General features: G+C 49.0%; 1 protein-coding gene across 1 annotated transcript; it reads right to left on the reverse strand.

Moving 5' to 3' along the window:
- Positions 1 to 30,292: 30,292 nt before the first annotated feature.
- On the reverse strand, positions 30,293 to 30,625 carry LOC147979148 (uncharacterized). The gene has a single exon (XM_087515061.1). It carries the CDS (start codon positions 30,623 to 30,625, stop codon positions 30,293 to 30,295), a length of 333 nt encoding a protein of 110 aa, XP_087371187.1.
- Between the last annotated feature and the right edge of the window lie 41,464 nt (positions 30,626 to 72,089).

Genomic DNA, 72,089 nt, shown 5'->3' on the forward strand with positions numbered 1-72,089 from the left:
GTGAAGCAACTTGGGAAAGGGAGGATTTTCTTTGGACAGAGCATCCACACTTATTTAAGGATCAGCTGAAATCTCAGGGATGAGATTTTTCCTAAGGGGGTAGGTGCTGTGACACTCCCAAAAATTTTAACTGGTTTTCATCAAAAACTTTGTTGAATTCTTTTTGAGGGCTTTTAAAAATTTCTTTTCCAGAAATCCTTCATCTTAGAAACTTCCTTTTCTTTGGCAAGGATTTTATTTTTCTTCAAAACTATGGTGTTTGCTCTTTTGAAATTTCTTCTCTGTTGGTTTCCCCTCAAATTATTTTGGGAGTTTTAATCTTTTTCTTTTAAAAAGAAACTCTATGAAAATTTGGGATTTTCATATCTTGTTAACCACCCATGACTTGGTATTTTTGCCCATGTGATAAAACCCCTCCAAAACCTCCCCTCCTCCTTGAAATCAACCAAAGATCTCTGTCCCAACTCATCCAAGCAAGTTTTGGATTTTATTCTAATTATTTTTCCCCTCAAATCATTTCTGAAAATTATTTGGAGCCTGAGTGATTTTCAAAGCAAGTACCCTTTTGCTTTTGAGTTTTTACCTCAAACCAACTCTCCTGGATAGTTCTTTGAACCCACAACCCAGAACCATCTTGATCCACTCCTCCCGTTTTCAAAATTTTCAAAATTCAGTCTCTGCAAGTTTGGACCAGATTTGCCAAATTTGGTGAAATTCATACCTACACTTCTCCAAAAATTCCACCAAAATTTAGGCAGCCTACTGGAGCAATGAGTAGCCACTCCACCAAAAATCAGCTCAAGGAAAAATCCCCAGAGGCCAAAAACATTCTGTCGAACACCTGAGCTGCACTGTTCCTTTGCAAATTCAGTAAATTCAGATTTCAGTGTTGTTTTTCGTCCGTCAGCTTCACTCACGCGTCGACAGTGCGCTTGGCGCGTTGCGCACGGCCTCTACTCCCTGGCCAGCACCCCCGCACGCGCGCTTGGCATCTTCCCGGTGTCGGTGGCGCCCCTGGCCGCCCGCGCCGGCGTGTCTTGCGGCGGCCGAAACCCCGTTACAGCCGACAGGGGACAAGAACGGCGGCTCAACGCCGTTCTGCGCCGCCCATCGCCCCTCTGCTCTCCGCGTGGCCTCATGCGTGCCAGCGCACGCCCGTGGCACCGCCACCGTGGCCGGCAAGCATGGGACGCGCTCCCTGCCGCCGACGGGCCCGCGCCGCCCCATTCTGTCGAACTCACCCCCAAAGCACCAAACTCCAGCTCGATTAGCACCAAAACGGAACCGTGGACCTCCACGATGACGCACAACGTCCTAATTAGCCCGACCAAGCCCTGCGCCGCCGTAATCGTCACCGGAGACCCCCGTTCATGGCCACCGCCTCGGACCGCCTATATAAAGGGCCCCCGAGCTCACCCTCATGCACGCATCATCTCTACACCTCACCAACACCCCGCCAGGCCACCAGGAGGACCTCGAGGAGGTCTCCTCCCCCAACTCCGGCCGCCCCGATCCGCCTCGGCCTCTACCACGATTCGCTCCGGTGAGGCCGTCTCCGGCGCCCTAACCCCGTCAGTTACTCCCTCTAGCTACCAGGAGCCTAACCCCCTCCTCAATTTGATTACTGCAGCTCTCTCCGACGAGCCCCTCGATCACCCGAGCCGCCGTCCGCCGGAGCAAGGCTCGCCGCCGATGTGGTACTCGCCGGCGACCACCACCACCACCAACCGACGCGGAAGGGTGCACTGAACACGGAGGTACCCTCCGATCCCCCTGCCTCGCCGTGGATCGCCGCCGGCGACCACCGCGGCTCTCGGACGCCGACGAGCTTCGTCCCCCCCATTTGAAAGTTTAAACCTGACGAGTGGGACCCCACCGTCAGCCTCTCTGTCATCTCTATGTGAAACGTTTTCTGGTAGCGCCTTCGGGCAAAATGCGTTTTCCCCTCTGGGCTGGCGTATTCAATACTAGAACGTCTTCTGTTTTTATAAGCTAACCCCTGGGAACTTTCTGTTTCATTACAGATGAGTCCCTGGACAAAAACCTTTATAACTTTTAAACAGAATAATATTTTTGATTGATTCTTTTTCTGTTCTCTTCAGATTTTTGTCTAGTTTTTTATCATATTTATTTGAAATTTTTTTGGAATACTTTTTGTGCACCTCATGGTATTTACGATAGCGCATATATTTTATTTATACCGTAGATACCGAAGGAGGTGACGGGACCGCAAACTTCACCGAGCTAGGCTCCGACTACTCCGAACCAGGCAAGCATGTTTGAAATTTTGATATGATGAGTGTCTTGGCATGTTTTGCATTTTAGTTAGTCTCATGGCATGTTGAAGAGCATACCGATGAAGTTATTTCCATGCATTGATGAGGTAAGTGAGTTCGATGATCCATACGTGGATGGATGTGAGTATGAATGGCCATGTGTTGGCATGAGGATGGGTAAGATGGCAGTGTTGTAGCATGCCAGTCTTATGCCAGGCCGTATGACTACAGTATCAAACCGTATCAGTCCAGTTCCTCCCATTTCCTTCCCTGTACTACCACATGTTTTCCGCAAGGAATACGGCTTAGTAAGTTGCAAACCGCTTTCCTGGTACACACCAAAAAGGAGAGGCCGGGATGATGGTTCCATGGCCCTGGATTAAAGCCAGTCATCCGGTCAGGGGGCATGGGTGTTTCCGGTTGGGACCGAGAGGGGGGCACCCCTTAGAGCGCGCGTATATAAATTTGATCCCATGCTATTCGAGATTGTGATCTCCCCGTCTCAAAAGTTTTTCTTGGACGATGTCTAGGGTGATTCCTAGCATCGAGAGGTAGGATGGGTGTGTACTGGTTAGCTGTGTTTTCTTCCGAAATACCGTAAACGGAACTAGTCCTTCGTGACTACGGAAATCCGTTGGCTGTGGGAAATTTTTGTACAACCTCTGCAGAGTCATATATTCCTTGAATCATCTATTCCATGTCCAAGTTCAACATTATCTTATCCTGACAAGTGCCAGTTTTGATGACAGAAACTCCGGTGAATCGTATGAGGGCTAATTCCGGTTACATGATTATTCCTGTGGATGGACTAACCCGTTTATTTTCATGAATTGAATGTTGATTATGAGTATTATTTACTTGTGAATAAAAGCCCTTTCTGTGATGTCGCTCAGACGTCCGACTGTGGCATTTCTTTTAAAGCCCTTTCTGTGATGTCGCTCAGACGTCCGACTGTGGCATTTCTTTTAAAGCCCTTTCTGTGATGTCGCTCAGACGTCCGACTGTGGCATTTCTTTTAAAGCCCTTTATGTGATGTCGCTCAGACGTCCGACTGTGGCATTTCTTTTAAAAGCCCTTTCTGCGATGTCGCTCAGACGTCCGACTGTGGCATCATTTCCTTCTATTTATTTGTTCACCTTTCGAGGCGTCGCTTCAGACACCCGATCGGTTTTTCATTTATGTTTTGTTGGGATTTCAGGCGGACTACTGCCGTTTCCCTTTTTACTTACTTCGTTATGCTAATTTTTGAATATACATTGGTGAATTAATCGTGACGCATTCATGCATGCATTTGTTATATCTTACGTCCGAACTGTCTTGCGAGTACTTTCAAAGTACTCACTGGCTTGTTGATTTGGCCAGATGCTGACGAAGGCGATCTCATGGATGAAGAGTTCGATAGCGAGTCCGACGCCTAGAGGAATCCCAGTCAGTCTCGTGCGACCCTGGATTTGGTCACTGTATTATATCCGCTTCCGCTACCAAATAAATTCATCGAGCCTCACCTCGACGCTCGATGAGATGCCAGTTTTAGAGTCATGTATCCCACTCCCCGCTGTGTTTTTCCACCACCTCCCTATCCTCGAGTCAGTAGTATGCCTCCACACCACTGTGTCATGTCCGCCATTATGTATAATTATTGGCGTGCTTGTAATAATTTGGTTGAGCTACCGTGGCTCGACCCTGTAATATATTTTATGCTACTGGCTTATTGTATCAAGAATTTGTCTACTGGTAAGGAGAATTTTTCTCATACCGGACTCAAAAGATTGGTTTCTCAATAAATATTTTATTGGAAAACCAGTCGTGACAATCACAGACGTGATGAGGAGTCTCAAAATGGTCGTAAGGTAAAGATTGATATATAGGATGATAGTATTCAGATGACGGAAGTGTTTCGGAATGTATCGGGTATTTATCGGAGTACCAGGGGGTTACTGGAACCCCTGGTGGAATATATGGGCCATATGGGCCATGAGAGGGGAGGACACCAGCCCACAAGGGGTGGCGCACCCCCCTATGGCAGGTGTCCGAATAGGAGAAGGAGAAAAGGGGTTCGGCCCCTCCTTCCTTCTCTTTTTCCCCTTCCTATCTTCTCCGGTGGAAAAAGGAAAGGGGGCGCCACTTGGGGAAACCTCTCCTCCCCTCCAAGTTGGGGCGTCCCCTGGCTACGTCCCCTCCCCTCCCACCTATATATATGTGGGGAGGGGGTGCCTAGAACACACAACATCAATTGTTAGCCTTGTGCGGCGCCCCCCTCCACAGTTTACACCCCCGGTCATATTCTCATAGTGCTTAGGCGAAGCCCTGCGAGGATCACTTCACTGTCACCATCACCACGCTGTCGTTCTGACGGAACTCATCTACTACCTCGACACCTTGCTGGATCAAGAAGGCGAGGGACGTTACCGAGCTGAACGTGTGCAGAACTCAGAGGTGTCATACGTTCGGTACTCGATCAGAGGAGCGCGAAGAAAATTTGACTACATCAACCACGTTGTGAAACGCTTCCGCTTACGGTCTATGAGGGTACGTAGACACACTCTCCCCCTCGTTGCTATGCATCTCCATGGATGGATCATTACGTGTGCGTAGATTTTTTTTTGTTATCGATGCAATGTTTCCCAACAATTAGAGGAGGCTCCAAAACTTGTATGATCAATAGAGCAAAAAACCCTAGTATATATAGGTTGGAGGAGGAGGAGGGGGAAACCGTCAAGGAGGAAAAGACCCTACTTGGGGGTCCGGCCAAAGGGGGAGGAGTAGGACTCCTCCCCAAGTCCAATTCGGCCCCCCATAAGGCAAATTCCTCCCGAAGTCCATTTCCTCCACCTCTTGGCCTTTTTAGGCCCGTCGATATTTAAATTAAGTATAAAAGGTTCTAAATACTTCTAGATGATTTTTTAACATGTCTGGAAATATTTTCCTCCTATATATAATATATCGGGAATACCTGGTATTACCCAATATTTGAAGGAAATATGCCCTAGAGGAAATAATAAAGTTGCTATTTTATATTTCATTATTCATGATAAACGTTCATTATTAATGCTACAATTGTATTGATCGGAAACCTTGATACATGTGTGAATACATAAACAAACATGGTGTCCCTAGTGAGCCTCTAATAGACTAGCTTGTTGATCAAAGATGGTTAAGGTTTCCTAACCATGGGCATGAGTTGTTGATAACGGGATCACATCATTAGGGGAATGATGTGATGGACAAGACTGATACGTCCATTTTGCATCATGCTTTTATATCGATATTTATTGCATTATGGGCTGTTATTTCAATTTATGTCACAATACTAATGGCTATTATCTCTTATTTTACAAGGTTTACATGAGGAGGGAGAATGCCGACAGCTGGAATTCTGGGCTGGAAAAGGAGCAAATATTAGAGACCTATTCTGCGCAACTCCAAATGTCCTGAAACTCCACAGAACTTCTTAAAATAAATAAAGAAAAACCCTCGCCGAAGATGAAGGCCAGGGGGCCCACACCCTGCTCATGAGGGTGGAGGGCGCCCCCCCTAAGGCGCGCCCCTACCTCGTGGGCCCCTGGTGGCTCTCTGACGTCCATCTTCTCCTATATGAAGTCTTTCGATGAGAAAAAAAGAGAGAGGAACTTTTCGGGACGAGACTCCGCCGCCACGAGGCGGAACCTTGGCGGATCCAATCTAGAGCTCCGGCAGAGCTGTTCTGCCGGGGATACTTCCCTCCCGGAGGGGGAAATCATCACCATCGTCATCACCAACGCTCCTCTCATCGGGATAGGGCAATCTCCATCAACATCTTCACCAGCACCATCTCATCTCCAAACCCTAGCTCATCTCTTGTATCGAATTCTTGTCTCAAAGTCCGGGATTGGTGCTAGTAGGTTGCTAGTAGTGTTGATTACTCCTTGTAGTTGATGCTAGTTGGTTTATTTGGTGGAAGATCATATGTTTAGATCCTATATGCATATTATTACCCCTCTGATTATGAACATGAATATGCTTTTTGAGTAATTACATTTGTTCCTGAGGACAAGGGAGAAGTCTTGGTATTAGTAGTCATGTGAATTTGGTATTCGTTTGATATTTTGATAAGATGTATGTTTTCTAGCCTCTAGTGGTGTTATGTGAAAGTCAACTACATAACACTTCACCATTATTTGGGCCTACAGGAAGACATTGGGAAGTAATAAGTAGATGATGGGTTGCTAGAGTGACAGAAGCTTAAACCCTAGTTTATGCGTTGCTTCGTAAGGGGCTGATTTGGATCCACATGTTTCATGCTGTGGTTAGGTTTACCTTAATACTTTTGTTGTAGTTGCGGATGCTTGCAATAGAGGTTAATCATAAGTGGGATTCTTATTCAAGTAAGAACAGCACCCAAGCAATGGTCTACCCACATATCAAAGTATCAAAGTATCAAACATGAATCATATGAACGTTATGAAAACTACCTTGACGATATTCCCATGTGTCCTCGGGAGCGCTTTTCCTATTACAAGAGTTTGTTCTGGCTTGTCCTTTGCTACAGAAAGGATTGGGACACCTTGCTGCACTTTATTTACTTTTGTTACTTGTTGCTCGTTACAATTTATCTAATCACAAAACTATCTGTTACCACTTGTTTCAGTACTTGCAGAGAATACCTTGCTGAAAACCGCTTATCATTTCCTTCTGCTCCTCGTTGGGTTCGACACTCTTACATATCGAAAGGACTATGATAGATCCCCTATACTTGTGGGTCATCAAGACTCTTTTCTGGCGCCGTTGCCGGTGAGTGTAGTGCCTTTGGTAGGTGGAATTTGGTAAGGAAAAATTTATATAGTGTGCTGAAATTTACTGTCACTTGTTACTATGGAAAGTAATTCTCTAAGGGGCTTGTTCGGGGTATCTTCACCCTGTCCAGTAGAGCAAAGAGTTGCTCCTCAACCTACTGAACCTATTGAAAATGAAACTCCTTTTGAATTTCCTTCGGGTATGATGGAAAAACTGCTAGCTAACCCTTTTACAGGAGATGGAACAAAGCATCCTGATGAGCACTTAATATATGTGGATGAAGTTTGTGGATTATTTAAGCTTGCAGGTATACCCGATGATGTTGCTAAGGAGAAGGTCTTACCTTTTGAAGGAGATGCATTGATATGGTATAGGCTATGTGATGATATGAGATAATGGGACTATAAAAGATTGAAATTGGAATTTCATCAAAAGTATTACCCTATGCATCTTGTTCATCGTGATCACAATTATATATATAATTTTTGGCCTCGCAAAGGAGAAAGCATCTCTCAAGCTTGGGGGAGGCTTAAATTAATGTTATATTCATGCCCCAATCATGAGCTCTCAAGAGAAATGATTATTGAAAATTTATATGCTCGGCTTTCTGATAACAATCGCACCATGCTCGATACTTCTTGTGCTGGCTCTTTTATGATGAAGACTATTGAATTCAGATGGAATTTATTGGATAGAATTAAATGCAACTCCGAAGATTGGGACCTCGATGAAGGTAAGGAGTCAGGTATGACACCTAAGTTTGATTGTGTTAAATATTTAATGGACACTGATATTTTCCGTAAGTTTAGCACTAAATATGGACTTGACTCTGAGATAGTAGCTTCTTTCTGTGAATCTTTTGCTACTTATGTTGATCTCCCTAAGGAGAAGTGGTTTAAATATCATCCTCCCATAGAAGTAAAAGTATCTATACCTATTAAAGTTGAAGAAAAGACTGTCACTTATAATGATCCTATTGTTCCTACTTCTTATGTTGAGAAACCACCTTTCCCTGTTAGAGTAAAGGATCATGCTAAAGCTTGAATATATTGTTCGTAAAAGGAATATTAGAACTTATACACCTCCTGAGCAAGTTAAAGTAGAACCTAATATTGCTATTGTTAAAGATCTCTTGTCTGATAATATTGATGGGCATGTTATTCAATTGGATGGTGAAACTGCTAGAATTGCTAAACCTTGTGCTAAAGATAAACATAGACCTGTGGTAGGCGTGCCTGTTATTTCTGTTAAAATAGGAGATCATTGTTATCATGGCTTATGTGATATGGGTGCTAGTGCTAGTGTTATACCTTATGACATGTATAAAGAAATCAAGTGTGAAATTGCACCTGCTGAATTAGAAGATATGGATGTCACAATTAAACTTGCCAATAGAGATACTATTTCAGCGAGGGGAATTTTTAGAGATGTTGAAGTCTTGTGTGGGAAAACTAAATATCCTACTGATTTTCTTGTTCTTACTTCTCCGCAAGATAGCTTTTGTCCCATTATATTTGGTAGACCCTTCTTGAACACTGTTAATGCTAGGATAGATTGCAAAAAGAATGTTGTTACTATTGGCTTGGATGATATGGTTCATGAGTTTAATTTCTCTAAATTTAGTAAACAACATTGTGAGGAAGAATTACCTAGTAAGGATGAAATTATTGGTCTTGCTTCTATTGTCGTACCTCCTAGTGATCCTTTAGAACACTATTTGCTAGACCATGAAAATGATATGTTGATGAATGAAAGAAGGGAAATAGATGAAGTATTCTTTAAACAGGAACCTATTTTGCAACACAATTTGCCTATTGAAATTTTAGGGGATCCTCCTCCACCCAAGGGTGATCCCGTGTTTGATCTTAAACCTTTGCCTGATAATCTTAAATATGCTTATCTTGATGAAAAGAAGATATATCATGTTATTATTAGTGCTAACCTTTCAGAGCATGAAGAAGAAAGATTATTGAAAACTCTAAAGAAGCATCGTGCTGCCATTGGATATACTCTTGATGATCTTAAGGGCATTATTCCCACTCTATGTCAACATAAAATAAATTTGGAAGCAGATGCCAAACCAGTTCGTGATCCTCAACGACGTTTGAATCCTAAAATGAAAGAAGTGGTAAGAAAAGAAATACTCAAGCTTCTGGAGGTAGGTATAATTTATCCCATTGCTGATAGTTAGTGGGTAAGTCATGTCCATTGTGTCCCTAAGAAGGGAGATATTACTGTTGTTCCTAATGATAAAGATGAATTGATTCCACAAAGAATCATCACAGGTTATAGGATGGTAATTGATTTCCACAAATTAAATAAGGCTACTAAGAAAGATCATTACCACTTACCTTTTATTGATCAAATGCTAGAAAGATCATACAAACATACACACTATTGCTTTCTAGATGGTTATTCTGGTTTCTCTCAAATACCTATGTCGGCTAAAGATCAATCAAAGACTACTTTTACATGCCCTTTTTGGTACTTTTGCTTATAGACGTATGCATTTTGGTTTATGTAATGCACCTGCTACCTTTCAAAGATGCATGATGGCTATATTCTCTGACTTTTGTGAAAAGATTTGTGAGGTTTTCATGGACGACTTTTCCGTCTATGGTTCCTCTTTTGATGATTGCTTGAGCAATCTTGATCGAGTTTTACAAAGATGTGAAGAAACAAATCTTGTCTTGAATTGGGAAAAGTGCCACTTTATGGTTAATGAAGGTATTGTCTTGGGGCATAAAGATTCTGAAAGAGGTATTGAAGTTGATAAAGCTAAGGTCGATGCTATTGAAAAGATGCCATGTCCCAAGGACATCAAAGGTATAAGAAGTTTCCTTGGTCACACCGGATTTTACAGGAGGTTCATTAAGGACTTCTCAAAAATTTCTCGGCCTCTGAGTAATTTATTGCAAAAAGATATACCATTTGTCTTTGATGATGATTGTGTAGAAGCATTTGAAATACTTAAGAAAGCATTAGTCTCTGCACCTGTTGTTCAGCCACCTGATTGTAATTTACCCATTGAAATTATGTGTGATGCTAGTGATTATGCTATAGGTGCTGTTCTAGGGCAAAGAGTTGATAAGAAATTAAATGTTATTCATTATGCTAGTAAGACTCTAGATAATGCTCAAAGAAATTATGCTACTACTAAAAAAGAGCTTTTAGCAGTTGTATTTGCTTGTGATAAGTTCAGACCTTATATTTTTGATTCTAAAGTAACTATTCACACTGATCATGCTGCTATTAAATACCTTATAGAAAAGAAATATGCTAAAACTAGACTTATTATATGGGTTCTCTTGCTACAAGAATTTGATTTGCATATTGTTGATAGAAAGGGAGCTGAGAACCCCGTTGCAGACAACTTGTCTAGGTTAGAGAATGTTCTTGATGACCCACTACCTATTAATGATAAGTTTCCTGATGAAAAATTAAATGTTATAAGTACTTCTCGTAGTACTCCATGGTATGCTGATTATGCTAATTATATTGTTGCTAAGTTTATACCACCTAGCTTCACATACCAGCAAAAGAAGAAGTTTTTCTATGACTTGACACCTTACTTTTGGGATGACCCACATCTTTATAAAGAAGGAGTAGATGGTGTTATTAGACGTTGTGTACCTGAGCATGAACAGGAACAGATCCTACGCAAGTGTCATTCCGAGTCTTATGGAGGACACCACGCTGGAGATAGAACTGCACATAAGGTATTGCAATCTGGTTTTTATTGGCCTACTCTCTTCAAGGATGCCCGTAAGTTTGTCTTGTCTTGTGATGAATGTAAAAGAATTGGTAATATTAGTAGACGTCAAGAAATGCCTATGAATTATTCACTTGTTATTGAACCATTTGATGTTTGGGGCTTTGATTATATGGGAGCTTTTCCTACCTCTAATGGATACACACATATTTTAGTTGTTGTTGATTACATTACTAAGTGGGTGGAAACTATTCCAACTAGTAGTGCTGATCATAACACTTCTATTAAAATGCTTAAAGAAGTTATCTTTCCGAGGTTTGGAGTCCCTAGATATTTAATGACTGATGGTGGTTCACACTTTATTCATGGTGCCTTCCGTAAAATGCTTGCTAAATATGATGTTAATCAAAGAATTGCATCTCATTATCACCCATGGTCTAGTGGTCGAGTAGAGTTGAGCAATAGAGAGCTCAAATTAATTTTGCAAAAGACTGTTAATAGGTCCAGAAAGAATTGGTCTAAGAAACTTGATGATGCATTATGGGCCTATATAACTGCATATAAAAATCCTATGGGTATGTCTCCGTATAAAATGGTTTATGGAAAAGCATGTCACTTACCTCTCGAACTAGAACATAAGGCATATTTGGCTATTAAAGAGCTTAACTATGATTTCAAACTTGCCGGTGAGAAGAGGTTATTTAATATTAGCTCACTTGATGAATGGAGAACCCAAGCTTATGAAAATGCCAGGTTGTTTAAAGAAAAATTTAAAAGATGGCATGACAAAAGGATACAAAAGCGTGAGTTTAATGTAGGTGATTATGTATTGCTATACAACTCTCGTTTAAGATTTTTTGCAGGAAAACTTCTCTATAAATGGGAAGGCCCCTACGTTATCGAAGAGGTCTATCGTTCCGGTGCCATAAAAATCAACAACTTCGAGGGCACAAATCCGAAGGTGGTAAACGGTTAAAGAATTAAACATTATATCTCAGGTAATCCCATAAATGTTGAAACCAATATTATTTAAACCGTAACCCCGGAGGAATACATTAGGGACACTTTCCGGAACGTTTCAGACTCCAAAACAATTTTTAAGGCAATATTTCTCCGTTTTGGAATATTTAGAAAAATAGAAAAATAAGTAGCAGTCCGGGAAGGACACGAGGGCCCCATGAGGGTGGTGGGCGCGCCCTACCCCTCTGGGCGTGCCCCCTACCTCGTGAGCACCTCGTGTGCCTTCTAGACTTTGTTTTCTTGCACGATAGGTATTTTGGTCGGTAAAAATTCATTATATATTCTCCCAAAGGTTTTGACTCCCGTATCATGCAAATTTCCTCTGTTTTTGTTTTCGAGCTGTTGCTGCTGTAGATTAGAGCAAGATGTCTTCTCAAGAGTCAATCGGGGAGAGCCGGGTATCTAATCCGGCACCGGAACCAAGGGCAAACAGCGACGCTGACCACTTTTTGCCAGCAACGGAGGAAGAGATGGAGGCTGATTTGATGAGAGTAGATGCTATGGAGGATCAAGAAGTCACCTCTCGCCTCCGAGCTGGGTTCACGATGGGGGAACTACAGAGCTCAGTTATTCCAAACTTGGTTATCCCTTCTAATGTTAGATTTCTTTCTTATGAAAATATGAAGAGGAGTGTCACTTGTTCTCCCGCAGCTATGCAACACCCTTGGGTGCAAGGAGCTTTAGCTGTCACAGGAAAGCTTCGTAAGGAAATAATGTACCTCAAACAACAAGTCAATAAGCTCGAGGAGGAGAACCGCATCGTGAGGGGAATCATCGTCAAGAATGTTACACCGACAACAAAGAAGGAGACATAATCACATGGGTATGGGCACTCCCCTTGGCAACTGCCAAGCTTGGGGGAGGTGCCCCGGTATCGTATCACAATCACAACTCATATCTTTATCGTTTTTCTTAGTTCGATCCTATTAGAAGTATCTTGATCTAGTAGAATAAAGTTTATGGCATGATCTAGTTTTGAGTTTGCTTTTTGATCTCTATTTTTAATCGAGTCCATGAGCTATATAATAAAGATTAGTGTTGAGTCAAGGGCTTGATTATTTTGCCATGATCTTGGGTGAATAAAAGAAAGAAGAAAGGAATAAAAAGAAACAAAAAGTTCATATTGATCTTATTGAGAGTAATGACTTCACATAGAAAGATTATTATGATTAAAAGTTGTTGGGAGTTGGTAGACATAGCTTTGGTCATTGTTGCAATTAATAGGAAGTAATAAGGAAAGAGAGGTTTTCACATATAGATATATTATCATTGACATATTTTATGACTGGGAGCACTCATTAAAATATGACATGCTAAAGACTTGATGTTGGACAAGGAAGACAACGTAATGAGTTATGTCTTTCTTATATCTGAGATAAAGTATGTTGTCATGGACCCTCTAACTTGTTGAGCTTGCCTTTCCCCCTCATGCTAGCCAAATTCTCAGCACCAAGTAGAAATACTACTTGTGCTTCCAAATACCCTTAAACCAGTTTTGCCATGAGAGTCCACCATATCTACCTATGGATTGAGTAAGATCCTTCAAATAAGTTGTCATCGGTGCAAAGCAATAAAAAAATTCTCTAAATATGTATGATTGATTGCTGTGGGGGAAATAAGCTTTATACGATCTTGTGATGTGGAAGTAATAAAAGCGACGGACTGCATAATAAAGGTTCATATCACAAGGGGCAATATAAAGTGACGTTCTTTCGCATTGAGATTTTATGCATCCAACCATAAAAGCGCATGGTAACCTCGGCTTCCCTCTGCGAAGGGCCTATCCTTTATTATTACCTTCTACCTTATGCAAGAGTCATGGTGATCTTCACCTTTTCTTTTTGATTTTATCCTTTGGCAAGTTCAGCATGTTGGAAAGAACATGATATATATATCTATATCTAATTGGATGTAGGGGAGCATGAACCATTATTGTTGACATCACCCTTGAGGTAAAAGGTTGTGGGGCAAAAGTATAAGCCCCTATCTTTCTCTGTGTCCGATTAAAACTCCGTAACCACAAATATTGCGTGAGTGTTAGCAATTATGGAGGACTAAATGATAGTTGAGTATGTGGACTTGCTTTTTAGCTCTGACATAGACTCTTTTCGATGTTATGATAAATTGCAATTGCTTCAATGACTGAGATTATAGTTTGTCGGAGCCCAATAAGGTTTATGATTTATACTTTTGCATTGTGAATAGATCATCACTTGAACATAAGTAATCATATGACAAAATCTATATATGTTGCTCTTATGAGATTAATCATGATGCCTTCATGTCTGTATTTTATTTTTATCGACGCCTCTACCTCTAAACATGAGGACATATTTATTGTTATCGGCTTTTCGCTTGAGGACAAGCGAGGTCTAAGCTTGGGGGAGTTGATACGTCCATTTTGCATCATGCTTTTATATCGATATTTATTGCATTATGGGCTGTTATTTCACTTTATGTCACAATAATTATGGCTATTCTCTCTTATTTTACAAGGTTTACATAAGGAGGGAGAATGCCGGCAGCTGGAATTCTGGGCTGGAAAAGAAGCAAATATTAGAGACCTATTCTGCGCAACTCCAAAAGTCCTGAAACTCCACGGAACATCTTAAAATAAATAAAGAAAAATCCTCGCCAAAGATGAAGGCCAGGGGGCCCACACCCTGCTCACGAGGGTGGGGGGCGCCCCACCCCCAGGGCGCGCCACCCTACCTCGTGGGCCCCCTGGTGGCTCTCCGACGTCCATCTTCTCCTATATGAAGTCTTTCGATGAGAAAAAAGAGAGAGGAACTTTTCGGGACGAGACTCCGCCGCCACGAGGCGGAACCTTGGCGGATCCAATCTAGAGCTCTGGCAGAGCTGTTCTGCCGGGGATACTTCCCTCCCGGAGGGGGAAATCATCACCATCGTCATCACCAACGCTCCTCTCATCGGGAGAGGGCAATCTCCATCAACATGTTCACCAGCACCATCTCATCTCCAAACCCTAGTTCATCTCTTGTATCCAATTCTTGTCTCAACGTCCGGGATTGGTGCTAGTAGGTTGCTAGTAGTGTTGATTACTCCTTGTAGTTGATGCTAGTTGGTTTATTTGGTGGAAGATCATATGTTCAGATCCTATATGCATATTATTACCCCTCTAATTATGAACATGAATATGCTTTGTGAGTAATTACGTTTGTTCCTGAGGACAAGGGAGAAGTCTTGGTATTAGTAGTCATGTGAATTTGGTATTCGTTTGATATTTTGATAAGATGTATGTTGTCTAGCCTCAAGTGGTGTTATGTGAATGTCGACTACATAACACTTCACCATTATTTGGGCCTAGAGGAAGACATTGGGAAGTAATAAGTAGATGATGGGTTGCTATAGTGACAGAAGCTTAAACCCTAGTTTATGCGTTGCTTCATAAGGGGCTGATTTGGATCCACATGTTTCATGCTATGGTTAGGTTTACCTTAATACTTTTGTTGTAGTTGCGGATGCTTGCAATAGAGGTTAACCATAAGTGGGATGCTTGTTCAAGTAAGAACAACATCCAAGCACCGGTCCACCCACATATCAAATTGTCAAAGTATCGAATGTGAATCATATGAACGTGATGAAAACTAGCTTGACGATATTCCCATGTCTCCTCGGGAGCGCTTTTCCTATTATAAGAGTTTGTTCCGGCTTGTCCTTTGCTACAAAAAGGATTGGGCCACCTTGCTGCACTTTATTTACTTTTGTTACTTGTTGCTCGTTACAATTTATCTTATCACAAAACTATCTGTTACCACTTGTTTCAGTACTTGCAGAGAATACCTTGCTGAAAACCGCTTATCATTTCCTTCTGCTCCTCGTTGGGTTCGACACTCTTACTTATCGAAAGGACTACGATAGATCACCTATACTTGTGGGTCATCAAAGACCCATCCGTTACCTTAACATAATGATCGTTCAGCTTTGTTGCTATTGCTTTCTTCATGTCACATATTCCTTCGACTATGAGATTATGCAACTCCCTGATACCGGAGGAATGCCTTGTCTGCTATCAACCGTCACAACATAACTGGGTGATTATAAAGATGCTCTACAGGTATCCCTGAAGGTATTTGTGGAGTTGGCATAGATCGAGATTAGGATTTGTCACTCCAAGTATGAGAGAGGTACTCTGGGCCCTCTCGGTAATACATATCATAAGCTTGCAAGAAAACTACTAAGGAGTTGGTCACGAGCTGATGTATTACGAACGAGTAAAGATACTTGCCGCTAACGAGATTGAACTAGGTATGAAGATACCAACGATCGAATCTCGGGCAAGTAACATACTGGTGGACAAAGGGAATTACTTATGTTTTCATAATGGTTCGACCGATAAAAATCATCATAGAATATGTAGGAGGCAAGATGGGCATCCAGGTTCTGCTATTGGTTATTGACCGGAGAGGTGTCTCGATCATGTCTACATAGTTCTCGAACCCGTAGGGTCCGCACGCTTAACGTTCGATGACGAAATATTATTATATGAGTTATGTGATTTGGTGACCGAATGTTGTTCAGAGTACCGGATGAGATCACGGACATGATGAGGAGTCTCTAAATAGTCGATAGGTAAAGATTGATATATAGGACGATGGTATTCGGACACCGAAAGTGTTTTGGAGTACCGGAGGGGGTACCAGTTGTTGGTTCTATATCCGACGTATCTCGTAGTAGGGGTCCTAAGCTAGGCGTCTTGGAGCGATGGTAACATGGACATAGGGTTTTACCCAGGTTCGAGCTCTCTCGAAGAGATAATACCCTACATCCTGCTTTTGATTGTATTGATATGGGTGTAGTACAAAGTACATGTATCTACCACGAGATGATAGTAATGAATATGAGATTGTCTATTGACTATCCTGGCCTTGGTTTATATATGCACCATAGGCCTAGGGTTTAGAGGAGTCCTCGTCTTGGGCACTAAGTCTTTGTGGAATCCTCCTTGTATTCGTCATGGGCTGCCCGAAGTGGCCCAATAGTGAACCTCCATGGGGGTCCTCGGCCCGACCCATAAGTCGGGAGACGACGTGATAAGTACCCCCTAGTCCAGGACACTGTCAGTAGCCCCCTGAACCGGTCTTCAAGTTGGGTACGTCTCTTGATTCTTCCCAACTTTTTTCATCTTCGGTCGTCGGTCTTGTAAACTGGTTCAACAAATCATCGATCTCAAGGATCACCGAAGTAAATCCGGAAAGTTTACACGTCGGGTATTCGAGGAGCCCCTTTAAGTTCTCGGCCTTTATTAATGCCTTGTTATTTTTTACGCCACACCTCGGGTTTGAAGTGTTTCCCGTGCGGTGGCGTCCTCTCGCATCCGAACTCCAACGCCGGATTGCATTCGAGGTATCTTTTTCAGCTGAGCACCAACGTGGGACTGTATCCGTGCTCCAACGCCGGACTGTATCCGAGCTCCAACACCGGTGTATCCGAGCTCCAAAGCTAGATTATATCCGAGGTGTCATAGATCACCTTGGCTTGAAAAAGTCAAAGGAGTTTAGCCGAGCTTTTAAAATCGGAAATGCCCTCTATAGAGCCAGCCACTTGCACCCGAGTTTTATGTCGGACTGCTTCCGAGGTGATGCACCACCTCGGGCTTGGGCTGATTGTTTGCGGATTCAATTTCTGATTGATGCAATTTATTTACTAATGAGATATATAGCCAGTAGCCCTCAAGGTGTCTGTCGGCCTAAAAAACCGAGATGCACGTTAGAGGAGATAGTGATCGGCGGACGGCCCCTTGAGAGAGGATTTTGAGAAGTCTCCGTAATATATTAGCTTGATGCCGAATAAGTCCCAGATGGTACCTATTGTTGTCCGAAGATATGTTTGCCCATAGTTTGGTCAAGCCGAACACTCAACACTTTGAATTTTCTACATTGAATAGGCAATGCAGTAGCCCCCGAGCCACTGGTCAGGTGGCAACACCAGATTAGGGGATCGATGTACCCCTTTAATATTTGTAGGTGATAAGCCCGAAGCCTAGTAGCCCCCGAGCCTTAATACAGGCACGGGTGGCCGAATTAAGGATCAATATCCGGAGTAAAATCACGAATTATGTGTAATGATTCTATGTATCCAAGTACTCTACATCATTAATGCCCGGATTCGCATTGTACAAAACTTTGTTGACCGACCATTGGCTTCAACCTCTTCGGCTAGTAGCTGAGGAGTATTTTCCTACTTTATAAAGCCATTATAAGGGCAAAGATTTATGGAAACAAGGCAATCCGACCATACGGTTTTATAAACAAAGGTATGCAGAGAGATATGAAACATCTTCCAAAGAAAATAATCCCGCTATCGGTTCCTTTATTTGGGTTGTCATGCTGATCATGATCATGTCACCTCACCTCCGATCAATGTGGGAGGAAAATATTGAGGATTTAGTTTGGGGAAAGTTCCCGAACTCTATGGTATTAATGAACCAAAATTTTCACTTCCGTCGTTGCCGACCAATTATATTCTTTAAGATAGCTAGATTTCGGCTTCACCCAGTCTGAGGTACTAACCCAGATGACCCGGAACTAACAATCATAGAGGTGCTCCCTTTACCCCCTAGCCGAACAATCGGGAATGTATGGTGTAAACACAGGAACCAGGCAACCCAACTTGGCCAAAATCATAAGTCAAATTTGATGCATATTTATGGCTTTATAAGGATAATTACTGAAGGCAGTGCTTGTATACTGAATACAAACACTGATGATATATGTTAATTTTGACTCCGTTGTGACCGTTTATCAGTTGAAAGTGGCCCATCGTCGGCTTCTACCCCTTTGTAGATACTACGCAGGGTGTTTTGGCAGTAACAAAACAACCCTTAGCCGACGTCTCAGTGCCCGGAGGCGGTTGTGTTAGCAGAAACAAGGCAATCAGGTATGCGGGCTTTTATAACTTTCACTTCGGCATAGAGCTTGGGAGGCCGGTTACTAGCCCCCGGTTAGTGTTCGGCGACAGCCGAGGTCAAGCTGTAAACACTTCGGCCAATATTATGAACAGCCCATCATTTAACACGGGATGACCTTCATCGATCTTATAGTTTAACACACTCATCGGATCGCTGACTAGTTTACGCTTATTGTGACAGTTAGTTTTCGGCTTTCTCCACTGAGACGCTTAACCATGCGAGCTGGAAGCACAATCGCAGTGGTTCTCCCTTTGCACACCTAGCCGAACAAAGCGGAACATAGGAGGCAAGCATAGGAGCCGAGCAACCCAACTATTGACCGAAGACACAATTCGAAACCGATGCATATATAGCAATATCCGAGAATGTTTTTGTTGAGGACTCCATGGGGTACCTTGGTTTTGGTGGGTTCAGCTGTAGTTTCAGCCCCCTGTCAATATTGCCAATGATTTAAAGGCGTCTGGCATCGCACTGCTTGAAAATTAGTCCCGATGTGGCGTGTATTTTGTCAACACCGGGGTGTAGTTCAGAGGGAAAGATGCCGAGCTGTGGGTCGGAAAAGATATCCCGAGTTGAATTAGAATGCAGCGCACCTCGGTCGTGAGGATGTCCCACTTCCTGAAAGGAAAAACATACAAATAGCTAAAAAGGTGCCATAATCTCAAAAATCCAAAAAACTTATGTAAAAGCTTGACATACTAACTAAATCAAGTCATTTGGTGCCAATCTGAAAATTGGTCTTAAAATTTTTGTGCTTCTGTCATGCATTAATATGACACATCCGATCTCAAGACTTCAAGCGGGTCAGCCGACGGCTTCAACCTCCTTATCTCGAAGGCGGAGTGCTTTTCCGAAGCCAGTTTAGCAAACTAAACTCGAGCGGCTTTAGAGAGAAGCAAGGCTATCCGACTATTGACCATACACTCGAGTCAAAAAAGGAGTGGTAGAAAAAGACTTTGCAACGACCAAGAAAAAAACACATTTACTATAAAATGACTCATATAAATTTAAGAGCCCCTAGTTAACATGGGTAAGGAAGTGTTTTTAACAAACAACGTTTGTTGACAAACTAAGTTTTAAACACAAATGGTCGAACTAAACAAGAATTTAAAAAAACTCAGCATGGAAGCGACTTAGCTGGTTAATGTGCTCGGTGTGACGTGGGACGAGTTTATAGCGACTCAAGGTCCCAACCCCCAAGCCGGTCCCGAGGTGGCGGAGCGAAGAGCTCGGCACTCCGAAGTGGTGATATAGCACGGCCAATGCAGGCCGTCAGTGTGACGCTGAAGTTCCCGGCGTGGGTCAATGAAGTGATGAACGAAGCCCCCGATCCAGCCGAGGTGACGTGGTACGTTGGTAAGCCGAGGTGACAACACTGCCCGACCCGGATCATTTACCTGTGCACAGAAAATAGTGCAAGCCAGAGATAATAGTAATAATAATAAATTTAAAAAAATCATAGCATAATAAATAATTTATGCAAAGTGAGTAATAAAAGAAATATGGCCCGTGTGCCGAACACTCGATGAGGTAGAGCTCACTCAGTGATGCCAAAGTCCCCGGGGCAACCGAACATGTCGATATGGCAATTCAGCCAGCCGATTTACACCGATTTGGATGACGACGTCGGCTTGCCAAAGTGACTGCTTGACGCAGTCGATTACCTGGTTTATCGGTTGTAGCAATCTGAAGAAAGGTTACTCCGAAAATTGTGACTCGATCCGCACACCCATTGCCTGATGGGTGATGAAGCGACGGCCTAGCGATGATGACAAAGGTTGGCTCGCCGAGGTAACGCCCTGGTCCAGCTAACGTGACAACGCCCCGGCCCCAGTCTAGTAATAAAGTTGTTATTTTATATTTCCTTATTCATGATAAAGGTTTGTTATTCATGCGAGAATTGTACTGATCGGAAACGTTGATACATGTGTGAATACATAGACAAACACTATGTCCCTAGTGAGCCTCTACTAGACTAGCTTGTTGATCAAAGATGATTAAGGTTTCCTAACCATGGACATGAGTTGTTATTTGATAAGGTGATCACATCATTAGGGGAATGATGTGATGGACAAGACCCATCTGTTAGCTTAACATAATGATCCTTCAGTTTTGTTTCTATTGCTTTATTCATGTCAAATACATATTCCTTCGACTATGAGATTATGAAACTCCCGGATGTCGGAGGAATGCCTTGTGTGCTATCAAACTTCACAACGTAACTACGTGATTATAAAGATGCTCTACAGGTATCTCCGAAGGTATTTGTTGAGTTGGCATAGATCAAGATTAGGATTTGTCACTCTGAGTATCGGAGAGGTATCTCTGGGCCCTCTCGGTAATGCACATCATAAGCTTGCAAGCAAGCGACTAAGGAGTTAGTCACGAGGTGATGTATTACAGAACAAGTAAAGAGACTTGCCGGTAACGAGATTGAACTAGGTATGAAGATACCGACGATCAAATCTCGGGCAAGTAACATACCGATGGACAAAGGGAATCACGTATCTTGTCATAACAGTTCGACCGATAACGATCTTCGTAGAATATGTAGGAGAGAACAGGTGCATCCAGGTTCCGCTATGGGTTATTGACCGGAGAGGTGTCTCGGTCATGTCTACATAGTTGTCGAACCTGCACGGTCTGCATGCTTAACGTCCGATGACGATATAGTATTATATGAGTTATGTGATTTGGTGACCGAACGTTGTTCGGAGTCCTGGATGAGATCTCGGACATGGCGAGGACTCTCAAAATGGTCAAGAGGTATAGATTGATATATAGGATGATGGTATTCGGGCACCGAAAGTGTTTCAGAGAAAATCGGATAGTCATTAGAGTACCGGAGGGGGTACTGGTCACCTCCGGGAGAATATTGGGCTTACTGTGCCACAAGAGGGGAGCACACCAGCCCACAAGGGGCTGGCGCCCCCCCCCAAGGCAGCCAGCCAAGTGGGGAAGGAAAGGGGGGAGGATTCGGTCCCCCCTTCCTTCTCTCTTCCCTCCTTTCCTTTCTTCTCCGGCAATTAAGGAAAGGGGGCGCCACTTGGGGAGGACCCCGAGTAGGATTCGGCAAACTTGGGGCGCCCTTCTGGCTTCTCCCTCCCCCCTCCCACCTGTATATATGTGGAGGGGCGCCCTAGAACACACCAGACAAGTGCTAGCCATGTGCGGCGACCCCCTTCATCGTTTACACCTCCAGTCATATTTTCGTAGTGCTTAGGCGAAGCCCTGCGGAGATCACTTCACCATCACCGTCACCATGCCGTCGTGATGATGGAACTCATCTACTACCTCAACGTCTTTCTAGATCAAGAAGGCGAGGAACATCACCGAGCTGAATGTGTGCAGAACGCGGAGGTGTCGTGCGTTCGGTACTTGATTGGTTGAAGCACGAAGAAGTTCGACTACATCAACAGCGTTGTGAAACGCTTCAGCTTATGGTCTATGAGGGTACGTAGACACACTCTCCCCCTTGTTGCTATGCATATCCATGGATAGACTATTGCATGTGCGTAGAATTTTTTTGCTTTCCATGCAACGATTCCCAACAATATTCACCGAAACCTTTCGGTGACCCCAAAACGCTTCATGATCCTCTCGGAACTATTACGAATACTCATGAAACAATTCCACAAATATATTCTCATGACTCCCGTCCTACTAACACTTAGCAGATCATGATTTCCATAATCTTGTGACCCTGTAGGTTCAGTAACTCATAGACATGGACGAAACCATTCGTTCAATGACCAAAAGCAGGACCGTGGACGTCCATATTGGCTCCTCTGAGTACATGAATGATATTCGAGTGAACCTTTGGTTATCATGTGATGTTCCCTTTGCTTTGCGATACTTCACAAAACCCGGGATGCATCGGTATCCTCTTGAGTCATCGCTATGCTCACTATACCGAAATCCTTGTTACCGGTTTTGTTCTTCTTTCTTGTTATTGTATTCTGGCATCCCCGTGACGAAGTCACCTATATCTAGCCAGACGATGATTGATGCCGTCACACCGAGAGGGACCTAAGAATATCTCTCCATCGTCGGAGGAGAAAATACCACTCTCGAGCTATCCGGCCAGTTGTCAAACTTTCTGATTAACATGTAATTGTTGTTATTATCACCGTGTTACAGGTCATGTTTGAGCAACCCCAAAGCCCACCGTACAATAAAAAGTGATCATTATATTCTCATGGTCTAAGGAGCAAGATCACACGTTAACACTCTGTGTTATTACAATTGAATATAGACAATATTAATCCAATTCACAACAAACAAGTTTGGGTCGGTTCAATATGATCATTCTTCCAACGTCATAATCTTAATGTTGTTTTAGGACTATAGTTACACTTAATAATATTGTCATGGTGGGTGCACGACAGATGCCAAGGGATGGCTAAAGAGAGGAGGAGGCTCGAGGGCGCTGGTGGACTCCAGAGGCAGGGTTGGCATCAGCGGGTGCGGGACGCCAGACATACCCAGGTTCAGGGCTCTCCGGAGAGATAATACCCCTAGTCCTGCCGAGTGTAGTTGGATGATCGATAGTACAATGTTGCTCCTGGAGCTGTATGGGGGAGGAAGGAAGCTGGCCAAAGCTTGGGCTGCTCCTTCTCTCCGGTGTTGTTGTTTTGTGGCTAGTCCTATTCTTACTTGCTCTTTCTCTCGTATGTCTTTTCTCGGAGAGATCATATCTTGCCATGATCGTGGGCTCCCGGGGGGTTTTATAGTCCAACCCCCAGGGGTACAATGGTAATGTCACAAGTCGGTGGGTCCGTATTGTCGGTGTCCGAGGACCCGGGCAGGGTCCCGCTCAGGGCTTGTGGTTCGTCGGGTTCCCCTAGGTGCAGGCCTAGTCGAGTTGTGTACAGTGCTCTCCGCATGCCTACGGGGACTGTGCGCCGTCTTGTCGATCGTTAGGTCGTGGCCTAGTCGAGTTGTGTATAATGCTCTCTGTCAGGTTGCCTCTTGTTGTCGTCAACGGTCAAGGCGGGAGCACTGTAGCCACGCCGGCCCTGGTCAGCGAGTAGGTGAGGGGCACTGTTGCCACGTTCCTGCTGACCAAAGGCATGGGCGGGGCACTGTTGCCTCGGTCATCGTTGATTGAAGTATCTTCCCCATCATATGGCCTAGATGGGACGGGAGTTGACCCGTGGCTAGATTGTGTAGCACGCCACGGGTGGCGCTGGCTTGTTGAGGAGGCTTTGGTCGTGCCGTGTTCGGCTGTCTTGCGATAGTTGTTGGGGCTGAGTCGACGTGTCTTGCCGGTCGGCTAGTTTGGCCGGCTTGCGGGGCTTGGCCGGGTTGAGCGACCCGACCGAGCGCGAGTCGGTATTGAGGGGCAGTGCCAGCCCCGTTTGTTTTTGAAGAGGATCTGGGTTTCGCTGCCTGCCCGGGGTCCATCCCCCCCGACAGTAGTCCCCGAAGCTATGAAGGTCCGCCGTCTTCGGATGAGTGGGCCTTCACAGTTTCCCCCTTAAGCAAGGTGGATTCTGCGAGCGCCGGGTCCGGCAACACCCATTGTGTGCCGGTTTTCTCGGAAACCGGATCGTGGCATCTCGGCCGTGGCGGGGACCGAGAAGCCCACCGAATCTTGGGGCAATCCCCCAGGCTTTGCGCGGGCACCACGTGGTGCCCGGAAGTCGGAGGGGCCTGACAGGCCACGCGCGTGACAGGACCGGGCTACGGGCTTGGGCCCACCGCCGCGCGCCCTCGGCCCAAGCGTGCAGATTTATTGCGGCGTCCGGAGGCCGGTTGCTATTCCCCGGGCAGTTACTGCGCACGTACGTGCACACTTATTGTGGTGTAGTGGAACGGGCGCGTGCAGACGATCCCACTTCCCCACTTCCCCACGTTCAAACCGAGGGTTATAAATCATGGGGCAGGGGGCGGCGGACATTATTCTCGCTCGCGCCCTCCTGTCCCTTTGCCCTCGCTCCGCTCTTCGCAACTGACGCACTGCGGCGCCCGCTGCTCCTAGCAGAACTCCTTCGCCGTCCATCTTCCCTCTTCTTCCTTTGATCATGTCGCTGCCATCGGGCTCCTGGATGGGTTATGTCAGCTTCGAGGACATCACCCAACTCCAGGCGACGCGGCGCCTGCCATGGGAGACGGACGTTGGCGTCCGCCTGCCACACGGCGAGCAGAGACCTTAGCCCGAGGGGCAAGAGCGCGTGGTCTTCCTCACGAACTTGGAGCGCGGCTTCGGGCTCCCGGCGAGCGCCTTCTTCCGCGAGTTCCTGGAGTTCTTCGGGCTCCAGCCGCATCATCTTGGCGCCGGTGCCATCGTCCAGCTCTCCGGCTTCGTCACCCTCTGCGAAGGGTACCTGGGGGTCGAGCCCACGATCGACCTCTGGGCGCGCTTCTTTTCCTTGAAGCAGCAGGTCCCGTCGGCCGAGGAGTTCGCCGATTGCGGCGCCGCCGTCATCTTGAAGCAGTCGGGGCGGATTTCCCCAAGATCCCGCTGCAGGATTCTGCCAAGAAATGGCAGAACTCCTTCTTCTACGTTCGCAACCTTGGTGCGGATCGCATCAACGTTCCGGCCTTCGCCATCTAACCTCCGTGGGTGAAGACGAACTGGGGCTACTCGCCCAGGCGCCCGTCGCAGGAGATCGTCAATCTCGGTGAGCGGGTCACGGTGATGAGGACGCAGGAGGGGCTCGCCAGCACCGACCTCCTTGCCGCGTTCGTCATGCACCGGGTCCTTCCTCTTTAGTGGCGCTCCTGCCTCATCGGTGAAATGGCCGGCCTTCAAGACCCCAATCGCATGGGATCGATGCGGCTGTCCGCGGAGCAGATCGCGCGCGGCGTGAATGACATCTCCAAGGCCAACCTTGGGGAAGACTGGCGATTCGGCAAGAAGCCGTACAGCCAGTCAAACCCGGCGCCGCAGGTGAGTGTCTGGTCTTCTTACTTTGCTGCCGCGCACCTTCTCTTCCGTCCTGACGCGACGCGAGGGGGTACTTCTGTATGCGATTCGGCATCCTTACACACGGGCCCCGTTGCAGGTGGCGCCGGAGGAGCCCGCGGCTCATGGCGGGGAGGAGGAGGCCGAGTCCGACGCCGGTGTTGGGCGTCGAGCGGGTAAGTCTCGTGTTTTTCTTCTCGTGTCTTGAATTGCCGACCGCGACATGGAACGGTTGGTGCTGACGCCAGTTGTCGGTGAAGTGGCATTGGACGGGCGATGCGGCGACGCGGGCGGAGTCGGGTCCTCGCATGGGATGGCACCGAGCCTCCCGCATGGGAAAGACAACGTCGCGCCTCGAGCCCGGGCCCCGAAGCGCACGGCGGACCCGGCCGGGGCTGGGAGGCAGGCCAAAAGGAAGCGCGGCGGCGGGCATGGGAGGCCAACCCCAGTCCCTGTCTTGGCAGGGTAAGCTTCATCTCTCGTTTCTTTTCTGCTCATTCTGTCTTCTTCTTCAGGTCGCCAATCGCGCTGGCGAGGGTGGCAGCGGAAGCCGCGGCCGCCGAAGGGGCCGTGTTCCACGGGAGCCGGGCCAACCTCGCCGATCAGGCCGAGGTGGAGGGACGGGCTGACTCGGACCTCGGCCAGGATCCGAATGATGCCGAAGCCTTGGCCTGGCGGGACAGGAACCGGTCCGAGGCGGAGCTGGAGGCGGCGTCGGTCCATGCTTGGACCGACGCGGCGGCGGCATGGGCGAGAGCCAGCACGTAGTCGGCCTGGCGCGAGATGCCGGAGGGCACAGTGGTGGTGGCGACGGTTTTTGAGCCGTCGTCGGTGAGGGAGCGCGGCCGTGGAGGCCGGGTTGAGGTGGTGATCCCCGACCGGGAGGTCGTGGAGGTGACGGATGACACCCCGCTGCGGGCCGACGTGGCCGAGCGAGCGGGGACTGATGGTGGTGGAGGCGGCGGCGTTTTCGAAGACACGCCGTGGGTGGCGGTGTCGGAGGCGGCGCTGGTTTTGGAGGACGCACTATGGGCGGCGGTGCCGGAGGCCACCCCGGCAGCTGGGCTGGAGATGGCGATGCAGGGCGTCCCGTTGTCTGGGTGAGAGACGGCGACGCAGGGCGTCCCGGTGTCTAGGTCATCATCGGCGGAGGTGCTGGCCGTGTCGCGAGCGGCCAGCGGGGAGTACGCCTTGGTGCCCCGGCAGGGAGGGCGCCGAGCTGCCGTGCCGTAGCCGGCGCGGAGCGGGGGCGCCGTTGTCTTTGGGCCTCAGACCCAGGAGGAGGAGGCGCTGGACGCCGTCAGTCGCCACCTGCGAGGCCGGACGGAACGGCTCGAGGCCTTCGCCCAGGCCGAGGTGGAGCGGACGCGCGACCTGGAGCGCGTCATTCTGGTAAGTCTTCTTGTAATTTCTTGTTTGTGGGGGCGTGCCAGCGCACCCACTGGGTGTAGCCCCCGAGGTTCGGGCTAACTACGTAGCAGTTGGGTCAAATCTTTAGAGTGTTGGCCTTGTTTTGATTTCTGCTTTCTTCAGCATCTCGACGCCTTCTGGGTCGCCGCCTACAATCATCTCCTGGGCAACAACCGGGAGCTCATGGAGCAGCTTGCTGCCAAGGAGGAGGAGCTCCGTGTCGCCGCAGGTATTCTTGTGCTCTTTTCTAGTGGGGGCGCAGCAGCGCACCCACTGGGTGTAGCCCCCGAGATTCGGGCCAACTGTGTAACAGTTGGGCCAAATCTTAAGTCTTTCTTTTTTCTTCTGCTGACTTCTTATTTCTCGCAGCCGAGGTGTTGTCCTGGCGGACTTGTCTGCTCTGGGCCGGTCATCACTATGACCGGCTCGTTGCCGACACCGGACGTCTTGGCATTGAGGCGGCGCAGGCGAGGGCGGAGGCGGCCGCGGCTCGGCGGTCTCTCGACGAGGCCAACCGGCTGCATGAGCAGCTGGCGGGTCACAAGAGCCGCATCAAGGCCGAGGTGGAGCTCCTTAAGGCGGAAGCCGCCAAGGCGGCAGAGGCGCAGCAGGCCCTGGTGGAGGCGGACCAGCAGCGCGGCCAGCTGGCCGACGACAAGGGACGGCTCCAGGCCGAGGTGGATCGCCTGCGGGGGAAGGTCACCACGGCTGAGGGGGCCCGTCAGGACGAGGCCCGTCGCCGCGTGGCGGCCGAGAAGGCGGCCGAAGACAAGGACACCGAGCTGAAAGCGGCCCTTGCCAAGGCAGCAGATCTGGAGAAGGCGCTCGAGGGGCACGACCGTGCCATCGACCAGGAGTGGCGTGGTACGTTGCCATCGACCGGGAGCACCTGGAAGAGTCCTTCTCCAATAAGTGCTTTTTCTTGTCGTTTGCCGGGTCGGGACCCGGCCTTTCTTCCTTGTTGTTCTTCTTCTAACTCGCTTCTTCCTTTGTGGCAGGGGCCTTCCCAGAGACGCAGCGGCTGGCGGAGGAATCCATCCGCTATCAGCGCGACCCGACCGGCGTCGTTGGCTCCGGGATGGATCCACGGGTGGCCTGGACCTTCCCAAAGATCATCTCCGCCGCTGAGGCCCACCTGCAGGCCCTGGGAATGTAGTTGGAGCGGTTGTCCCAGGCCGGCACCGCAATGACGGCGGCCCTATGGCCGAACTCCGTCCAGCTGAGCAGCTTCTCGCGCCTGGCGCGTTGGTTGGAGATGGGGCCGGACCGGCTTGGCGAGTGGCGCATCTCCGCCGCTCGTGCCGGTGCTGAGATGTCGCTCCGGTTCACGCTGTCTTGGCATCTGGACCTTCAGCTGGACGCATTGATGGGCCAGCGGGCCGGTTCGGAACAGCTCTTGCAGGAGCAAGCCAGCCGGATCGCCTCCTCGGCCAGCTACATCGCCAAGTTCACCTTCCACTACGAGTTCCATACGGAGCGGACGGAAGACGGCAGGGCCGTGGATGGCAGGGCCGTGGATCTCGGAGGAGACGTGCGTCTACCGCAACACGGGTGCTGAGGAGGACACCGACGCCTCGCTGGAACCGGAGGCCGCCAGGGGAGAGCCGTCAATGTCGCGACGTGGCGCTGGAGATGCCTGAGACACTTTGTGTAATAATCTGTTAAATAGCATGTCCACCCACCCACTGGGGTTTTTTAGGGTGTAATGAATTCGAGTCGTCGGCCTTTTCTTAAATACTTGTGTAGATGTCGTGGGTGCTTTTGCTTTTTGCCTTCCATTTTTTGTACCGATCTCATGCGCTTTTCCTTTCTCAAACCACCCCCACGACTCAGGCGGCCGAGGCTCCGGTCCGTGACAAGGAGTTTGGTTCTTCGAGAGGAGCGCATAGGACTTGGGTCCCTCGAAATGTTGAGCGCGAGCGAAACACCCACTGGGCCGGCTGGCGGCAATCTGCCAAAGCTGGTTGGCCAGCAACCGGTCGTGTGGCTGTTTATTTGATGAATGGTGGGCCGGGTTGATCGAACCGACAGCCTTTGACTTAGTGTATGAACCTTAAAGGAGCTTTGGCCCGTTGTGCTTGCCAGCGGACAGCCAAAGCTGGATCTGTGGCTTTAGGGTGAAGTTGGGGACCGCGGCATCCTAACTTTATCAGGAATCACCAAGTAAGGCGGCGGGGTGGTGACCGAGCCGGCGAGCCCCCGAGCCCCCGGGTCGAGCGAGTCGGACCGATGGCCAGGTTCAGTGTTATAGTGATGCGGGAAAATAGGGACACGATAAATTGGTCGATAGAAGGCAGCCCCCGAGTCTCGTTCGGGGACCCCATAGTTTCATGCGTTTACAAAAGGTGACGATACATACGCTTGTGTGGCTAACTGTAAAACGGGCGAAGGAGTTCCGCGTTCCACCGCCGGGTCGTTTCTTCACCGGCGGTGTCCTTCTTGAGCTTCCTTGACTTGCGTGCGTCGATGAGGTAGTAGGCGTTACAGTCGCGCAAGGCCCTTCTCATGATGAATGGGCCCTCCCATGGAGGGGACAGCTTATGCTGGCCTGCATGCTCTTGGACGAGTCAGAGGACGAGTTCGCCCTCGTGGAACGCGAGGGGCTTGATCTTCTTGATGTGGTAGTGCCTCAGGCCTTGCTGGTAGATGGCCGAGCAACTAAGCGCCAGGAGGCGTGCTTCTTCGAGCAGGTCGATGCCATCTTCACGTGATTCTCTGGCTTCGGCTTCGGTGTACATTGCGACGCGCGGCGAGTCGAACTTGACGTCGATCGGGATGACGGCTTCGGCTCCGTAGATGAGGAAGAACGGCGTGAACCCGGTCGACCGATTCAGCATGGTGCGTAGACTCCAGAGAACGGCTGGCAACTCGTCAAGCCAGCTGCCGGGTGAGCGGATGAGTGGCTCGACGAGTCACGGCTTGACGCCGGACAAGATGAGTTCATTAGCCTGCTCGACCTGCCCGTTGGACTATGGATGCGCAATGGAGGCCAGGTCGAGGCGGATGCCGGAGACGGAGCAATATTGCTTGAGTGCGCCCTTGGCAAAGTTGGTGCTGTTGTCGGTGATGATGATGTTAGGCATGCCGTAGCGCACCGCTATGTCCTTGATGAACCGGACGGCTGTTGGCCCGTCCAGTTTCTTGATTGGTCTTGCCTCGATCCATTTGGGGAATTTGTCCACTGCCACCAGCAAGTGCGTCATGCTGCCTCGAGCGGTTTTGAAGGGTCCCACCATGTTGAGTCCCCAGACCGCGAAGGGTCAGGTGATCGGTATGGTGCGCAGTGCTGACGCTGGCTGGTGGCTGTGTTTGCTGAAGCGCTGGCATCCCTCACACTTGAGGACGAGCGACTCAGCATCTTGGAGGGCCGTGGGCCAGTAGAAACTGTGGCAGAACACCTTGGCTACTAGGGATCGTGATGCGGCATGGTGCCCGCACTCGCCCTGATGTATGTCGAGGAGGATGTCGATGCCCCGTTCCTGCTTGACACAGCGCTGCAACACGCCAGTGGAGCTGCGCTTAACGAGCTCGTTGTTGATGATGTTGTAGGCGGACGCCCGGCGCTGCACTTGCCGGGCTTTGGTCTCGTCCATGGGGATAACCCCATTCTCCAAAAATTCTGATATTGGGAGGGCCCAAGATGGAGCCGTAACCATGGCGAAGACGGCCACCAAGGTGGGTTCTGAGTCGGCAGCCCCCGAGGCGGGTTGAGCAGCCCCCGGGTCGGGGATGGAGCCGGCCGGGTACGGGCGATGGTGGCCGGATTGAGCTGACCAGCCCCTGGGCCGGGTCCAGCAGTCCCCGGGCCAGGTTGAGGTGCAGTTGGGTCATCTGGAACGTGGATGGACTCGGAGTCCGGCGATGGCTTGACAGACGGCTTGCGCAGGTGCTCGAGGGAGACACCGGACGGGATGGTTGTTGCGATGAGGCGATCTTGGCGAGCATGTCGGCTGCTCCGTTCTCCGCGTGCGGGACGTGGAGGAACTCGTAGCCCTCGAAGGATCCGGACAGCTTCTGGACGAGGAACTGGTAGCTTGCCATGTTGGAGTCGCGGGCGTCCAATTCGCCGGAGCACTGCTGCACCACCAGGTCCGAGTCACCGTAGCACAGGATGCGTCAGATGCCAAGTTCCTTGGCAAGGCGGAGGCCGTGCACAAGGGCTTCGTACTCGACGACGTTGTTGGAGGCGGCAAATTGGATCTGGAGTGCGTAGCGGAGCCGGTCGCCCTTCGGGGACGACAATACGATGCCGGCCCCCAAGCCGAGTCGCATCTTGGACCCGTCGAAGTGCATGCGCCAATGCATCGAGTCGGGAGGCGGCAGCAAATACTGGGTCTCGGTCCAGTCGACGAGGAAGTCGGCCAGGGCTTGGGACTTGATCGTGGTGCGGGGCTCGTAGAGGATGGTGTGGCCGGCTAGCTGGATCGCCCACTTGACAACCCGGCCAGAGGCATCCTGGCACCCGATGATTTCTTCGATAGGCGTCGTGCTGACCACGGTGACAACGTGCTCTTGGAAATACTGCTTCAACTTCTTGGCGGTGAAGTACATGCCATAACACATCTTCTGGTAGTGCGGGTAGTTCTGCTTGGAGATGGAGAACACCTCGCTCAGGTAGTAGATTGGGCGCTGGACGGCTTGGATCTTGCCCTTCTCAGGTCGCTCGACCACTAGCACCGTGCTGACTGCCCGCGAAGTCGCGGCTATGTAGAGCAACAGCGGCTCCTTGTTGGTCGGCGTGGCCAGGACTGGTGTGGTGGAGAGCATGCGCTTGAGGTCTTGAAAGGCCTCGTCTACCTTGCCGTTCTATTCGAACGGGACCGCCTTCTTCATCAGCTGGTACAGGGGTAGCGCCCTCTCGCCCAGCCGGCTTAGAAACCGGCTGACCGAGGCCAAGCATCCGGTGAACTTCTGGACATCGCGCAGCCGAGCCGGCTTGCTCATGCGCTGGATGGACTTGATCTTCTCCGGGTTCGCCTCAATGTCGTGTTTTGAGACGAGGAAGCCGAGTAGCTTTCCGGCCGAGACGCCAAAGACGAATTTCTCCGGGTTAAGCTTGACCTTGTATTCACGGAGGTTGGCGAATGTTTCCTTCAAATTGTCGAGGAGTGTGAGGTGCTGCTTGGTCTTCACCATGATGTTGTCCACGTATACGTGGATATTGCGACGAGTTGCGGCAGCAGGCATTTTTGCATGCAACGCTGGAAGGTGGCGTCGGCGTTCTTCAAGCTAAACGACATGGTGATGTAGCAATACGCCCCAAAGGGCGTGATGAAGGACGTCTTCAGGGTGTCGGCCGAGTCCAGCTTGATCTGGTGGTAGCCGGAGTAAGCGTCCAGGAAGGACAAGAGCTCACACCCGGCGGTCGAGTCGATGACTTGGTCGATCCGCGGGAGGGCGATTGGATCCTTGGGATAGACCTTGTTGAGGCTGGTGTAGTCGATACACATGTGCCAAGTCTTGTTCTTCTTCAGGACGAGGACTGGGTTGGCCAGCCACTCGGGGTGAAACACTTCCATTATGAAGCCGGCCGCCAAAATCTTGGCGACCTCTTCACCAATGGTTCTTCTCTTCTCTTCGGAAAATCGTCGTACTTCCTCGGGATACCCGGCATGTCCTTGGGGGTCCATGCGAAGATATCCCAATTCTCACAGAGGAAGTCGACGAGCTCGCGTTCCTATTTGCTATCGAGGCGGGCGCCTATGAAAACGTATTTGCTGCAGCTGGGGTCTTCTGGGTTGAGCTTCACTTTCTTAATCTCCTTGGAGGGCTTGAAGGCGGCCTCGTCGGCCGGGTCCGGGGTCGGGATTGACGCGGCGGAGGCCTCGCCTCCCAGGGCGACGATCTGGTCGAGCTGGCGCTGCTACTCGGCAATGACCAGCGACTCGGCCAACTTGGTCCCGTCTCGGGCGCACTCCAGGGACTTGCGGTAATCGCCGGTGATGGTGATGAGGCCCTGTGGACCCGGCATCTTCATCTTCAGGTATGCGTAGTGGGGAACCGCCATGAACTTGGCGAGCGCGGGCCGGCCCAGCAACGCGTGATACGCGCTAGACAGGTCCACCATCTCGAACAAGATCTGTTCGCGCCGGAAGTGGCCGCTGTCACCGAACAGGACATCTAGCCGGACCCGGCCAATGGGGGAGCAGGAGAGGCCAGGCACGATGCCGTGGAAGATCGTCTGGGTTGGCTCTAGGTCCTCGGCCTTGAGGCCGAGCTTGGTCATCGTGTCATGGTAGAGGATGTTGATGCTGCTGCCGCCGTCGATGAGGACTCGGGAGAACTTGCATGTGTGCCGCGCGACGATGGTGGGGTTGAAGACGAGGGCGTAACCACCCGGACTCGGCATGACTGTCGGGTGATCCTCCCGGGTCCAGGTGATCGAGCGATCCGACCAATGCATGAACTCCGGCTTGGTCGGAACAACAGTGTTCACCTCCTACCGAAGGAGGTGCTCGCTGCGCTTGTCATCGCCAAGGCTGGTGAAGACGATGTAGGCCGCGTTCTGGTCGGGTTAGGCATCGTCGTGCATTGCGCTGCCAGCTGGAGGCGCCGGTGGGGGAGGAAGCTGCTGTCCCGCGCCCGAGCCAGAGCCGGAGGGGGCGGGACATCACCCCGCATGATGCGCTTGGTGATAGCGCACTGCCGAAGCGTGTGCGTGGAGGGTTTTGCGCCGCTGTGGTGCTTGCAGGGGGCGTCGAGCATCTGCTCGAAGCTCATGGCGGGTTGCCATGTCGTCCTGCCGGTTTGCCGGCGCTTCGCCGCCGGGTCCGCCGCGGGCTCGGTGGCCGTGACGAGTCGGTTGTCGTGACGCAACGTCGGCTGGTCAGCCTTGCGCTTGTTGTTCTGGTGATGCTGCTGCCGGCTGCTTTCGCCGGCCGGCTTCGGAGAGGGAAACGGCTTCGCCTTGCCGGCTTCATCCAGCGCCACCTGGATCTTCATGGTGGAGTCGGCGTTGGCGTACTTGTCTGCCGTCACCATGAACGTGGCAATGGTGGCCGGCTCGGAGCGTAAGAGCTTTTGCTTGAGGAGGGTGCCGTCTCGGCACCCGCTGACGAAGTACTGGATCGCCTGGACTTCATGGACGCCCTCGCAGCTGTTCCGGAGCTCGGTCCAGTGTGCGAGGTACTCGCGACCGATCTCCGTAGGCCCTTGCACGCACATGGCGAGCTGCCTAGGGCGGCCGGGTCACTTGTAGGTCCCCGTGAAGTTGCGGACGAAGGCTTCCTCGAAGTCCACCCATGTGTTGATGCTACCCTTCGGCAGGCTGTTCAACCACGTGTGGGCCGACCCTTGGAGCATGAGTGGTGCGTAGCGCATGGCGAGAGGACGATTGGCACCGGTGATGCCAATGGTCATGGTGTAGTCGGTGAGCCAGTCTTCTGGCTTCACCGTCCTATTGTACTTGGGGGTGTCACGGGGGAGCATGAATCCTTTGGGGAAGGGCTCCTCCCGGATGCGCGGGCTGAAGCACGTCGACCCGATAGCGCCGCTCTCCTCCACCTCCAGGGAGCGAGCGAGCTGATCGAGGCGGTGGCGAGCGTCGGCATCGTCGATGGCGCGCGGGCCGAGTCAACTTGCGGCCAGGCCACGGGGGGCCAGATCGGTTGGAGCCGGACACAGGCCATGCTGGCCGGGTCCGCGCTGGATCTCTAGGACGGGCTCGTCGCCCAATCCGCCGGCGGCTGTAGCGGCCGGGTCGCGCCGAGTCCGGGCTCGGCCGGAGTGCGCCTTGCCGGGTGGGGAGGAAGCGGTGTGTAGAAGTTCGCCGAGCCTGCCAAGGCGGGCGGAGCCGGATCCCGCCGGCCTGGCGAGCTGGTTGAGGCGGTCCTGCTGGGTGTTGGCGGCGTGGAGGAGTTCGCGCATCCGCCCGATCCGCTCTTTCAGCACCTCACCCGGGAGCTGGTCCAGGCCGACTGCGGCTGCCTGAGCAGCGCACATGTTCTTCGCTGGGGTTTCGTAGATGGTTGGGACGGCGCCAAGGGCCTGGCCGATCGCTCCTCCCTGGGCACGCACACCGGCGATACGACTTGGCTCGGCCGCGGCGGGCGTGAATGCGTAGGCGGCATCGCGCTCCCACTGAGCGGTGTCCAGGCGACGTTGAGTGGCTGCGAGCATCTCGGATAGGTCCAGCATCTTCTGGCGCCTTTCCTCAAGCTAGGTTCAGGCCTCAGCGATGTTGGTGGCGTCGACGTCGATGCCGATGGGGATGCGGAGGCTCTGCATCGCGGCGCGCAACAGATCGTACGGCTCGATCCGTTCCGCTATGGCCCTGGCTTCGGCAGCCTTCCTCGTCTTGCTCGACGAGGAGGAGGCGCCGTCGCCGGTGACAAAGAGCTCCACGTGGACATCCTTTGCCCCGGCGGAAACGCCGCCGCCGAGGGAGAGGGGAGAGTCGGAGTAGCTAAGCACCTCACTGGGGTACTCGTCGGCCGCAAACGCATCAGAGATGCGCAGGGTCGCGAAGGAGGCGGCAAGCGCGCCGACGACGTCGTCCGCCAGTGCGACGGACTCGTCGGTGTAGGAGAAGGGCCCCGTCTGAAGCATGCTCCCGGCCAGCTCCTCGAGCTGCCCAATGGTGGGCGCACGGCAGATGCCAATGGATGGATAAAGAGAGGAGGAGGCTCGAGGATGCTGGTGGACTCCAGAGGCGGGGTTAGCATGAGCGGGCATGGGACGCCGGACATACCCAGGTGTGGGGCTCTCCGGAGAGATAATACCCCTAGTCCTGCCGAGTGTATTTGGATGATCGACAGTACAATGTTGCTCCTGGAGCTGTATGGGGGAGGAAGGAAGCTGGCCAAGGCTTGGGCTGCTCCTTCTCTCCGGTGTTGCTGTTTTGTGGCTAGTCCTATGCTTACTTGCTCTTTCTCTCGTATGTGTTTTCTCGGAGAGATCATATCTTGCCATGATCGTGGTCTCCCGGGGGGGTTTTATAGTCCAACCCCCGGGGGTACAATGGTAATGTCACAAGTCGGTGGGTCCGTATTGTCGGTGTCCGGGGACCCGGGCTGGGTCCCGCTGAGGGCTTGTGGTTCACCGGGTTCCCCTAGGTGCGGGCCCCGCATGCCTAGGGGGACTATGCGCCGTCTTGTCGATCGTCAGGTCGTGTCCGAATCGAGTTGCGTACAGTGCTCTTCGTCAGGTTCCCGCTTGCTGTCGTCAGCGGTGAAGGCGGGGACAGTGTAGCCACGCCGGCCCTCATCAGCGGGTAGGTGAGGGGCACTGTTGCCACGTTCCTGGTGACCAGAGGCATGGACGGGGCACTGTTGCCTCGGTCATCGTTGATTAAAGTCTCGTCCCCATCATATGGCTTGGATGGGACAGGAGTTGACCCGTGGCTGGATTGTGTAGCATGCCATAGGTGGCGCTGGCTTGTTGAGGAGGCTTTGGTCGTGCCGGGTTCGGCTGTCTTGCGCTAGTTGTTGGGGCCGAGTCGACGTGTCTTGCCGGGTCAGCTAGTTTGGCCGGCTTGCGGGGCTTGGGCGGGTCGAGCGACCCGGCCGAGCGCGAGTCGGTATTGAGGGGCGGTGCCAGCCCCGTTTGTTTTTGAAGAGGATCCGGGTTCCGCTGCCTGCCCGGGGTCCATCCCTCGACAGATATCCTAAGATTCGAAAAACGTGATCATCAACAACACTTGAGCTAGTCCGAGAGGCAAGACTAGGAACCTTTTATTTAATCGTTTATCATTTCACACGTGCATATTAGTTTTCCACTGAATCACATATTCCAGGATCATAGCAGTTATAGCATAGAATATGAACTCTTTAATTATCAATATGCAAATATAATAATACAAATATTATTGCCTCTAGCGTATATTTCCAACATCGCCCTTGACCCGCATGTGTCATTTCGTTCGCTTGTCCTGGGCGTCTGATGTTTGGATTACCGGTTAGAGGTCGTCGTCTTGCTTGGCGTTTGTTCATGCTCGCGCGTGTTTCTAGACCGCTCTTGGATATCCCGCACAACATCCCGCCCAACACCCGACTTGTTCTTTGTGCTTGAGCATTTGTGCACGCTGCGGAGCCGACGTCCTTTGGACTGTGCCCGGCTATTTTACTTTGGCTCTTTCCTATCCGGCCAGAGTCCGGATGGAGTCATGTTGTTTCATCCGACTGGTTTTGCACAACCGCTATCAACATGGAATTGTGTTTATTCTGTCCCGTTGGTCGTATCTGTCTGGTGCTCACCCGGGTCTGGGTTTGTTTCGTGCTTCTCTGGTCAGTGGATGTTTTGCATGCTTTGTGTACCAAGATGTTGTCCGATAGTGGCCCCTCCCTATTGTGCCATATGTCAGTTGCTTCGGCTAGCGTTGAGGTTGGTTGAGCTCATTGGCTAGTGACCTTTCGATGGTCGCTCCACTCAATAAAAGCATATGGTGAGAGGCGTGCTAAGTTTCTTTGAGAGTGGAACATTGCCGGATGGAATAAATGATACGGTAATTGTTCTAATCCCAAAAGGCAAACACCCACAATCACTAAAAAGATGTCTTTGTAAAGTCATTTACAAGGTAATCTCGAAGTGTCACGTCAACCGGCTACGACCTTTTATGGACGGAATTATCTCAGAGACCCAAAGCGCCTTCATCCTGGGGCGCATGATTACGGAAAATGCAATGATAGCCTTTGAGTGCTTCCATAAAATCCAGCATTGCAGGAATAAACATGCCACACACTATGCGTATAAGTTGGATTTAGCAAAAGCATATGACGAGGTCGATTGGGGATTTCTGGAAGGATTTCTTCTAAGGATGGGCTTCAGTGAAAAATGGACGGCCTGGGTTATGGAGTGTGTTCGCTCTGTAAGTTACTCAGTTAGATGCAACGGTGAGCTTTTGGCACCATTCACCCCTTCTAGAGGCTTGCAACAAGGATACCCATTGAGCCCATATCTGTTCCTCCTAGTGGCGGATGGTCTGGTTAATCTAGTGAACAAGGAAATTAATGAGGGCACTCTGACACCCAGGAATCTCAAGCTTACTTTTCGCAGATGATAGTCTAATATTTTTCAAGGCATCCGTGGAGTAGGCAAAAGTTATGAAGAGGGTACTATCTTCCTTCCAAAGGGGTACGAGGCAAGTGTCGAGCGGGAATAAATGTTCTTTACTTTTTAGTGAGCATGCCCAGAGGAGACTAGGGAAGAAATAAAGAGAACCCTGGGAGTGGTGTCCTCTTCTTTTGAAAGTAAGTATTTGGGCCTCCCAACTCCAAAGGGAAGGACGAAGGATGAAGGAAGTACATGTCAAGTATGTAGTCGAGGCCCTCCCTTGCTTTACTATGGCGTCTTCCTACTCTCAAAAAACATTTGTGAGAAGTATGAGAAGTTGATTTGTAATTTCTGGTGGTGGGTGAAGAGGGCCACCGGAAAGTGCATTGGATGTCGTGGGAGCGCATGAGTCAACCCAAGAGGGCATGTGGTATTGGATTTAGGGATATACACCTGTTCAACATTGTGTTGCTTGCGAAACAAGGTTGGAGACTATTACAGAACCCAAATAGCTTGTGTGCTAGAGTAATAAAGTCGAAATATTACTCGCAAAAAAATCTTCTAGACACGGTGTTTGCCTCCGACGCGTCACTGGTTTGGCGAGGAGTTGAAGCTGGTTTGGATCTCTTGAAGAAAGGCATAATTTGGCGGGTGGGAGATGGCACAAACATCCAGATCCAAAGAGATCAGTGGATCCCTCGTAAAGAAGGCCTAAGGACTGCAACTTTCATTAGGAGGTCCAGATTGCGTTGGGTGAACCAGCTTATGAAGCCAGATAGTAATGAGTGGAATGAGGAGCTCATTAGGCAAATCTTCCAGCCATTTGATGTGGATGAAATCTGCAAAATTCCGGTCCCTAGTTCACCTTTGAAGGTCATAATTGCTTGGGACTACTTGTAAGAAGTGCGTATAAGATGGCAACAAGAGTCCATGGCCAAACTCTGCAGGCCCCATCTAGCTCATCGAGGGAGCCAAAAGATAGGAGTATTTGGGAACTCATCTGGAAATCGAAGGTACCACCAAAAGTTAGGATTTTTGGATGGCGGGTTGCAACCAACACTTTGGCCACAAAGAAGAATAAGTGGAAGATGTCGTTAGAGTTGGATGCCACATGCAACATATGTGGTTGTGGCGAGAAAGATGACTTCCATGCGGCAGTAGCCTGTACCAAAAGCAAAGCACTTAGACATGAAATGAGGAAAGTATGGGAGTTACCACCAGAAAGTTCTTTCAGATGCATAGGCCCTGACTAGCTGCAACTGCTACTAGGCACATTTTTGGATGACATGCAGGCGGAGGTGTTAATGGTACTTTGGAGAGGATGGTTTCTACGTGATTAGCTGATCCGCACAGTTTCTGCTGAGATACGAGGAAGTGGTTGTAAGGGCATATTTATCCCATAGTTATTTTGGTGATTGATGACAATGCTTTTGTGGACTAATCGTGTGCATTGAGTATTTCAGACATTTCATCACTAGGCACCACACATTTTGGTGCCCCTCGAAGACTATTGAAGACGGCATTTCTCTATGTTTCTTTTCGGTGGATTTGAGTCGTAGGAAAGCCGTACTATTAAGAGGGGGTCCCCTTTGGAAAGGTTTGGGTGGAATCATCATGTACACATCTTCTTCTTTCCACCGCCTTTCCTTTGGCACTTTGGAGCATCCTCCGTCTTTTCTCGTCTATGCAAATTGTCATGTTGGCTGAGCTTGGTCATGCGGTAGTACTACTCCTAGGAGCGGTAGTACCACAGGCCCTTGCGGTACGTAGTACCGAGCCCAGGCGCGGTATTACCGCAAGTGCCCACGGTAGTACCGCTCCTTTGGAGCTGTAGTACCGTGGCCCCAGGCCAAGCGCTGCTGCGGCTGCAGTAGTAGGAGCGGATGTATTTTTTTTACAACCGCGCCCTACGCGGTAGTACTGCGCCCGGTGTGCAGTAGTACTGTGTGTTCTGGTCTGGCTCAACAGCGTATGCGGCAGTAGGAGCGGATGTAATTTTTTACATCCGCACCCCATGCGGGGCAATTTTTTGTGTTTTGACCCTTTTCTGAAACCTATTCAAGATTTGACCCTAGTTTGAAAAAAAATCGAGATCTGACCCTTTTGCTACCGCCAGAGTCCATGTCGGTAGGGTCTAACAGCCTACCGCCAGGGACTTTGGCGGTAGGAAACATCGCTACCGCCAACCGGGCTGGCGGTAACCTGCACAACCCTACCGCCAAGGTGCTTGGCGGTAGGCATGAGCACGCACTGTGTTCTATACTTAGGAGGTTTTTGGCGGTAGGGCATGCAACCCTACCGCCAGGGGCCTTCGCGGTAGGCTGTTATACCCTACCGCCATGGTCCCTGGCGGTAGCAAAAGGGTCAGATCTTGAAAATTTTCAAACTAGGGTCAAATCTCGAATAGGTTTCAGAAAAGGGTAAAAACACGAAAATTAGCCCCCGCGCGGTAGTACCGCCCCTAGCTCACGGTACTACCGTGTCAGATTTTTGCATTGACTCCAACTCAGCGGAAGTTGCCACGGATGTATTTTTATATGTCCGTGCCTTCTCAAAATCTAGAACATCCTTGCCTTGCGGTAGTACCGCACCAGCGGTTCTACCGCCCTCTGCTTCAGTGCATTTGGGCTGTCCTGGTTTGTGCTGCTTGGGCGGTAGTACTGCGGGGCCCTACAGTAGTACCGCACACCCCTGCGGTAGTACCGCGTCCCTGGCGCGGTAGTACCGTGCTACGCAGGCTGGGTTGGTGGATAACGGTTGGATTTGTTCTTCCACTATATAAGGGGTGTCTTCTTCTCTGAGTTGACTATCTCTTCTATCCCCAAGCTCCATTATTGCTCCAAGCTCCATTTTTGCCCGATCTCTCTCCCTAGCCAATCAAACTTGTTGATTCTCTAGGGATTGGTTGAGAATGCCTAGATCTACACTTCCACCAAGAGAAATTTGATTCCCCCACTCATCCCTTGCGGATCTTGTTACTCTTGGGTGTTTGAGCACCCTAGACGGTTGAGGTCACCGCGAAGCCATATTCCATTGTGGTGAAGCTTTTTGGTATTGTTGGGAGCCTCCAATTAAGTTTTGGAGATATCCCCAACCTTGCTTGTAAAGGTCCGGTCGCCGCCTCGAAGGGCACCAATAGTGGAATCACGGCATCTCGCATTGTGTGAGGGCGTGAGGAAAATACGGTGGCCCTAGTGGCTTCTTGGGGAGCATTGTGCCTCCAAACCGCTCCAACGGAGACGTACTTCCCTTCAAAAGGAAGGAAATTCGGTAACACATCCTCGTCTTCACCGGCTCCACTCTTGGTTATCTCGTTCCTTTAGTTGTGCAAGCTTATTTGTGTTATATCCCTTGCTTGCTTGTGTACTTGTTCTTGTTGCATCATATAGGTTGCTCACCTAGTTGCTTATCTAGACAACCTACTTTGATGCAAAGTTTAAATTGGTAAAGAAAAGTTAAAAATTGTTAGTTGCCTATTCACCCCCTCTAGTAAACTATATCGATCCTTTCAATTGGTATCAAAGCCTCGTCTCTTTATTAAGGATGTTGTTGTCTGAAGAGTATGGTTGACACCGTAGACGGTGTGGAGGAGCACTCCGGTGTGAATCCGGTCTCGTCTACGACCGATGGGGGAACCGCGGTCTCTCGTGAGGAATTCAATGTGGCTTTGGATACATTGAAAACCTCCATGACGACCGAGGTTGAAAGCATGTTTAATAAATTCTTAGAAGGGCTTAAATTATCTACCGCACCGTTGAAAGTGGGTGATCCCACTAACAAGGTGGCGGATGCTAACTCCGACAAGGGGGAAGCTACTAGTGAAAAGGCTCCTTCTTCTAGTGGTAAAATTGGCAACGGCATCTTTGCCCATGTGGAACCTCCGCTTACTTATGGTGGACTGATTCCTTCCACTCATTTGAATCATGCCAGTCCTCCCCCTAAGATTGTGAAAAATGAGGACTTTGATTCTTGGGTTTATCGCTTTAAGCATCATTTGAACCATGTTAATACTAACCTTTGGAGAATCATTGAAGAAGGTTTTTATCCGCATGACCGAAGCAACTTCACCCCTAGAGAAGCCGCGGATAATCAGTTCAATGAGAATGCTCTCTTCATCATCCAAGATGAAATTCCACCCGAAGATCTTGCTCATCTCCGGCCCTTCACCATGGCCAAGGATGCATGGCACCATGTTGTTTCCCTATACAGGGGAAGCACAAGCATTCAACACTCCAACTATGAAGTGGTGCAAGATGAAGCCGATGAGTTTGCAATGAAAGAAGATGAAGAGCCTCGTGAGCTTGATCGGAGATTAACCAAACTCGCGGTCTCACTCCGAGATCATGGGAGCAAGGATACAGATGACAATTGGATCAAGCGCAAATTCCTCAAGGCCATGATGCCTTATCACAAGGCAATGTCCTCTGTCATTCGTCAAAGGCCGGACTTCCACACCTTGTCCACAAGTGAAGTGTTGGACGAGTTTGTGGCTATGAGCATCTTGGACAAGACCGCCGACAATGCGGTGTTACGTTCTCAAACAGCAAAGAAGCCCAACCTTGCATTGAAGGCCAAGGTTAGTGTGGAAGAAGAGGACGAAGAGGAAGAAGAGGAGAGCAGCCCCGAAGATACAAAGTATGCCTATCATGAACACATGGCTCTTGCTTCAAGGCAATTTTGGAGCAAGAAGAACACAAGGCCCAACTTCAACAAAAACCACTCAAGTGGTGCGAACGTCAAGCAACGAGTGAGGACGTGCTATAATTGCGGCAATGTGAGACACTTTGTTGCGGAATGTCCTTATGAGAAGAGGGAAGACAATGGTGGTGAGCTCATCCGAAAGGACAAGCCCAAGTCTTTCAACAACAAGAGCAACTTCACCAAGAAGACTCCTCCCAAGGGGTTGGTGGCACAAGAAGAGTACAATGAGGATGGTGATGATGATGAAGACGGCGAGCCGGTTGCCATGGCCTCCGTTGCCATTGCGACAACTCCACGGGTGTCTCTCTTCGACTCACCCAATGAGAACATCACAGCCAAGTGCATCATGGCTAAAGCCACCAAGAAGGTAACCCCCAACATCATAACTACCATCATTAATAATCCTTCTTTTACGGATTGCATTGATGAACATGAGGGGTCTAATGTGGAGGAAAATGAGTTTGAGTCTTTTGTGAGTAAGCTTAAGGGTAAATCCAAGAAGCACTTCATTGCTCTCTTCAAACAACCTGGTGAAGCCAATGACATGATCGAGGCTCACAAGGACACCATCTCTAAGATGGAGGGGCATAGTCGTGACTATGCTGATGAGATATCAGATCTCTCTAATGCTCTTGAGGAAGAGCATGGTCATCGCTTGGCTCTTGAGGAGTCACACAATGATGACTATGCTAAACTAAAGAAAGATCTAGATCATGCTCTTGTTGTTTCTCGTGTGCTAAACTCCGAGAAGTCCAAGCTTGGAGTTGATCTTTCTAGACTCAAAGAGGAGTTTTACAAGGATCACAAGGTCTTGAAGGGTGCTCATGCTAGCCTCAAAGAGTCTGATGATCAACTCCAAGTAAAGCTACCCAAGGAGAAAGCCACATTTCCTCATATGGTCTTAATCGATAATGAAAATGCTACTAACCCGTGTTGTGAGCATGTGCATCTTGTTGAGCAGAATTCTAAGTTGAAGGAGCAACTTGAGAAAGCCCTTGTGTCGTGCATACAAGGCGAGAAGAACCTCAATGACCTTTTGAGCAATCAAAAGGAAGTTGTGGCCAAGGAAGGGATTGGGTTTGCACCCAAGTCCAAAAACAAGAAGAAGAATGACAAGACCAAACGACCTGCTCCTCTCATGCAAACTTTTGTCAAATAGGGAGAGGGTGCCTCTAAGAAGAAGAAGAACAATGTGAAGAGTAGTAATGCCAAGAAGGGCAATGCGACTTTGCCCAACAAAGCCGGCGACTTTAACCCTTCTTATGTGTTATGCCATGCTAGTGATGGACATGTCTATGCCAAATTTGTTGGTTCTTCTTATGAGTACATTTAATGGTCTATTTGGGTTCCTAAGACCCTCGTTACTAACATCAAAGGACCCATTGCAAAATGGGTACATAAAACCAAGCATTGATCTCGTGTAGGTGTTTGCTTCCGGTGGGGGATCATGGTTGCTCGATAGTGGAGCTACTAATCATATGACCGGAAGCAAGGACTTGGTGGTGGATGTGCAAAAGATTCCATCTATGCCCACCAACGTCTAGTGGGGTGATGCCTCGTCCTCTAAGGTATTGGGACTCGGCAAGGTTGTCATTTCTCATGATCTCACGATCGAGAAGGTCATGCTTGTTGAGTCCCTTGCATACAATTTACTTTCCGTTCGTCAACTTGCGCTCATGGGATTTGCCACCTTCTTTGATGTTGATACCGTGGCCCTCTTGTGGAGCAAGACTATTAAAGTATCCTTTGTTGGGCATGTCGAAAACGGTCTCTATGTGATTAACTTTTCGGAGCAACTCACTAAGACCGCGACATGCATAATGGCTAAAGTTGACGTGGGATGGCTTTGGCATCGCCGTTTAGCCCATGTCAATATGAGATCTTTACAAATTCTTCTCAGGGGTGACCATGTCCGTGGACTAACAAATGTTAGTTTTGCTAAATATTGTGCTTGCGGTGCTTGTATCGAAGGAAAGCTACATGAAAAGGCTCACCCTCCCACGACTATCATTTACTCGAAGAGGCCTTTGGAGCTCCTTCAGATGGATCTCTTTGGGCCTCCGTCTTTTGATAGTCTTGGGGGTAGGAAGTATTGCTTGGTGATTGTGGATGATTATTCAAGATACACTTTGGTATATTTCTTCAAGAGGAAGAGTGAGACCCAACAAACCGTCATTGACTTTGCAAATGAAGCTCAACGTCAACACAATGCAAAGATCTTGACAATAAGAACTGACAACATCACCGAGTTCAAGAACTACACCTTGGATGAGTTTCTTAGTGATTAGGGGATCAAGCATCAATATTCCGCACGTTAGACCCCCTCAACAAAATGGCGTAGCGGAGAGGAAGAACCGGACGTTGATGGATGCGGCAAGGACCATGATGGCGGAGTTCAAGTCTCCATGCAACTTTTGGGTCGAAGCCATAACACCGCGTGTCATGCATCCAATCGGCTCTACCTCCGCAAAGGCTTGAACAAGACTCCATATGAGATACTCACCGGTAGAAAGCCCAACCTCAAGTACTTCCAGGTGTTCAGGTGTAAGTGTTTCATTCTCAAGAAAGGTGTTCATTTGTCTAAATTTGAGGCTAGAGCTCATGAGGGCATATTTGTTGGTTATGCTACAAACTCCCATGCTTACCATGTCCTCAATAAGTCCACGGGACTTATTGAGGAGACATGTAACATGGAGTTTGATGAGAACAATGGCTCCCAAGTGGAGCAAAGTGACACTTGTGATGTCGGTGATGAAATTCCTCCCCAAGCCATAAGAAGAATGGGTGTTGGTTTTATCCTACCCATTGAGGATCCCCTTGTGGCCGAAGGAGAAGGACAATGTTCCACTCACGTGGAGCCATCACCAACTCAAGGCCCACATGCTTCCGAAGAACAAAGTGAAGGCCCTCAACCTCATGAACAAGACCAAGGGCAAGATCAACCTCAAGATGGTATTGAATCACCAAGTGATGCCCAAGGTCAAGTTCTATCATCCAAGCAAGTTCAAGATCAAGCTCAAGATCAAGAACGAGCTCAAGACAACGCTGAAGATGATCAAGTGAACGCTCCTCAACTCTCTCCAGAAGAGGAATTAGAGCGTCGTGCCGCCAAGATCGCATCCAAGCTATCCACCAAAGATCATCTCATGACAAATGTGCTTGGAAACTTAAGAAAAGGGGTAAGCACTCGTAGACAATTAGAAAACTATTGTGAACATCACGCGTTTGTCTCTTGTGTTGAACCCCAAAAGGTCTATAAGGCGCTCGAGGATCCGGATTGGCTTAATTCCATGCATGAAGAACTCAACAACTTAGAGCACAACAAGTTGTGGAGATTGGTGCCAAGGCCAACGGGGAGCCATAATGTCATTGGAACCAAGTGGATGTTCAAGAACAAGCAAGATGCCCTTGGAATTATTATTCGCAACAAGGCTCGTTTGGTAGCACAAGGCTACTCCCAAGTCTAGGGTATCGACAACGGTGAAACCTTTGCTCCCGTTACTCGCCTTGAATCCATTCGCATGTTGATTGCTTATTCTTTTCATCATAACTTTAAGTTACAACAAATGGATGTGAAGAGTGCTTTTCTTAATGGTCCTATTAATGATTTGGTATATGTCAAGCAACCCCCCGGGTTCGAGGACCCCTATTTTACCGAGGATGTGTACCAACTCGATAAGGCACTCTATGGCCTTAAGCAAGCCCCACGTGCATGGTATGACCACCTTACCGAGTTGTTGCAAGATCATGCTATTGAAATTGGAAAAATCGACCCCACTCTTTTTACTAAGAAGGTCAAAGGGGAATTGTTTGTGTGCCAACTATATGTTGATGATATTATATTTGGTTCCCCTAACAAAGCTTTCAATGAGGAATTTTCCGCACTCATGACCTCCAAGTTCAAGATGTCCATGATGGAGAGTTGAAGTTCTTTCTCGGGTTCGAAGTCAAGCAACAAAGAGAAGGAACCTTCATCAACCAAGCCAAATACACTCAAGACATGCTCAAGAGATTCAAGCTAAGTGATGTCAAGCCGTCTTCCACTCCAATGCCCATCAAATGCCAACTTGACATAGATCCCAATGGTAAAGCGGTGGATCAAAAAGTATATCCCTCCATGATTGGCTCCTTGCTTTACCTTTGTGCATCTAGACCGTATATCATGTTGAGTGTGGGAATTTGTGCATGGTTTCAAGCCACGCCTAAGGAAAGCCACTATGTGGCGGTCAAGCGAATCTTTTCGATATTTGGCTCATACCCCAAACTTTGGCTTATGGTATCCAAGAGGATCTAACTTCAATCTTGTTGGCTATTTGGACTCCGATTGGGCAGGAGACAAAGTGGATAGGAAGTTAACTTCCGGAGGGTGCCAATTTCTCGGTTGCTCTTTGGTAAGTTGGTCTTCCAAGAAGCAAAGTTGCGTGTCTCTCTCGTCCACGGAAGCAGAGTATGTGGCTGCCGGTAGTTGTTGTGCACAACTTTTGTGGATGAGGCAAACTTTAAAGAATTACGGTGTCATTGGTGACAAAGTGCCCCTTTGGTGTGACATTGAAAGTGTCATCAAGATTTCTCTCAACCCGGTCAACACTTCAAGACAAAGCATATTGAGATTTGGTATCACTTCATCCGGGATCATATTAGGCGAGGGGAGATCGAGCTCAACTATGTCAGCACTCTTGATTACCTTGAAGATATCTTCACGAAGCCCCTGGATGAAGCAAGATTTCGCGAGTTAAGGCATGATCTAAATATCATTGATTCGAGCAATGTTGCTTGAACCCGTGCACACCCAACCATACTCAACTTGTTATCTTGTTTAGGTGTAGGCATGGACATAGGGGGAGTGTTGTTCTCTCAATGAACTCTCCCTCCCCCCATTATGCATAAATTGATCAACTCTTTCACACTAGCCATTGTTGATGGCACTTGTGCTTCAAAGACGATTTTTGGTCATGGGCCCAAGGATAATGCTTCGCGGTGCCATACCAATTGACTCAAACATAGGTATCTCCGGCCACCACCCTCTTTTTAAGAGAGATTGGGTTGAGTGTTTTAGTCCTTGTTGTCTCTTGTCTTCCTTTCGTCATGGTGAGCTTGTGTGTGTTGTCTCATGTGCCAGTGTCTTGGTGTGTCCGTTCGGCTGAAGGTTGCTTTGGAAAGGCCCTTTGTTTTCCCTTGTTCTTGAAACTTGCATCTTCTTGAGCACACGGTACTACCGCGGCCTGCCACGGTACAACCGCATGATCATCGCATGGTACTTCCGCACCTATCGCGGCAGTAATTTTTTACAGTCGCCTGGGGGAGTGGTACTACCGCCCTCGATGCATTACTTCCACCCAGGCGGTACTACCGTGATGACATGCGGTACTACCGTGATGACATGTGGTACTACCGCGCTGTCGTGGGCGCGTGGGGGTTAAGAGCAGGTAGGGGGAGTTCCAACTCCCCCATTGTAACACCCCGGATGTAATTTACCGTATCTGTATCCAAACTCTTGCCGTTTCCGGCGCTAAGTTATTTTGTTTCCTCGGTTTCGGGTTTTTGTCTCCATGTGTTGTTGCCTTTGTCATGCATCTCATATCATGTCATCATGTGCATTGCATTTGCATACGTCTTCGTCTCATGCATCCGAGCATTTTCCCCGTTGTCCATTTTGCATTCTGGCGCTCCTATCTCCTCCGGTGCCCCTATCTACCTCTTTTCGTGTGTGGGGGTTAAACATTTCTAGATTGGACCGAGACTTGTCATGCGGCCTTGGTTTACTACCGGTAGACCGCCTGTCAAGTTTCCTGCCATTTGGACTTCGTTTGATACTCCAACGGTTAACCGAGGGACCGAGAAGGCATCGTTTGTGTTGTAGCCCAACACCTTTCCAATTTGGCCCAAAACGCACCAAAACCTCTACCATCGTCTAGAGCATTCGATCATGATCGCGTGGCCGCAAACCGATCCTCATTCTGAGCTTCCTAGCTCCTCCTATCTATAAAAAGACCTCCCCGAAAATTCCGGATTCAAACCACCCCTAACCCTAGCCCCGCTCCTCTCCGCGCGGCCGGACACGTCCGCCGGCCGCCGGATAGACCACCGCCGCCACTCGTTGCACGCCACGTGGCACCGTCGGCCGCCTCCCGCGCCGGCCCGCGAGGCCCGAGGCAGGCCCCCGTGGCCCAGTTCCGCTCCACCGCCGCCCGCCTTCATCCTGTCCGCGCCCGATGCTCTCCTTCCCCGACGCCGCCGTGCTCCATCGTCGGAGCCGGCCGGAGCTCCGCCTTGGCTCGTCACCCACCAACGAAGAACTCCGGCCGCCGTCGCGCGCCCCCCCTCGCCTACCTCGCCGCCGCGCCGCCCCGTCCTCCGCCACCTCCGACGTCCTCCTCATCGCCGGCGAGCGCCCCGGCCATAGCTCCCTCCGGCGAGCTCCCTCCTTCCGGCGAACAGGTCTCCGGCGACCTTGAGCCGGCGAACAGCTACAGTAACCGCAGGCTGGATCTGAGATCTATTCCAGACGGTTGACTTCTCATCCCCGAACCCTAATCTTTTTGCAAACTTTGGCATGTCGTATCTCTGCATCCGTAGCTCCGATTTGTGCGTGTAGCATATCAAAATGTTCACCTCGACGAGTACATTGTTTCATCTCATTGCATCATTTTCATTTGAGTCCATCTTGATGCCCGAAATGCTGTTGGAAGAGGGTTATGTGATGAATTTGGCAGATCTGTTTCAGCAAATGGCATTTTGTCATTTTTGCCATGATCAATGTGTGCATGCTATGATCCTGAGCTATACATGTATTTTATTATATGCCATGCCATCTTTACAGAGGTTCTTACCATGTATTTTGGTGATATTTGTGGTGACTAGCACAAGCTTGCAAAGTAGCGTAATCGGTAATGTTGTTTTCAGGGACGTAGAATTTCACCAAGTCCTTGTCCTGTTTTTGTTGTTATGCCATATGTTCATGTTGTTTCCTAGTGATCCGTGCCTCTTTTGAGGATGATCAGTAAGGATGTTTTGTTAACATTGTGGTTCTCTATCCATCCATGTCTTTGGTTGCATTTATGGAGCAACCTAGCTTGAGTAAATCAAGCTCTACTTTTGCTATAAAGTGAATACTGGCAGATTGTTGACATGTTTAGCGATTTTGCCGAGGATGTTGCTATTGATCCGTGCATGATATGTTGTTGTTCTTTACATGCCTAGCTTCTATGCCATGTATTCTTGATGGGTGTATGCTGAGTTTGTCATGCCATGCTCTGTAGTTAGTGCATCGAGCTCGTAAACATGCCTACTCGTTAACTGATTTGCATACTCCAGTTTTTCAATAAGTCGGAATCTATTTATGTTTTTTCCATGTTCACATGCTTGCAATTGTATTTTATGATCCCTTTTGGCTCAAGGTCAGTAAGGTTCTTTTGTTAAGTGCTTTGAGTAGCTTCATGCCATGCCTTGCTTTGTCATGATATGTTCCGGTAGCATGTATTTTTCATGCTATAAAGATTGCTACCTGATGATAAATTCCAAACTTGTGTTAATTTCACTGAGTCTGAAACCTGTTATCATTTGCACTTTTGCCATGCTTGTTTGAACCTGTTAAATGATGAATTAGCTGTAGCTCAGTGTTCATCTTTTCTCAAGCTTCATGAGTGGATCCCTGCCATATATTTTTTTGCCATGTTTCAGTGTTGTATCATATTTATCTTGATGCATTTAGAAGGCTACTTGCTGATTATCGCAGACCGGTGCCCTATTTGTTTTGCTTGCCATTTCCAAACCGTGCATCCGATTCCGATGATCTTTATATAGATTTCGACCGAAATCAACTCACCTTTCCAGTGGCACTCTTGGATTTCCATGTTGAGGCCAGGTTCAATCATTCCTTTGCAAATCATGCATATGCATCACATACCGCATCCCGCATATCATACCATGTTCGTGTGTGGTTTGTTTACTATGTTGTGTGCTTCTTTCCAGTGTTGCTTCTTTGGGTTGGTTCTGAGAATGTCGCGTTTGTGAGGACCCATTAGTCTACGTCTGTTTGTCTTCTTCATGGACTCGTTCTTCGTCCTTGCGGGATTTCAGGCAAGATGATCATATCCTTGAAATCACTTCTACCTTTGCTTGCTAGTTGCTCGCTCTTTTGCCATGCCTATGCTGCGATACCTACAACTTGCTTATCATGCCTCCCATATTGTTAAACCAAGCCTCTAACCCAGCCTATCCTAGAAAACCGTTGTTTGGCTATGTTACCGCTTTGCTCAGCCCCTCTTATAGCGTTGTTAGTTGCAGGTGAAGATTGGAGCTTGTTCCATGTTTGGAACATGGATATTTTGTTGGGATATCACAATATCTCTTATTTAATTAATGCATCTACATACTTGGTAAAGGGTGGAAGGCTCGGCCTTATGCCTGGTGTTTTGTTCCACTCTTGCCGCCCTAGTTTCCGTCATATCGGTGTTATGTTCCCGGATTTTGCGTTCCTTACGCGGTTGGTTTATAATGGGAACCCCTTGACAGTTCGCCTTGAATAAAACTCCTCCAGCAATGCCCAACATTGGTTCTACCATTCGCCACCTAGAATTTTCTTTTTCCTTGGGAGTCGCGCTCCTGAGGGTCATCATTATTTAACCCCCCCCGGGCCAGTGCTCCTCTGAGTGTTGGTCCAAACTAGAGCCCTGTGCAGCGCCCCCTCGGGGAAACTCGAGGTTTGGTTTTAGTTGTATGGAGAGCTCATCTGAGTGTGCCCTGAGAACGAGATATGTGCAGCTCCTATCGGGATTTGTCGGCACATTCGGGCATTGTTGCTGGAGTTGTTTTACCATTGTCAAAATGTCTTGTAACCTGGATGCCGAGTTCTCCTACAATAATAGCTTCCAAGTGAGTTCGGGCAAGTCCCCATTTGAAATTCTCTATGGCAGGAAGTGTCGTACTCCTCTTTACTGGTCAGAGACGGGTGAACCTCAACTTCTTGGAAATGACTTGATCACAGAGGCAGAAGAGATGTGTAAACTCATTCGTGATAACCTCAAAGCAGCGCAATCGTGTCAGAAGAGCTACTATGATAGTAAGCATCGTGATTTGGCTTTCGACATCGGAGACCATGTTTACCTCCGCGTCTCTCCAATGAAAGGTACTCATCGCTTCAGTATCAAAGGGAAGCCTGCCCCTAGATACGTGGGTCCTTTCAAGATCGTCAGCAAGAGAGGCGATCTCGCCTATCAACTCGAGCTTCCCTCCAACTTTGCAAACGTGCACGACGTGTTCCATGTCTCTCAGCTCTGCAAGTGCTTCAAGACCCCTGACCGAACTGTCAACTTCGAAGACATTGATCTCCAAGAAGACCTTTCTTATCGTGAGCACCCCGTTGCTATTCTTGAAGAAACTGAGCGCAAGACTCACAATAAGTCAATCAAATTTCTCAAAGTCAAGTGGTCACACCATTCCGACCGTGAAGCCACCTGGGAACGTGAGGATCACCTCCGTTCTGAGTACCCGGTGTTTTCCAATCCTAGATCTCGGGACGAGATCCTCTCATAGTGGTGGAGTGTTGTAACACCCCGGATGTAATTTACCTTATCTGTATCCAAACTCTTGCCGTTTCCGGCGCTAAGTTATTTTATTTCCTCAGTTTCGGGTTTTTGTCTCCGTGTGTTGTTGCCTTTGTCATGCATCTCATATCATGTCACCATGTGCATTGCATTTGCATACGTGTTCGTCTCATGCATCCGAGCATTTTCCCCGTTGTCTGTTTTGCATTCCGGTGCTCCTATCTCCTCCGGTGCCCCTTTCTACCTCTTTTCATGTGTGGGGGTTAAACATTTCCGTATTGGACCGAGACTTGTCATGCGGCCTTGGTTTACTACCGGTAGACCGCCTGTCAAGTTTCCTGCCATTTGGACTTCGTTTGATACTCCAACGGTTAACCGAGGGACTGAGAAGGCCTCGTTTGTGTTGCAGCCCAACACCCTTCCAATTTGGCCCAAAACCCACCAAAACCTCTACCATCGTCTAGAGGATTCGATCATGATCGCGTGGCCGCAAACCGATCCTCATTCTGAGCTTCCTAGCTCCTCCTATCTATAAAAAGACCTCCTCCCCGAAAATTCCGGATCCAAACCAACCCTAACCCTAGCCCCGCTCCTCTCCGCGCGGCCGGACACGTCCGCTGGCCACCGAACAGACCACTGCCGCCACTCGTTGTGCGCCACGTGGCACCGTCGGCCGCCTCCCGCGCCGGCCCGCGAGGCCCGGGGCAGGCCCACGCGGCCCAGTTCCGCTCCGCTGCCGCCCGTCTTCATCCTGTCCGCGCCCAACGCCCTCCTTCCCCGACGCCGCCGTGCCGCCCCGTCCTCCGCCACCTTCGACGTCCTCCTCGTCGCCGGCGAGCGCCCCGGCCACAGCTCCCTCCAGCGAGCTCCCTCCTTCCGGCGAAGAGGTCTCCAGCGACCTCGAGCCGGCGAACAGCTACAGTAACCGCGGGCTGGATCTGAGATCTATTCCAGACGGTTGACTTTTCATCTCTGAACCCTAATCTTTTTGCAAACTTTGGCATGACGTATCTCTGCATCCGTAGCTCCAATTTGTGCGTGTAGCATATCAAAATGTTCGTCTCGACGAGTACATCATTTCATCTCATTGCATCATTTTCATTTGAGCTCATCTTGATGCCCTAAATGCTGTTGGAAGAGGGCTATGTGATGAATTTGGCAGATCTGTTTCAGCAAATGGCATTTTGTCACTTTTGCCATGATTAATGTGTGCATTCTATGATCCTGAGCTCTACATGTGTTTTGTTATATGCCATGCCATATTTATAGAGGTGCTTACCATGTACTTTTTTGATATTTTTGGTGACTAGCACAAGCTTGCAAAGTAGCGTAATCGGTAATGTTGTTTTCAGGGACTTAGAATTTCACTAATTCCTTGTCCTTTTTTTGTTGTTATGCCATATGTTCATGTTGTTTCCTAGTGATCCGTGCCTCTTTTGAGGATGATCAGTAAGGATGTTTTGTTAACATTGTGGTGCTCTATCCATCCATGTATTTGTTTGCATTTATGGAGCAGCCTAGCTTGAGTGAATCGAGCTCTATGCTATAAAGTGAATCCTGGCAGATTGTGACATGTTTAGCGATATTGCCGAGGATGTTGCTATTGATCTGTGCATGCTATGTTGTTGTTCTTGCCATGCCTAGCTTCTATGACATGTATTCTTGATGGGTGTATGCTTAGTTTGTCATGCCATGCTCTGTAGTGAGTGCATCGAGCTCGTAAACATGCCTACTCGTTAAGTGATTTGCATGCTCCAGTTTTTCAGTAAGTCGGAATCTGTTTATGTTTTTGCCATGTTCACATGCTTGCAATTGTATTTTATGATCCCTTTTGGCTCAAGGTCAGTAAGGGACTTTTGTTAAGTGCTTTGAGTAGCTTCATGCCATGCCTTGCTTTGTCATGATATGTTCCGGTAGCATGTATTTTTCATGCTATAAAGATTGCTACCTGATGATAAATTCCAAACTTGTGTTAATTTCACTAAGTCTGAAACCTGTTATCATTTGCACTTTTGCCATGCTTGTTTGAACCTGTTAAATGATGAATTAGCCGTAGCTCAGTGTTCATCTTTTCTCAAGCTTCATGAGTGGATCCCTGCCATATATTTTGTTGCCATGTTTCAGTGTTGTATCATATTTATCTTGATGCATTTAGAAGGCTACTTGCTGATTATCGCAGACCGGTGCCCTATTTGTTTTGCTTGCCATTTCCAAACCGTGCATCCGATTCCGATGATCTTTATATAGATTTCGACCGAAATCAACTCACCTTTCTAGTGGCACTCTTGGATTTCCATGTTGAGGCCAGGTTCAATCATTCCTTTGCAAATCATGCATATGCATCACATACCGCATCCCGCATATCATACCATGTTCGTGTGTGGTTTGTTTACTATGTTGTGTGCTTCTTTCCAGTGTTGCTTCTTTGGGTTGGTTCTGAGAATGTCGCGTTTGTGAGGACCCATTAGTCTACGTCTGTTTGTCTTCTTCATGGACTCGTTCTTCGTCCTTGCGGGATTTCAGGCAAGATGATCATACCCTCGAAATCACTTCTATCTTTGCTTGCTAGTTGCTCGCTCTTTTGCCATGCCTATGCTGCGATACCTACCACTTGCTTATCATGCCTCCCATATTGTTAAATCAAGCCTCTAAGCCACCTTGTCCTAGCAACCATTGTTTGGCTATGTTACCGCTTTGCTCAACCCCTCTTATAGCGTTGTTAGTTGCAGGTGAAGATTGGAGCTTGTTCCATGTTTGGAACATGGATATTTTGTTGGGATATCACAATATCTCTTATTTAATTAATGCATCTATATAGTTGGTAAAGGGTGGAAGGCTCGGCCTTATGCCTCGTGTTTTGTTCCACTCTTGCCGCCCTAGTTTCCGTCATATCGGTGTTATGTTCCCGGATTTTGAGTTCCTTACGCGGTTGGGTTATAATGGGAACCCCTTGACAGTTCGCCTTGAGTAAAACTCCTCCAGCAATGCCCAACATTGGTTTTACCATTCGCCACCTAGCCTTTTCTTTTCCCTTGGGAGTTGCGCTCCTGAGGGTCATCATTATTTTACCCCCCCCCCCCCGGGCCAGTGCTCCTCTGAGCGTTGGTCCAAACTAGAGCCCCGTGCAGCGCCCCCTCGGGGAAACTCGAGGTTTGGTTTTAGTTATATGGAGAGCTCATCTGAGTGTGCCCTGAGAACGAGATAGGTGCAGCTCCTATCGGGATTTGTCGGCACATTTGGGCGGTGTTGCTGGACTTGTTTTACCATTGTCGAAATATCTTGTAACCTGGATGCCGAGTCTGATCGAAATGTCTTGGGAGAAGGAATATCCTTCGTTGACTGTGAGGGCTTGTGATGGGCTAAGTTGGGACACCCCTGCAGGGATTTGAACTTTCGAAAGCCGTGCCCGCGGTTATGGGCAGATGGGAATTTGTTAATGTGCGGTTGTAGATAAATTGAAGCTTAACTTAATTAAAATGAATCAACCGCGTGTGTAACCGTGATGGTCTCTTCTCGGCGGAGTCCAGGAAGTGAACACAATGTTGGAGTAATGCTTGACGTAGGTTGTTCTAGGATCACTTCTTGATCATAGTTGTTGGTCCGTGCTTCGCCTTCTCTTCTCGCTCTCATTTGTGTATGTTAGCCACCATATATGCTAGTCGCTTGCTGCAGCTCCACATCATACCTTTGCCTTACATATAAGCTTAAATAGTCTTGATCACGAGGGTGTGAGATTGCTGAGTCCCCGTGACTCATAGTTTACTTCCAAAACCAGATGCAGGGACCGATGATACCATTCCAGACGATGCGCTTGAGCTCAAGTGGGAGTTTGATGAAGACTCTCACCGTTACTATGTGTCTTTCCCAGATGATCAATAGTGGTGCCCAGTTGGGGCGATCGGGGACCGTGTCGCATATGGGGGTTGATCTTTTATTTTGGTACCGTAGTCAGACCATGAGTGTATTGGATGATTGTAATGTTATTCATGTATTTGTGTGACATGGCGAGTGTAAGCCAACTATGCACCTTTTCCCCTTTTTATCTATTTACATGGGTTGTTGTGAAGATTACCTTACTTGCGGCATTGCTTTCAATGCGGTTATGCCTCTAAGTCGTTCTTCGACACGTAGGAGATATAGCCGCATTGAGGGCGTTACACCCATACCCATTCATATGTTTCTCCCCAAGCCGTATCTCTCTCTCGCTCAAGAACGGCGCCGGAGGTCCTCGCCGGATCTCCATCTCCGGCCGCTCTCCTCGGATTCCGTCCGGTGGAATCGTTCCCCACTGCTCCCTCTTGCCATGGAACAAGGTTCTCCCCAAATCCCTCTCTCTTTGGTTCGTTTGCTTGCTTCTAGGTTTTTGGGGAGATGCATGTGTTATTGATATTTTAGGCCAAATCTATGGAAGAGTAGGATGTAGGAGAGTAGCAATTCTTAGAGATTGTGCTTGCTTTGTTGCCCCGTGGTAGATTTGATCAACCGTAGTACCTCGTCATTGTCACGATTGTGCTTAGATCCAATTGTGGACTCGGATCTGCCACCGTGCGGTACTACCGCATCTCTAGTGCGGTACTTGTCGGTGTCAAAACCGGTGGATCTCGGGTAGGGGGTCCCAAACTGTGCGTCTAAGATTGATGGTAATAGGAGACAGGGGACACGAAGTTTTACCCAGGTTCGGGCCCTCTTGATGGAGGTAATACCCTACGTCCTGCTTGATTGATATTGATGAATATGAGTATTACGAGAGTTGATCTACCATGAGATCGTAATAGCTAAACCCTAGAAGTCTAGCCTGTATGACTATGGTATTGAGTATCCCCTATCCGGACTAAATCCTCCGGTTTAAATAGACACCGGGGGGATCTAGGGTTACATAGAGTCGGTTACATAATATGGAATCTTCATAGTTGTTCGCCAAGCTTGCCTTCCACGCCAAGGAGAGTCCTATCCGGACATGAGTGTAGTCTTCGGTCTTCATGTCTTCACAGCCCATCAGTCCGGCCCATAGATAACAGGCCAGACGCCCGAGGACCCCTTAGTCCAGGACTCCCTCAGTAGCCCCTGAACCTGGCTTTAATGATAAGGTATTCGGCGTGTAGCGATGTTTTCGGCATTGCAAGGCGGATTCCTCCTTCCAAACTCCCAAAAATAGTCTTCAGACGAAATAAACGTGTCCGGATCTACAACACACAGCCGTAGAGAGTATAGCACTTTCATGAATCCGATCTGCTGACAACTTTAATAATGTGATGTCACACCCTCCCGGCCTTTATTCCGAACCATTTCCTGTCCCGCCGTTCCACGTTTTGGGGGCGTGGTTTTTACTGGCACGTCTTGTCAAAGCAGGGATCGTGCCCCCTTATTGCGGGATTTTCATCAATACGAGCATGGGTAACCCAACCGTCCCGCGGGAAAGATTCCTTAGGAATAGGCAGGTTCTTAGGCTTTAGGAGGAGGCGTTCAATACCGGAGGCCTTTATAAAGGAACCAAGGGCCGTCTTTTTTATGCCAAACTTCTCCTCAGCCTTCCCAACCCCGAGTTCCAGCACCCAAGGTTCGAATCCATTGCTTTCAGCCTTCCCATCATGTCCGGATCCAGCTCTCAAGGTTGATGGGTGGCTTCCTCCGTTATAGAGGAGGATATTGCAAAACTTCGGGCAGCCAGATATCTGACCGCAGAGATCCACCACCGGCTTCCTGCTCAAGGACAAGTTATTCTAGCCCCCAGATCTTGTGAGAGGGTTGTGTTCATCCCCCATTTCTTCCGGGGGTTAGGGTTTGCGCTTCACCCCTTCGTCCGGGGGCTAATGTTTTATTACGGACTGGATTTTCAAGACCTTGCCCCGGACTCGATTCTCCATGTCTCGGCATTTATTATTACCTGCAAGGCCTTCCTTTGAATCCCCCCACACTTCGGCTTATGGCTCAAGACCTTTAGTGTGAAACCAAAGATAGCCAATGGGGAACAGGCGGAGTGCGGCGGTGCTACAATCAGCCAACTCGCCAACACTCCTGGCCAAAAGGTTCCTTTACCGAGACATCCAATTACTAGCAGCGGGAGTGGTTTTACATTATAGAGCCCCGCGGTACTAAGTGGGTTGCTGCACCCACTTTCCGTCCTGGCCCTCCGTCACAACTTGCATCATGGGTCAACAAGGGGCTAGACTGGGGATCGGTTGATGAAGTGCGGACTTTACAAAGCCGCATCTGAACCCTCCTCGAGAGAGATATCGATCTCGTTAGTGTGATTCAGGTGATGTTAGTCCGCCGAACCCTGCCCTGCCAGCGCAGGCCTTGCCGTATGTGAGAGTTTAATCCAGAAGGACCACAGACCCTCCAACACTTCTTCAGCGCCACACATGAAGGGATGTGGAAGTTATTTTTCGGGAAGCGGAAACAGATACCACCGAGGATGCTGGCCTCAACTATAATCGTCCGGATACCCCGGTAAGCACTTGGCTCTCGAATACTTTGCAATCATGCATACAGTAATATGATACTAAGCAGGCTATCTTTTTCCAGGGCTGGATAAAGAAGGCAGAATTGATTATGTGTTCGGCCCCTCTGCCCGAGGGTCCAGCGAATCCTGTCCTAAAAAGGATGCTGGCCCCAGCACCATACTAGATGCCGGAGAAGGAGGACGAGGCAGAGGACAAGAGGACCAAGGACAGCCTCTATTCCCATGGGACCTCAAACTTTGTGTCTGGAGGAATAAAAATCCCCTCATTCAAAGACAAAAGTAAAGGGGGGCCACTATCTCTTTCCCTCCCAAGAAGAAGAGGGCTGCCTCCGAAGATTGGGAGAAGCAGGCTCCTAAGAGAGGCAAGATGCCTCTGGGAGGCGGCCCGGGCCTGGAGGACGTCGAAGCGCAATCTCATGACGAGGACGAGCCTCCGGCCCAATCGTAAGTGAACAAGGTTGTTCTAAACATATCCCGTTCTTTTCATATGATGCCTGAAATATACATTTTTTGCAGCCCAACGCGTAGTCGCCTTCAACAATCCTCTTCCTCGGGGGACCTTCTCCTGGAGATGATGGAAAGCGAGACGCCCCCACCAGCCTCTCCGTCCAATAGGGTAGACGATCTTGAGGTGTCGTCGCGGAGGGTCTCCCCCGACCAACAAGTGGTGCAAGGGATGACAAAGATGCTATACGAAGGTGATACTTAGGCGGCCCAGGGTCCAGGGAAGAACAATGAAGACCCCGAACAGTCCAGAATGTAGCCGGATACAAATAAACGGATCCCTTCAAAGGGTGGCCATACTCCTGCGGCTACCTCCGGAGACCCAGAGGCGCCGGATATCTTGACGAACATGCTGCAGCAGGCGTCTGTTTCAGAGGAACATTGTACCTTGATGGGTACGGTGGTTGAAAAGATCCTATCCGCGAAGAGCGGATTGAATGATGCCTTTGCGAGCCTGCTGAGAGGCTCCGAGGTTTGTAATGTAACATGTGCAATTGTGTTTTATTCAGAAAATACACCTGTGTATAGACACTAGCCCCTGAGGTTGGCTTCCCATGGGAGGCGAACGGAGGATCAACAAGAAATTTTGGAGGACTAAACTGATTAACTTTGAAACACAGGCTGCTTCCCCTGACTACTTCCTGGACTGCGGACATTGCTGAATTGCAACGGAAGCTTGATGTGGCCGGGGATGACATTACGTTGATCAATATGCGTCTTGACGAATCGCAAGGTATGTATTCGGAGCAGTCTCTGTAAGTACATTTTTGTGATATAAGCATGACGCTGAAAGCTGTATCTGGCTACAGATGGTGCTGCCACCGTTGAAAGTCTTCGGGCGGAGCTAGCCCGGGCCAAAGAGCAGGCCCGGTGTAGTAATGCTGCTGCCGAGAAGGCATTGGCTTAGTTAGAAGCTGAACGGGCTACTCGGTGTCAAGACGAGGAGAAGATATCCATGATGGTGCTTGAGCTAAAAGGTGTTGCTAGCCACTGTGTGTTCCTTGAGAAGGAGAATGAAGCCAAAACAGCTGAAATTGAAAAGGCTTTATGAGAAGCAAGAGAAGCGCGGTATGAATCCAGAGCGGCCTGTGAGGAGATCCGGCAAGCTGGTGAGATTGCGGCTGGTAAGCCATTTTTACTATAGGCTAACTTCGGCGATCCGAACTATGCTCAGCTGAACCAATTGTGGAGTTCTCCGGACGAGTTTTTAGACTTGCCGAAGAGTTCTTCCGATGTGGCGCAGTATTATCAGGTGCGAGAGGGGTACGCAACAGAGAAGCTTTTCTAGTCACAGTTCGGCACATCGAAGCGCCCCCTGTTGTTGAATGAGTAGATGTCCCGGTAGGCCAAGCTTCATAGGATATTCGGTGCTGCTATGAAGAACGTCATAGTCCGGTTATGGCCAACTCAGCCTGTTCCGAATAATTACTTTGGCTTGGTGCAGTGGCTTGTTGACGCAGTGACGCGCATCGACGCTGTGAAGCGATCGGTGTGCATCGATGGTGCCCGGATGGCTTTTGCCCGAGTCAAGAAATTATGGGGGAATATGAAGGCCATCGACGTTGCCGTGAACAGTCCGCCCAAGGGCAGGGACCGCCACGAACCGGAGCATTATTTTGAAGATGTCCTAGTAGTTGCCCGCTTGATATAGGGTCAATGCTCGAAAGACATAATGTTCGAGTGAGGTGTATAAAAAATTTACGAGACAATTTTATAGTGAATCTATTTGTATATTTTGCTCGAAAGCTTTTGTTCCTCCTGTGCGGCCGTTTTTAATATAATCTAAAAGATTTCCAGTCATCGGCTTCGCCCCCTTGTAGGAAGTACAAGGGTGTTCGAAAAAGCATATGATCACTCTTGACCCAACGTCTTGGTCCCTAAAGGAGGTGTCAATGCGGCAAACCAGGCAACCATACTATAGGGCGTTAACACTTTCACTTAGGCATAGGAGTTTTATTGTGGGTCTACGACATAGCCCCTAGTATGTATGCGGCTTATTCATATGACGTGTTTACATAATTGACCGGAAAAGAGGTCCTTCGTGTAACACGGAGGAATCGCTAGAGACTCCAATAAATCATCGAGTGGTTGACCAGCTCTCGCCGCATCATGACAGTCAGTTTTTGGCTTTCTCTACTGAGGTGCGTCACCAAGTGAACCAGTAGCACAATCACAGTAGTTCTCCCTTTACTATCCTAGCCGATAGAGCGGAACGTAGGATAGCAAGCACAGGAGCTGGGCAACCCAACTATTGACCCAAGACATGATTCGGAGCTGATGCATATAAGGCCAAACTCGCGACGCCTTAGTACATTGTAAAAGCTGTTCGGACTTTGTTGGCAACTCATTTGTTCCCGTACCGAGCCCCTGGCAAGTTAAGTCGGGGTATGTTTGTGAAACAACCATGGGAGGCATATTCATTTGTAAAACGACGCGGGTAATTAATTCGGATAGTATGAACTAGGACCTGAGCGATATGCCAATGATTAATTAATATATATATATATGCCACGACCTCGGTCATTTGATATGCATTGGGTCGAAGGCAGAGGAAAAAGGCATGTTACAGGCTCTAAAAAAGAGTGCGGTCTACAAAGTTTATTTTCGACCTCCTGTCGCACCTCTACGCCGCCTGTCCTCAGCGAGCGGAATCCTTGAAGGAAGTAGCCCCATAGGCGAGTGTATAGATCCGAACTCCGATGGAATCGGTCTTAAGTGTTTCTCCTTTGCGCTACCTGCTTTTAAGAAGTATTGAAAAAAAAGGAAAGTATATAAAAAACGTTACCGGAATGTTTGCAGACTTATCCGTATTGTACTGCCGCCGATGCCCATGGTATCTTAAGTGCGTACTTATGTATGCGCGGTATAGCTTCATCGTGTATATGGGATGGGTGGCGAAAACTGAACTGCTATTTCTGTTCCGGACTTGATCGATCTTCAGGGGGAAATTGCTTCTGGCTCTCTACATTTAGCTGTTGAACCGTTCTGTCGTCCCTATTGCTTTGCGGCCCTCTTCCCTTGTGTTCGGTGTTGAGCTTGCCGGCCTGCTTGAGGACCCAACAGCTTCTGTTGGTATGATTGGCTAGTTTATTGGGCTGGCTATGTATCTGGCAGGGTCGGTCTAGTATCCTGTCTAGGTTGGATGGTCCGTCTCTATTTGCCTTGAATGGCTTTTTCCGTTAACCGGGCTTGGGATTGCTTAATCCGGCGTTAACCGTTGTGTCGCGTGATCTATCCTTATCATTGCGACTGTTGTATTTGCTTCATCGTGGCTTGCCATTGCCGTCTCGGATTTTGAAAGTGCCCGAGTTGCTGGCGCCATTTCTTCTATGAGCCAGCTGTCTTCTCCCGCGCAAAAGCGGGTCATTAGAGCGGTAAGGGCTGTCATGGATCTAGGTCCTTCTTGACCGAGGTGGCATGCAAGCCATTCATCCCGGACGCTGTGTTTGAAGGCCGCAAGGGCTTCCACGTCCGGACAGTCGACAATTTGGTTCTTTTTAACTAAGAACCTGGTCCAGAGCTTCCTTGCTGACTCTCCGGGCTGCTAGACAATATTACTTAGGTCATTGGCATCCGGTGGCCGGACATATGTTCCTTGGAAGTTTTTGCGAAAGGCGTCCTCCAAGTCCTCCCAAATGCCAATAGAATTTTCCGATAGACTGTTTAACCAGTACCGAGCTGGTCCTTTGAGTTTTAGTGGTAGGTATTTGATGGCGTGAAGGTCATCTCCGCGGGCCATGTGGATATGGAGGAGAAAGTCCTCAATCCATACCGCGGGATCCGTTGTTCCATCGTATGATTCGATATTCATGGGTTTGAACCCGTCTAGGAATTCATGCTCCATTACTTCATTTGTGAAGCACAGAGGGTGTGCGGCGCCTCTATGTTGGGCCACGCTACGGCGTACCTCTGACGGAGTCCATTTGCGGTTTTCAGCCCGGGTGTGGTTAGGTTTCTCACGTCCGAATACGTGGTCGTCGTCGCGTGTCGAGGTGTGTCCTTGCGATCCGTAGATTGCTCTTGGGTATCCTGTTTTAATACGCCAGCCCTGTTGAAGGTTGTATGTACAACCTTGAGCTGTTTTGTTCTTGCCTTTACTGCGAGGTGGGGTGGTCTGTAGTTCGGCTTGAGTTGTCGCTTTAACCGGACCAAATTGTGGTTGACCTGCCGCATTGTGCGATGATCGTGCGAGCTCGAACACCTTATCGTCGCCCTGGGGCAGCGATCTATGCTTCGGGTAGCTTTTGGATGGGCTACCAAGGCCGTATTTTTCGGCGGCTAGGACTTCGGTCCATCTATCATTAAGCAGATTTTGGTCAGCTTGAAGCTGCTGCTGCTTCTTCTTCAGGCTCCTTGCAGTGGCTATTAGTTGGCGCTTCAAGCGCTCCTACTCGTGAGGTTCCTCAGGCACGATGAAATCTTCGGCGCCGAGGCTCACCTCATCCTCAGAGAGTGGAAGGTAATTGTCATCCTTCTAATCTTTGTGTGTGGCCTGTTTACCGGGGCTATGCTGCCCGTCGTCCCGTTCCTCATTAATTGTATCAACAGGGTCTTCGTTGACTTCGGCGTCGTTGTTCATGCCGTCAATATTCTCGGAGTCATAATCCAGTGTTTCGGTTGAATCCTCGACTGTTGCTATGAAGTGGGTGGTGGGTGGGAAGCAAAATTCCCCATCGTCAGCCCCTAGCTCGAGTCGGATATAGGTCGGCTGAGAGTCCTCTGCCAAGGACAGGTTTTTAATGAGTTTGGTACATCTCCCAAAGGTGGGTGCTGGAAGATGTCTACGGCGCTGAATTCTAAGATCGATAAACTATCAAGCTCGGCGTCCGCAGGCTTGCGTGGTTCGGAACCTACAGCCGGAGACGAGTCCGGCGTTCTGGTGGCATAGGCGTCGAGTGAGACCAGGTCCATGTGCGGCTCCAACACCGTGGAATCTGCGGCCTCCGTGGTGGTGTTAATTTTCCCGTCTTTGGATGGCGCGGCCTGCTTCCGCTCTAGGGCCAGAGCGGTTACAGGAGCGATCTCTTGGATGCGGCCCGATGACAGATTTAAGTCATGATCATCGGGGTGATCGGGAGCGGCTACCACGATATCGAATCTGACGAAGATCAAGTCTCCACGGATGTCCGCCATGTAGTTCAAGCTCCTGACTCTGACCTAATGGCCAGGGGCGTAGCTTTTGATCTGCTCGAGATGGACAAACGGGTTGGCCCACAATGCGAAGCCGCCGAACATGAAGATCTGTCCGGGGAGGAAAGTTTCTCCGCAGACAGTGCCATCATTGACGATTGAAGGGAACATCAAACCATCGAGCGACAGCACAAAGGAACTCTCAATGAAAGCACCAATGTCGGTGTCAAAACCGGCGGATCTCGGGTAGGGGGTCCCGAACTGTGCGTCTAAGATTGATGGTAACAAGAGATAGGGGACACGAAGTTTTACCCAGGTCCGGGCCCTCTTGATGGAGGTAATACCCTATGTCCTGCTTGATTGATATTGATGAATATGAGTATTTACAAGAGTTCATCTACCACGAGATCGTAATAGTTAAACCCTAGAAGTCTAGCCTGTATGACTACGGTATTGAGTATCCCCTATCCGGACTAAGTCCTCCGGTTTATATAGACACCGGGGGGATCTAGGGTTACATAGAGTTGGTTACATAATATGGAATCTTCATAGTTGTTCGCCAAGCTTGCCTTCCACGCCAAGGAGAGTCCTATCCGGACACGAGTGTAGTCTTCGGTCTTCACGTCTTCACAGCCCATCAGTCTGGCCCATAGATAACAGGCTGGATGCCCAAGGAGCCCTTAGTCTAGGACTCCCTCGGTGTGAGCGGTACTACCGCGCGAGGCGCGGCACTAAAATTTTACTGCCGCTCCAAGACACGGTACTACCGTGCAACCCTGGCACGGTACTACCATGACTAGGAGTAGCACTAGAATTTTCGTATCGTGCAGCCATGCGGTACTACCGTTACTATCAAATCTCTCTTGTGGCAACTCTCAAGTGCGAGTTCTACTTGTTTCACCTGTTTTGCTGAGGTCTTTGCATTAATCCTTCTCGCTTCTCGTGCGTGTTTTTGTGTTTTGTGTCTTAGGTGGTGGCACCGGTGCTCCTGCTCGCCGCTCCAATCCCAGTTGTGACACGGGCTCCAAGCATCTTCACAACCAAGACGAAGCTCCTCAGGGCTCCAATGCCCCCCAACGCAGGACCAAGACCACCCCCACCAAGCTCAAGGAGCCCACCAAGGGCATGGATGATATTCCTCTTGTTGAGTCTGCCTCTCGAAGAAAAATCAACCCCTATGTGAATCCTCGTGCCAACTTCAGCGGGAATGATCTGTTCTGGACCAAGCAGGAGTATCTCACTTATGTGGATGTGATCAAGGCAAAGCAGAACCTCTATGTGGACGTGCACTGGATTGACATGCATCACATGCGGGATGATAGGCACTGTGATTACTTTGGTGAGGCTCTGGACCTCATGGAGCAGTTTGGCATTGAGCATGTAATCTCATTCCATTTGGATTATGACCCTGAGATTGTGGCCCAGTTCTTCGCCACGGTCCACTTCCATGCTGATGAGGAACGGAGGATGACCTGGATGACCAACGTACAACGGCTGACTGCTACATGGAAGGACTTCATGGATTTGCTTCAGGTTCCTGATGAGGGGCTCAACACACCCGTTGGTGTACGCCCTCATGCCAATCCCATGTCAGCCAACAAGGACAAGCTTCTACCCTACTACGTTGAGAAATCGCTTCCCAATGGCTAGAAGGCATGGGTGCTAAACCCCTTCCTCGACATCATGTATCGCGTCTTCTGCAACTCTCTCTTTCCCCACATTGGTGACAAGGACAAAGTGCATGCCTATCTTGTGGATATGATGCTCATCTGTGAGGAGGCACGTCTCTCTCAGACTCAACCACTTGATGTCTCACACATCATGTGGTGCGAGCTTCGGTTTGTAGTGTTCACCCATAAGGTTCCCGTCTATGGACCTTACATGTTTCTGCTGATCATGAGGACTTGGGAGAAGCTCCTTCCCAATGATGAGTTCCTTGCCCCTGACTGGATTCGCCATGACCCCATCAAGCTCCGTATGAATCCCAAGTGGGCCAACACTACAACCCGTGCTGAGGCAGCGGCTACTTAGATGGATGTGGATGCAGATGAGGTTGAGGAGGAGGACGCTGATGAGGACAACTCTGTTGGCTACTCGCATTCATCGTCTGAGCCCTCTTAGGCTAAGAAGCTGAAGAACAAGATGAAGGCTTTGTTCTGCATGCATGCCAAGGGGCAGTACCGGTCTCATGTTGCTCAGAAGAAGAGTCGTCGCCGCGACTAGCGAATCTTGAGGACATTTGGTCAGAAGATATCTAGCGGATCTGAGAGGGTTATCACGCCAGAGGCAGCCTGGATGGCAAAGCAAGGCTACAAGTGGACTGACTCTGAGGAGGACCAGGAGGAGACCGTCCTAGCTGCCGAGTCTGACGAGGAGCGTGCGAGTGATTACTCCGCTTGAGCCACCTCTTGTGTTGTAGGTGTCCTCTCTTCCTTTTTGGTGTCTCAATGCTAAAGGGGGAGAGAGTGTAGGATTTGTGAGTTGTGAGTCGTGTTTTCGTTTGCCTTGTCGTTGGACCTCGTTTGCTTTGGTTTGGTTTGCGTTTGTCAGACCGTTCTATCATATGGTGTAAGACATATGCACTCTATCGTACCTTATTGAGCTTATGCTATCTTGTGCTATTTATATTATGCTCATATGTACTATCTTGCTTAGTGTTAGCCTTTTTGTTGCAAGATATGCCTTGTCTCTAAAATATAGGGGGAGTGTTGATCCTAGTATGTGTGCCGTGCAGTCCAAAGCACTCATCTAGATAGCACACATATAGGGGGAGCCCGTCTATATTTTAGAGGTATGGGGTTTGCCCATGTTCTATGTTATCTCCTTTTATGAAAATCCCGTATTTTCATCAATCCACCAAAAAGGGGGAGATTGTAATGGCATATTTATCCCTTAGTTGTTTTGGTGATTGATGACAATGATTTTGCAGACTAATCGTGTGCATTGAGTATTTCAGACATCTCATCACTAGACACAAGACGTTTTGGTGCCCCTCGAAGACTATTGAAGACAGTGTTTCTCTATGTTTCTTTTCGGTGGATTTGAGTCGTAAGGAAGCCGTACAATTAAGAGGGGGTCCGCTTTGGAAAGGTTTGGGTGGAATCATCACGTACACATCTTCTCCTTTGCACCGCCTTTCCTTTGGCACTTTGGAGCATCGTCCTTCTTTTCTTGTCTATGCAAATTGTCGTGTTGGCTGAGCTTGGGCATGCGGTAGTACTGCTCCTAGGAGCGGTAGTACCGCAGGCCCTTGCGGTAGTACCGGGCCTGGGCATGGTAGTACCGCAAGCGCCCACGGTAGTACCGCTCCTTTGGAGTTGTAGTACCATGGCCCCAGGCTAGGCGCTGTTGCGGCTGCAGTAGTAGGAGCGGATGTAATTTTTTACATCCGCGCCCTACGCGGTAGTACCGCGCCCGGTGCGCGGTAGTACCGTGCGTTCTGGTCTGGCTCAGCAGCCTGCTCGGCAGTAGGAGCAGATGTAATTTTTTACATCCGCACCCTGCGCGGTAGTACCGCCCCTGGCCCACGGTACTACCATGTCGGATTTTTGCATTGACTCCAACTCAGCAGAAGTTGCCACAGATGTAATTTTTATATGTCTGTGCCTTCTCAAAATCTGGAACATCCCTGCCTTGCCGTAGTACCGCAAGGGGGGGCGGTAGTACCACTCTAGCGGTTCTACCGCCCTCTGCTTCAGTGCATTTGGGATGTCCTGTTTGTGCTGCTCGGGCGGTAGTACCGTGGGGCCCTGCGGTAGTACCGCACGCCCCTGCGGTAGTACCGCAGCCCTGGTGCAGTAGTACCATGCTACGCAGGCTGGGTTTATGGATAATGGTTGGATTTTTTCTTCCACTATATAAGGGGTGTCTTTTTCTCAGAGTTGACTATCTCTTCTATCCCCAAGCTCCATTATTGCTCCAAGCTCCATTTTCGCCCGATCTCTCTCCCTAGCCAATCAAACTTATTGATTCTCTAGGGATTGGTTGAGAAGGCCTAGATCTACACTTCCACCAAGAGAAATTTGATTCCCCCACTCATCCCTTGCGGATCTTGTTACTCTTGGGTGTTTGAGCACCCTAGGCGGTTGAGGTCACCGCGAAGCCATATTCCATTGTGGTGAAGCTTTTTGGTATTGTTGGGAGCCTCCAATTAAGTTTTGGAGATATCCCCAACCTTGCTTGTAAAGGTCCGGTCGCCGCCTCCAAGGGCACCAATAGTGGAATCACAGCATCTCGCATTGTGTGAGGGCGTGAGGAAAATACGGTGGCCCTAGTGGCTTCTTGGGGAGCATTGTGCCTCCACACCGCTCCAACGAAGACGTACTTCCCTTCAAAAGGAAGGAACTTCGATAACACATCCTCGTCTTCACCGGCTCCACTCTTGGTTATCTCGTGCCTTTACTTGTGCAAGCTTATTTGTGTTATATCCCTTGCGTGCTTGTGTACTTGTTCTTGTTGCATCATATAGGTTGCTCACCTAGTTGCATATCTAGACAACCTACTTTGATGCCATGTTTAAATTGGTAAAGAAAAATTAAAAATTGTTAGTTGCCTATTCACCCCCCTCTAGTCAACTATATCGATCCTTTCAGAGGTGCAACTGTCCTTTTCACCCCATGTATTGGAGGCTGGGAAAGTTGTTTATCCACTGACCAAAACCGAGCCGCATCTGGTAGCTCAACCAACCACTACTAGGAAAAGGGCTATAGATGAAATGGATACTAGTGGGGCACTTGACATGTGGTGCGCCACTACAATATAGCAGTGGCGCACCATGTGCAGGTGCGCCATTAGTGTGGAAGACACTAATGGCGCACCATATACACAGTGTGCCACTAGTAACAATTTTTTTTTTCATTTTTCCAAACATACTAATGGCGCATCAAGTAGACAGTGCACCGTTACTTGTTAAAACTAGTAATGGCGCACTGTCCACAGGTGCGCCATTACTAAGTTTTTTTCAAAAAAAAATTCAATTTTTTTTCAAAACTAGTACTGGCGCACCGTGGGTGTGGTGCGCCATTACTAGTTTAACTAGTAATGGCGCACCACTCCCATGGTGCGCCATTACTAACTTTACCCCCTCTATCCCTTTCCCCCCGAGCGCCGCCTCCTCCCCGGCCGAGCCCAATCCCCAATCCCCCGAGCCCTCCACCTGCTGCTCCGCCGCCACCCCGACCCACTGCGCCGCCACCAGCCACCCCACGCCGCACGGAGACGTCCAGGAGGACCGCCGTCGACTGCTTCTTCATCTACGGGTTCTCAATCGACCGGAGCTGCACCGTATCGCCTCCCTCTTCCACCTCGTCACATCGCTCCGCCCCGGCCACCCGTGACCTCCCGAGATCGTCGTCGAGCACCTCGATGAGGCCCTTGACCGATTTCTCCCTTCCCTCGTCAGGTTCTCGCGCTCCATGCACGCGCGGCCCTCCTTGTAGCGGCCCTGGGCACCTTGGCCGCCACCAGCGCCCCGCCCTTGCCCTTGGCCGCCACCAGCGCCCCGCCCTTCACCTTGGCCGCCACCAACGACGCAGGAGGCCGTGGCGGTGGAGACGGTGGAGGCGGAGCGGGAGCGCTCAGAGGAGCCGAAGCTGAGGCTCTGCAGCTCATCCGCCGCCAGCTCCGCGTCGCCGTCCGGAGGCATTGCTTACTGTTGCGGTGAATGGTGAGGTGAGGCGGGTCTGCTCTAGGCTACTGGATGTGGCAAGTGCGGGGACAGGGGAGGAATAGGAGGAGGAGGAGGAGCTTGAGCGCGAAGTGGGTGTTTCTCTCAAAAATTTCAAAAGAGTAGGATGGGTGTTTGTTCAAAAATGATTTATAGGAATTATAAGGTCTCCAAAAAAAATTTGTGGCAATTTTATAAAAATTATTTGAATTAGGTTTAGTGCAAGAGAGGCAACTCAGAGTTTGAGAATGGCATTAAAGGAATTTGTTTTTGGGGTAAATTCTATTATGAAATAATTCCTACTGTTATTTAAAATATAAATGAAATGATTTGGAACACCAAGCAAGAGTTACGTTTCAAGTTGCTGAACCTTTTCATATAAGCTTGTAGAAGATTTAATTGATCATACAGAAAATGAAAAACGAAGGTCATATCGATCCTAGTTGGTATTATTTTTTCATGGCTAGAAGATATATTGTTGTACCCCGAGTGAAGGGAAGGAGTTTACTAGGTTTTGTCTCCGACCATCGTGTCGTGATGAGTTTGCAGGTACCCCGAGAGGCCCTTGAGTTTGCCGGAATGTCGATTAACTTCCGTTCCGGCAAATTCGGGTACTCCATATGTCCAATTTTCACCAAAGGTCATGCTGAAATTTTTCGTGAATTTTAGCATGACTTTTCTAAAAATAGGACATATGGGGTACTTGCGACAAATCCATGGGCCGGGGTATCTTAGTACTTAATTAAGTAGGATCAACTGCCTCTTGTGTTATACATATAGAAGTGTGATATCAACTCATAGTTATTACTAATGTCAGCTGCTCGTCATCGATAAACCCTAATTTGGAAGAGGAACCACTCATCCTATGTAGTTTTGAATTATGAACATAGGAAATGTCGTCATCGGACGACGAATGTCTCCCGGGGGAGTGCGACTGGTGCCACGACGATCGAGGTCTGTGCGACAGGCCTCACCTGGACGATGATTGGCGCTTCAGCATTAAGCTCGAGGAGACCTTCGAAGTTGAAATGGTACGCAACGACGGCAATTGTTTTTTTTCATAATTAAGCATGACTTCAACTATTTCAACGTGTAATTTTCATCTTTTACAATTCGAGTATAGCTTATCCCATGTCATGCAAGACGCTGTGTCTTGGAGAGGATGGATTTTGATGACCATGAAATTTCTGAAACAAAAAAAATTCACCTAAGGACTCATCACGATGTGGACTTTGAAGTAAATCTGTATAATTCTGGGAGCTTAACCCATTTTGGTTGCAAAAATTGGGAAGCATTTTGCAAGATGTATGGTTTTGATGAGGGTATGCTTGTCACCATGGATCTTGGTAATCCTGACATCGACCAAGACAATATGGACATTTGGGTCCTTGTTGATACGCCTCCAGTTCTACCACTATGTGCGTTTCTCAAACATAGTTATTAGCTAATTTATATTGTTTATTTCAAAATAGTTGACAGCTTATTTCCATTGACAGCTTATTTTTATTGTTCAAATAATGTGCGGGAGATGGTAGAGAAAACCCACTACACCGATGGCTCCGAATTAACAACTTACAAGGAGAAAAATCATCTGGTCGGATTTTGTACTAACATTGAGAATTACAATATCTACAATCAAACTCCTCAACATTATGGTCAATACGTGCCACTAGTGCATGTGTTCAACTACGGTAAGTAACATGGAGATACCCTGGTAAGATTTTTACTATTACGACATCTGTGCATCTTTTGCATACTTCTAAAACTAGTACATCATTTCTAACTATGAAGTTATTACTATGTTTTTCAACAGATAATCCCAGAGAATTGTGTGCCTCATTTGATGTATCAGAAAGGTAGTCTTAATGTTTTGAACATACAGCCAGGTCATCCTACGAATCTCAACTCACTACTAGGAAAAGGGCTACAGATAGGATTGATACTAATGGCGCACCAGGGAAGTAGTGCGCTACTACTATATACTAATGGCGCACCTGTTGGTGATGCGCCATTAGTGTGGAAGACACTAATGGCGCACCATAAACAGGGTGCGCCACTTG

This window comes from Triticum urartu, chromosome 3A (genome assembly GCF_056163025.1).
Source record: "Triticum urartu cultivar PI428250 chromosome 3A, HENAU_Tu73, whole genome shotgun sequence".
Lineage (NCBI taxonomy): Eukaryota > Viridiplantae > Streptophyta > Magnoliopsida > Poales > Poaceae > Triticum > Triticum urartu.

What these genes read in the sequence shown, in the direction of transcription:
- LOC147979148 (XM_087515061.1), bottom strand. Translation starts at nt 30,625, where the DNA reads ATGGACGAGACCAAAGCCCGGCAAGTGCAGCGCCGGGCGTCCGCCTAC.